The following is a 72,089-nucleotide window of genomic DNA, read 5'->3' as shown; positions in this document are numbered from 1 at the left end:
ATAAATTATTATGTAGAGTAGAACTATCCCCCTTACCTCAAATCTTCAAAAATCTGTAGGCTTCACTCTCCTCTTCTTGCTCCCTAGCTCTTGCTTTCTTCTCTTCTAAGTTCTTCCTCTTATTTCTTCTATTCTTCTCTCTATCTCTCTACTTACTCTCTCTAGCCACATTATATATATTTGTGAAATGTGTGACAATTATGACCCATAAGTGAAAAAGAAGTTATAACTTTTTATGTAGAATAGAATTATCCCCCTTACTTCAAATCTTCAAAAATCTCTAGCTAAGGCTTCACTCTCCTCTTCTAGCTCCCTAGATCTTGCTTTCTTCTCTTCTAAGTTCTTCCTCTTCTTTCTTCTATTCTTCTCTCTATCTATCTACTTTCTCTCTCTAGCCACACTATATTTGTGAAATGTGTAAAAGAATGAGTGTAACCCTAATTTCCACTCATGAGTTATCTATTTATACCACACTAATGGGATAGGATAAATATATTCTTATTGGGCTTAACAATTCTTATCACCTAATTCTAAAAAGTTACTACGATATATACTTAACTCATTAAAATCTTATTATTTTACCATCTCAAAATAATTATCACTAATTACTTCTAACTTAGTAAAAATAACTATTCTCTCCAAAACACTAAAAATAATCTTCCAACTAAAATAACTAACTTACCCTTACTCACCAAATGACCAAAATACCATTAGTCTTAAAAATGAGTAAAATACCCTTCTAGGCTAAAAATTCACTAATCCCAAGTCAAATACACAAGCAAGCAAATAAACACATACAAACACATATAATAAATACATAAAATAAACCTAGCAAAAATAGGTTGTTACAGGGAGGGGGTGTGTTGCAAGTAAAGTTGTCAAATGTGGAATTTGGGATGTGTTTGTATTTGCCCTAAAAGTATTTAGCCAGTCCCGAGCAACTACTAAAAACAAAACAAAAATTAAATCTAGTTCATCCCCCTCTTCATACCATTTAAACTTTCACAAGAGATATTTCTATAATGTTATAGATGAGTTTACTTGAAAGCAAACATCAAAAGTTGAGACATAAAATATTTTGGGGCCAAAACTTGTTAAAAATAATTAAATCGAACTAAAAACAAATTTAAAGATATTTATCTAGAGAAAAACTTATTTAACCCAATATTATTTATGATAAACTTAAAACCGATTTCAATTGAATATAATATAATATGGATAGATATGTAATAACACAAAAATATATATAAATTCCTAGTATACATTTTGTTTAACAAGCCAATATGGAATTATATTAACAACACAAAAAGAAAACTCCTGCAGAAGGCGTGCTAAGCATATGCTTAAAAGTTCAATAGAAAAAATAAGTAAAAGACCAAGACAAAAGGAGATCGGACGCCAACTTGCAAAATCAATAGAAAACCCTACATGTTTTTCCTTTACACACCAGAATGAAGTAAGTTTAACCTTATGTAACATTTTCATTATAGATATTTTTATTTTCATTATAGATATTTTCTTATTATTAATAACTCTAACATTTCTTTCCTACCATATAGTCCAAACACAAGTGAACTAAATTAAGTGCATAAATGAACGTTACTCTTTTGAACCACCTCCCAAGAATGCAAATTGAACTAAATGATTATGAAAATCAAGTGGATCAACGGATGAAAAACCAATCCAAGCACGATCCAAAAGCCAAAGTGAACCGAAAAAATCACATTGAAGGAATAGATGAGATGCTGATTCATAACGGCACCCACTCATACACAATCGATCTTTAATAGTAATAACCTGCTAGTCCACATTCATAACTAGTCATCATACTTTTGATGATGTACCGTCATGTCTTATTAAATAGGTATATAATGAAATGATGTAAGCTTTTATTCCTTTAAAAAAAAATAGATTCCTTCAAAAAAAAATATAGATATACTAGAAAAAAAATATAATATAGATTTTTTGACAAAAATAAAATATAGATATATGTAGTTTTTTTACCTAAAAAAAAGATATATGTAATTTTTTAATTTCATATATTTAAAACTATTTATATCGAAAAAGAAAAAATTGTCAAGTGGCCTAAATATGTCTTCTACTGTAAAGAAACGCCGTGAACCTTCTTACCTTACTGTATTCATGTTTAGGGCTTCTTAATTTAAGAAGAAATGCTTTTGTCGTAATCTGCTTCTCTTCCCTTTTAACCTGATCATTTAGAATTTCATTGGCGACGATCAAAACGTTCCTTCTTAATCACTGGAAACGAAAACAATCGCCATTATGAGGCGGAAATTGACTACCAACACCGGATCCCAAACGTCGTTGTTGCTTCCCACTCTTCCCTTCGATCTAGTACCATAGATTCTTTGTAGGCTTCCAGTAAAGCTCCTTGTTCAACTCCGATGCATCTGCAAGTCATGGAAATCTTTGATCTCTGATCCCAAATTCGCCAAGGAACATCTTCACATGTCAAAGGCTTTCAAACACCACCACCATCTTATTACAGGAACACGGAGCGACGACTCACATACTATACTTCTTTGGGATTCCTCAATTTCCTCTATTTTCAGCACACTGTCAACCTCTAGCGTCTCGCAGACCCAACTCAGGTTACCTTATATGTTGTACCCAAATATTGATGACATGCATGTTTGCTTGTTCTTGTGACAGTCTCCTTTGTTCTTCTTTAATGGTCGCTTCCTTCTTTTATGGAACCCTTTGATTAGACGATAATTGCATTTGTTTCCCCCTATGAAAAAACTAGCACAAACAGACTTCTATAGCTTTGGATATGATGATTTCACTCACACTTATAAGATTGTTTCCGTTTCATTGTTTAAGGACAACACTAATGTAGATCGTGTTTTTACTTTGGGTATCAATTCTTGGAGGAGGATCCAAGCCTCGCCATATTGTAACTACATTCTTAGACCGGGAGTATTTGTGAGTGGTACCATCAATTGGTTGGTACTGGATGCTATGAATATATTTTCATGTGAAATTGTTTCTCTTGATTTCGAGAAAGAGTCGTATCAAAAGCTTTTGATGCCTAATGTGGAGAAGGATTTTCGTCACACCTTAGGGGTATTGAGGGACTGCTTGTGCATATTTTCAACTAGTCATGTGTTAGTTGATGTTTGGATTATGAAGGAATATGGAACTAAAAAACCATGGACTAAATTGTATAGTGTTCCTTACAGCAAAGATTGGGGTATGTATCCCTCTGCCAATTCTTTATATGTTAAGGAGGATGACCAAGTGATAATGTATTTTCAAGATGTGAAAAAATTGAAGGTGGTTGTCTATGATTCCAAAAATAGTACTTTTACTACGCCCAGGTTTCAAAACATTGATGCTTGGATGCACCCAAATGTTTACGTTGAAAGTTTGATATCACCTTGTTCTTCAGGTTAGGATGTAGATCCTATGCTATGTCACTTGGACATGAGAATTTACGACAACATGTAGGTTGATTTCTATTAATGTTATTTATATTATGCATGTTTTTCTTATTGCCAAGTTCAAGGATCATTGATTATTAATGGTCAATGTAATCTACAGGCTGGAAAATTTCTGTTATTTTCACTGTTTGCTAATCAAAGTTATAAGTTTTGTCCATCAAAAGTGTATCAAGCAAATCATATCCACACAAAACAGTTTATTGTACTAATATTTTGCAACGTATATGTTGATGTATCAAAAGTAGCCTTTTTCTTATCTATTTATCTTTAATTTTTTCATTTTCCAATTCTTTATTAATTTAATTTATTTTGTGATTCTGGTTGAAAATTTGTCTTTATTACCTTCTGTGTAATATTCCGCCTGTCAGTATCGGAATATTACCAGTCGATCATGCCAGAGGATTAAAATTTCGGAAAGAAAGTTTGACGGAAATATTTATTATGAGATGTCAGCTTAATACTGATAAAGTATCAGAGTCGTATTAAATACGCCTGAGGCAGGGGCATTACGGTAATTGCACGCCAAAGGATATTTATTTTGATTTGGCCCCAAAATTATTCATTTTCCATTTACTTTCTCTCTCTAGGGTTGAGAGAAAGAGTTTTGCTCTCTCTTCTCTCGAACAATCACCCTCTTTCTCTCCTCACCTCATCAATTCATCAAGTCTTCTTCCTCAAGATCCTTAGGTTGGTGATGAATCATGCACCATGGTTTTCTTCTTCTTCCTCAAGAAACAACAAGAAGCTTTGTTTAATTTCACTACTTCTTCTCTTCACCAATAGAATATTATGAAGCTAGGGTTTGGTTATGGATTATGTGACAAATTAGAAGCAACAAGAGTATGGGTTGAGATTCTTGGTAAACTAGAAGCTTTGGATGCAAGTTGGGGAAAGGAAGAAACTAGGGTTTTGAATGATGGAAAGAGGAAGTGATGCTTGGAAGCTTGAGGATCAAGTTCACATCATGATTAGGTGAGTTCCTTAGATAGTTTTCCACCCTTGTAAGAAAACTATGTGTATTCTAGGGTTTCTAAGTATTAGATTAGCTGCCCTTTTCTTGCCATGCTTGCTATGCTTGTGAATATTTGTCTTGCGACTGTTTTACAGGTTTTATATGACCACTAGAGTCATAATATGCAGAGAGACACTTGGTTTTGAGGCTTTTGGGTCAAAAACACCATTTTTATAAGTGCTGGACTATCATAACTCACCACAGCAAGCAGATTGCTTGCTAAGCGAGTTAGACCACAGAAAGGGGGGGGGGGGGGGGGGGGGGTTGCTTGCCCCCAACTCGCAACTGCGAGCAGCAACTTGCCACAGTGAGTAAGATCACTCGCGAGGCGAGTGGACAGTGCAGCAGTGCAGTGCACTATTTGCTCGTGTCAGGCGTGGTTGGCATGTTCCGGTTTAGTTTTTCTTCGAGTACTCTTTTTATAAAAGTAAACCCCTCAAACCAAGGTTCTATTTGTTAATCTTGAGCAAGGTTTTCTTGAGAAAGAAGCAAGTATTTGACAAGTTAACAAAGCATGGCAAATGAGAGAATAGTACGATAAGAATCGGGTAGCAAGCTAATCATTCAGGAAGGGAATGAAAATATAAGATGTTTTTTTCTGACTTTTTCATCTCTGCCCCGAATTTTCAAATGAAAACTGATATTGATTGGTGCAGAATTGGTCTTAGGTCTAAACACAAAAGTTGTAGATATGGATGTTAGCTTTCTAATGTCGTTGGTTTGACTTCAATAGGATTTATAGAACTTCAGTTATAGTCAAATTACTGCACGTAGGTCATAGTGAATTTTTATGGAATTTCAGCACAACTTTTATATGAACCGTGAATTTTTCTCAAAATTAATATTGGTTTTAATGAAGTCTTTAACGTGAATAACTGAGTATATATTTATCGATTTATGAATGTGCATGTTTGAGAAATGTTTTGGGTGAAATGGAATCGGAGAAAACGGGTTTTTGAGCTAAAATGTCATTTTTAGTGATCATGTGAAATAAGCTATGTTTTGGCGATTGAACATGAGGTGTTTGAGTTTAAGATGATGAGTTATTTTTCTGTTTTGATTCATATTTTTTTGCTGGAACATATTTTACATTGAATTAGGTAATTATGAGACGAACTTAGGATTTTGTCAAGTGAACCTTAGTGGAACATTGAACTAATGCTTGATAGTTTATAAGAGTCCTATATTTATGCTTATGTGATTGATTAAGATTGAATTGTGATGAATCTAACTTGGTTCGACGTGAATATCTTTGATTGATGAATTATTATATGAGTGTATATGTTGATGAATATGTTGTTTCATGATGTTGTTCATAATTGATGAATTGTTATTGTTAATACGATGTTATATGATGTTGTTTATGACTAATGAATTATGATATTATGATGCGAAGTCGTTGTTGTCGTTGTTGTCGTCAATGTCGTTAAAGTTGTAAGTTGTTGTCGATGTCGTTGAAGTTGTTGGTTGCTGTTGTATTGTTGTTGAGTCCATGCATCATATCTAAAGTTGAGGGCTCATGCCCTAGAATGCTTAGTCATTCATATTTAAAGTTGAGGGCTCATGCCTTGGATGCTTAGTCATTCATATTTAAAGTTGAGGGCTTATGCCCTGGAATGTATATCATTCATTTAAAGTTGAGGGCTTGATTCCCTGATTGGTTCCACATGCACAATTAAGTAGTCAAGTTGATGAAGTTGTCGTTGCATTTGTCGTTGATGTTGAGTTGTCGTTGATGTTGGGTTGTCAATGTTGTTGTCATGTTGTCAAGTTGTTATTATATTTAATGAGTTGATAATGAGCAATTATGAGAAACGTTGTATAATTGTTGTTTAACATTGTTATAATTGTTGATATTTATGTTGTTAAATTCTGTTGATGAATTATATGCTTATTATTATTGAATGTGAATCTCACTCCTTCTGTTTGAATGTTGCCTCTATGTGGATAACGTGCAGATAACCAGGATTAGCTGTTGATGTGAGTTGACTTCCTCACGCGTCGTCTTAGGGTTGCTCTGATACATAACGAGATGGGGATCTTGCATTGTTTCCTTTTTGTTACGTGTCTTTATGAATTATTTGATGAACCATTGAAATGGGTTGTTTAATAAGTTGTTTATGTTGAGGCCTTTAGTGCCAAATATTGTTTAAATTTTTAAGAATTTTTCCGCTGCGATATGTTTGGATTTATTGACAGGAATTGTTTTAAATAAAGAGTAGATTTAAACTCTACATATATTGATGATATTTTGTTTTATAGAAATGTGACATCCTGTTCGTGATGAACTCTGATATATGTTATACTATTTATATGTTGGGAAAACGGGGTGTTACAAACCTCATTTGGCTTGCCTTGTTCTTGCCTACCATCTTTTTTCTGCACAAAAACCTGTTTATGCTTTCTGATAGGTTTCTGCTTCTGTATGTTGTCATTTTCTAGTAAAACCACCTCAGGGTAGCATTTCTTACAGTAATCTACATGATGACCTATCATTTTACAATATGAACAGTATGGAGGGATATTTTCATATTCCATATCAACGTAGAAAGCATACCTCTTTCTTTCCACTAGAAGTTTGTATCTTAGGGCTTGTGATAGATCAATATCTACCAAAACCCTAGCATCCTAACCAAAAGTTCTTTCTAAAATAGGCTTCGCAGTATTTGAACCAGTGCATATTGGTGACCCAACTCCACTAGCAATGGAGAAAACAATGTTTTTCCTCCAATATTCTTGAGCTAGTCCATGGATACGGACCCAAACTTGAGCTGATGAGTTTGTTTGTATTTTAGGGTTAAATTCTTTGGTCCAGGGAAATAACTTAAGTAAACCTGGGTTAAGATTCCAGGATGCTATAGATCTTACCCTTCTAACATCTTCTAGGGAAGTAAAAGAAAATTCAAAAAAAACCCTTACCTAGTGTGGTGATTCCCCATCTTGAAAGATCTTTTCAGATTGAAGATAACTTGGCTTTTAAGGCAACAACTGTGAGAGGTGTTGACCCTTTTGGCCAAATCACTCTTCCATGAAGATTGTGTTTGCATGTGTCCATGCCAGCTGAGTATTCATCCTCCGGTATCTGGATTGAGAATTTATCACCTTTGATTACTGCCTGTGGAGGTTGCGACTGTGGTATCTCACAAAGGTTTGAAACAGCTTCTGCAAAAGTTTTTTGTGGTTTTTTTGTTGGATGGTTGATTTGGGTGGGTTATCATTAAAGTCAAGGCATTTCCAAGGTATGTTGAAAGGATTCATGATGAAAAAATGGTAAAAAAAGCTTGGGAAATTAAGGCGGTTTTCGGGTTAGAGCTAGGAGGTTGATGGTGAACAGTGAATGCAAAATACAATCTCCAAATCGCTGGAGTTTCTCACTCTATCTCTAGAATACATTTCTCCAAAAATTCATCTTCAATAAAGAAAGTAAAATGAAAAAGGACCGGATATACTTTTAAGTCAAGACCCTCGCTATAAATGGAACCGTCCCGGGAAACATTGGACGATACAGACTTCTCTCTAACATCAACATAACTGAAGCTTCTTAAAATTTATAAATTATGTATGAAGATCAGTAATAATTTCTAGTAATGATAAATTAAGATATCGTTATTTTGGAGTGGGAAAGAAATAAATATTGGACTTAAGTATTGATTGGATTTGATAATATCAAGATTTAGATGGATCACTTCCTAGAAAGAAAGAAAAAGAAGTTCCATAAGCCAAGTATTTCGTTTTCAAAGTTTATAAGATTTAAGAAATGATTTACGTAAGATATTTGTTTTCCTCGAACAAGTGTTATAAGAAAATAAAATTTAATATATGGATATATTGGTCTTTGATTTTTCTTCAAACCATCACTAACAAAGTATAACTGTGAGTTGTGTAAATAAAAATTGTTAAGTTAATTTAGTAGACTTAAGAGTTGTAGCAGTGATTGGCTTTGCAAAAGAACTTATTTTTGTGTGAAAATATATTATGATCAGTATGATTAAATGTTTACTATTTTTGTCAATTTTAAAGAGAAATTAAAAATTGTGTCTTTGTAACTACTTTTAGTCTAAAACCAATGATTTAGTTAGTAACTAAAAAGAATAGTTATTAGACACTAAAGATACTGATATTTTTAGAATGAGAACTTTAGAATAAAAATTTATACCGGCTAGGTTTCTTTTCTCAAAGTAATGTTTTAGAAAATAATAGTTTCATTATGTGTGTCTTTAGTCTTTTAGAAATAATAATAAATATATGGTTTAAGGACGATCTTAGTTGATTGAACAACGATGAAAAATAATATTCATGACGTTTTTGATAAATTTAGATTGTGCGTTCAAAGTTTTAACGGACTTAACGAAGTTTGAGAAAGGACATACAAAACTTCTAATAGTGTTAACTTTTATCTAAACAAATAAAATAAATAATAATAGTAACAATAAATCATGGCCTTATTCTTGATCTTCAACATCATGGTCTCCTTGGATATAAATTAGTTGAGTTCTATCTTTCTTGCTTTCTCTTGAGTCTGATCATCTCTCTCTGTTATACTCCATTAGTTTTCTTTTCTGTTTTCTTGAGTGTTGGTGTTGTGAACTTTGAGAAAAAGTGAGATTGTGAGAGTCGGAGCGAGAGTTGGGGAAGTGAGTAAGAAGAGAAATAAATACCTTTATTTGGGGGTGCAATTGTTGTGAGGAAAAATTGGCAATATCATCTATGTGAAGGCTATTGGGTTATTGAGGGAGTTTGAGGACTAAAGAAAATTAAAGAGAGAGACATATTCGTTTGGTTGAAAAGCTATTCGAGAGGTAAGGGCACCTATCCACTTTTTAGATATACTAATACATGCTAAATTGATTTTGTATATTTTCTCCTTTTTCATATGTGATTTTGTGTATATTCCAATATGAATGAATGAATACATATGTGTGGTCATTTATGCATGAGAAAAATTGTTCATGGTATAGTTAAGTTGTAACATGTGACTAGACGTCCATATACCTAGTGAAAATTCTTACTTACATGCAATCATAGTTTACGTGACCACCAGAGCGAGGAGTCACGAGGTGCACACCGGAGAGGTGGCACGAGGTGTGCTTTAAAGCCACCTTATCCCTTAGTGGATCGTCGAGTCTGATAGATGAGTAAGATACTCATCTCCTTAGTGGCGCTGCCACGACCCTCTGCGGTGCAGTATTAATTCCAGAACGTATGCTTCGACATATAAGCATTGGATTAGGAGTAGAGTCATAATAAATTTTGTGTTAATCTTATTTTTCTACTTGTTCCCATACAAGGGTTAAAACGCGATCTTTAACCCTTGTATAATGTTTGCTCTGTTCATGTTATCTTTATATTTGTTATTTTCGGAATTGGTGACCCTTTCAGTGGATGTGTGGGCTATACGCCATTAGATTATGTTGATTTCAAAGGAAGCCGAGATACGAGAGCAGAAGATGATGGTTCCACCTCCCCGAATGAGTGGACTATTTCGTCTTAGGGATTCAACCCAGCTGCAGGATAGATCACGTTCACCGACAGACGTATTCGAGACCATACACATAGTCGACAGGGAGAAATCCTTTAGGATGATGTCAGTAGTGGGTCTAGTGCCCAACTTTATGTATTATAGAGTTAAAGATCAACGTAGGAGTTCTTTTAATTTTGAGCAATACTTTTGATAGGAAATTCTCCCTCTGCGTGGGGATGTAATCATATCTTTTAAATTATTGAATTGTCATACAAAGCTCTATATAACTATAGCCTTCATTTTGGAAGGGAACATTTAATATATTTTGTGAATAAAAGTCTGTAACTTGCGTTTAAAAAAGTTTAACAATTTTCTTTCGTTAAAAAAAAACATAGACAATTTTTAGCGTCCCTAAAAACGGGGCGTTACATTGTGGTATCAGAGCTTTGGTTGACTATTCTTAAAGTCTTTGAATCGTTTGTCCTAAGCTGATCAATATTCGAGTTTGGTGGGAGAATTTTGTTTGGAGTCTTGTTGTACCCTGAACTTTTTCCCTTTTGTGAAGCAAGTTTTGCTTCTTTTAAGTCGATCGTTTCTTAACTCCAACAAATATTTATACCACTTATGTGGTAAGGTATCCCTTGGTGTTGGGTCTTGTAGGAACTTAGTGGGCCAGAGAGGTAAAGAATGTTCCAAAGATGGAACAATTGTAAGGCGAAAATTGTTCACACATATCTTTGAACTGCGAAGATCGTCTAAAGATGTCAGTAACCCAACTACTTTATGACTTTTTAGTATCTACACTTGTTAAGGTTCTAAACTCTAAACATGTCATGCTTACCGTGTAGAATAATTGTTTTAGAAAGAGAATTCTCGTCAATATAATTTGTTTACCCCTACAATCTATCGAGATTATTCTCGAAATGGATTCGATGCCATTTCATTAAGTCATCATATTGAATAGAACATGTTTTCTTATATACTGTTATAATGTGTATAGGTGTCAAATACCATGAGTTAAAATGTTATGAGATCATCACTTCATGGGTCCTTAATGGAAAATGTCTTTGTGTTAATTTAAGGACGGAGTTAAAAACTATAGTGTTTGGATCTAGGCGCATAAGAGGCCTAGTAATCGGTGGAAATATTTCCCAAATAAAGTGAATGTTGTTTAGTTAAGCATAAAATTGCTAGATAAGCTCACAAATTGAAATTTTAAATAAGAGCAATGCTATAGACAGCGAACACTATTATCCCGAGCGTGTAGTGAATGAATAGTAAGCGTTGGATCATTTGATTAGTGGAAAAAAAGGTTGGTGGAAGTAAAAAAAAAAAGAAGGTGCGCTACAGTTAAAATAAGGCTGTCGTGAATATTTCGTTGATATTTTTTCGCGAGATGTAGCATTAGTGTTTAAATATTATGTATGTGTCCTTCAAAAAAAATATTATGTATGTGAGTTTTGGAGAAAGATACGTTGAGCGCTAAGCATTTTATTGTTGTTTACAACTAATAGAATATTCACATCTCCAAGTTTCAAGGACAAAACTCTTTTTACGGGGGTAGTATTGTAAGACCCGTAATTTTGAAAATAAATATTAATAATATAATATTATGTTTCCATATCTATTTTAATTGTTGTTCGAGTAAAAATAAATAATACCTTCGACGATGAATTTTTATCGCTACTCGAATATTTTGGGGTTTTTGTCGCGATAGCAACTCATGATAATTTTTTTGGAATATTTCTCGAGAATTTAATTTTCAGTCTCATCAACAAACGGAAATTTGATCTCGCTTAATTTTTAAAACAAACTCCGTTTTGTACGAAATTTTTTGTAAAGACTCATAATATTATTTATGATAGATTAATGTACTAAAAATAATTTTCTCGGATAAAGAGTTATTTTATCATAATTATTTTCCCGGATAATTATGATCAAACTACGTCATATAGAATATTCGGATAAAGAGTTATTTTATCGACAAAAATAATTTCGTATATGTAATATCCCGCCTGTCGGTACCGGTATATTAACCGTTAATCGTGTCAGAGGAAGTAATTTATGGAAAGTGGATTAATAGTAAATATTTTATGACATGTCAGCATAGCACGGGAAAAGTATCGGGGTCGTTTTAAACACGTTTGAAGCAAGGGTATTTTGGTAATTGCACGACTAAGAGATATTTATTTGATTTGGGGCCAAAAATATCTCATTTCTCTCATCACTTCTCTCTCTAGGTTTTTGGTAAAAGATTTTCTCCTCCTTCTCTCTACTCTCCATCGCCCTCTTCCTTCTTCTCTCTACCAATCTCCCAAAACTTCTCTCAATCATAGAATAAGCTTAAGTTTTGGTACTTCCAAGAGTTAGGAACAAGAAGAGGCTTCTATTGAGTTTGTTTTCCAACCATATCATCTCAAGTAAAGAATCAAGAAGCTAGGGTTTTGGTTTGGCAAGAGTTGGAGCTTGAAGCATAAAGTTGTTCTAGCCTTCATGAGTTAGGAATCAAGAAGTTAGGGTCTTGGGTTTGATTAGAAGCTTTGGTGTTAACTTGAAGGCAAGATGAAGAACTAGGGTTTGTTATTGTTTAAGTGGGAGCTAGTGTGTACATAGTTTTGGTTTCATCTTGAACAAATGAGAGTTGTGAAGATTAGAATGGATGGAGCAAAGGAATCAAGTGGGGCAAAAGCTAGGTTTTGGATTTGCATGAGCTTGGGACTTGGTGATGATACAAGAACTTGATTAGGTGAGTTCCTTAGATAGTTTCCCACCCTTTGGGATTATGTGATTCTCATGTAAGAATATTTTGCATTCTAAGGTTTTAATATATAAGATTAGTTGCCCTTTTCTTACCATGCTTGCCATACTTGTGTACACTTGTTCCATGACTGTTTTTACAGGTTTCTAATGATCCTAAGGGTCACATAGCACTTGGAGATGCTTCGTTTGAGGTTTTTAAGTCAAAATTATCAATTTTGAGGTTGCAGGACTGTCACAGCTCGCCACGGCGAGCAAATGGCTCACGAGGCGAGCTAGAGGGACGAACAGGGGGGTTTACTCGCCCCCAACTCGCCACGGCGAGCTGCTGCTCGCCTCCCCAGAAATTCTACTCGCCTAGGTGAGCAACACAGTGGGGAAACCCATTGTTTTGTTCGCCTCAGGTCGTTTCAGCATTTCGCGAGCGGTTTTTCTTGTGCAGACTTTTTAAGAGAAATAAACCCCTCAAACCAAGATCCTATATGCTAAAGTTAAAAAGGAGACTTTCTTATAAAGGAAGCAAGTATTTCGCAAGTATGGAAAAGCATGGTAAGCGAGAGTATGATGTTTGAATCGGGTAGCAAGATAAACTTTAAGGAAAGGGAAGAACTAGAGCCTCGGTATAGTTATCGAGAACTAGAATAGTTAGAAGGAATTAGAATGCTAAGCATTAGTGATGTGCATGATGCGAGGTAATATAGATTATTATCTTCGCATAGAAGTTAAGTGCCATACGAGTATGGCAAGACGTGAATCGATTTCATATCCATTCACAAAGTAAGTTAAGTAAGCATATAGTTACCTCTAGTGGGATCGTTTAGGGATCCGATGTAAAAGAGTTAGAATGATTAGGTATAACCTTCATTCATGCATAAGACTAAGACTATAAGAAAGAAAGAAAGAGTGTCGTGTCTCTTGTTATCCAAATTGGATTCAAGGGGTTCCCCAAGGGGAATGGCTAAGCCGCAAGGGAGCCGCATTTCACTAAGTTAAGTGTCGTGTCTTTTGTATTCCTTCCCAGGATGGGTACAAAAGGTTCTCCAAGGGGAATGGGGTAAGCCGAAAGGGACCCGCACGTTCACTAAGGGAGTCTGGTGCGCTCTTGCTAAGCATTTCACCGGTAGTAAGGGATTATCTTCCGGGGTTACTCCACTCGGGACTAATCCTTAAAATATGAATCAAGATAATTGTTTGTTACACGCTAACATAATCAATGAACCTGACTATGCATATTTATCATACATTTATATGAGTTATGTCATAGAGCCTTGGCATAGACTGTTAAGAACTAGAAAGAATATAGAAGTAGAAAGTCAAGAGCTAGCGAGCTAGAAAGAGCCACTTCGTTGGCAAGATTAAGAAAGTTTTTGGATACATCTTATTCAAGTAAGCAAGTTAAGAGAGTTATACCGTCGATGACCTTAGGTTTCCCCTAATCGTCCGGTTAGAGTTGTGTCATGACTTTAGCAAGTGAAGGCCTTGATGCGTAGATCGTATCTTGGCAATGCGGTTTTAGATCCCCTTAACCGCCATGACACGTATAGAAGAGAAGCCTATAACAAGTTAAGAATACTAAGACGGTCCTAGCAAGCACCGCCGTCTAAGAAAGCAAGTCCCCACACACGTAAAGTCAACCGGCAGGTTGTATTGTAGACACGTGGCGACCGTAGGTTTCCCCCGTGGTTGCCTATACCCTAGGGTTAGGTGGAACTTACTGAGACATTATGTCTCATCCCAATCCTTATTTGTTTCAGATATCACGATGGATTAGCAAGCTAGTAACCGGATGGATGTTTCAGCAAGTGTTTGTTCATACCAGCCGCAGCATGTTCTGGCTAATCAAGGATACCTTTATCATATTTTAGAAAAGTTGAGTTGTAAACTTAATGTACGAACACATTTGTTGTATAAGATATTCATTCGAAAGTTTTATTGTTGTAAATTTTAATGTATCCAGTACTAAAGATAACGCACATGCTAGACTTTCTAGATACGTCTAGTATGGGTGTTACATTTGGTATCAGAGCAGGTCGTTTCAGACCGTGCCTTGGGTTATTAAGTTACGACAAAGGTTGCGGGACCATTGGGTTCCGGGTAAATGTTCTAGTTGTTGTTGTTAGTTGAGCCTGATCAACTCAATTTAGCTTTCGACGATTAGAATGGATGCCTGAGAGCTGAATAGTACCCTGGAGGGACGAAGTATGTGATGAAGATGCACTGAAAAGTGTGAACTCAGAAGTGAGAACTCGGAATGAGTATTAGTAAGAGTTGATCATGCCAAAAGGTGGACGGTGAACTAAGTTAGTAGAAGTATGAATCCTCCGGGAATGCAGGGTAGTGAAGAGAAGGAGCGTTCCGACGGCGTTCGATAAGATGTGAAAGATACTTCGTATACCGTAAGTAAGAGTTTGGAAATGTCTAAGTATGATCTGAAGTTTCAGTAAAGATTTGTTGTTGGAACAGACTTATTTTATAAGAAGTATTTGTATTCCAGAACGTCAGCGCAAGGCTTTAAGATAAGGAGAAGTTGACGTATGTTGACGGAGATAGTAAGCTCTCAAGAAGTGGTTATGTGATAAAATTAAAATTTTGTATGCTCATAGTGGAGAAGGTTCTAGTGTTTGGAAGATTGTGTTAAGCAACACGAAGAGAGGGAAGCTACTTGTAGCGGAAGGAACTAAGGATTTAAGCTAGAGTTTTATGTCATCAGGACTAAGGCATTGATTTCCAACGTGCCGAATATTGTATCGAATTAGGTTGATGCTTGCCATGCATAGATGTTAAAATATTTTATGATGTTAGGAGTGATTAATGTGCATTGGATTACTTGAGAAGTAAGAATTTAAGAATGTTTTTCCGGAAAATTGAGCTGAAGAAACTCACCAATAGCGAGCCTTGGGCGAAAATTTGCTGTTTTCCAAAAAAAAAAAAAAAGAAAAGAAAAACCATCAGTTCACCTCTAGGACTTGCAGTGACTATTGGAGAGTTGTCTTCACAACCTTTTGTGTGACACAAAACTTTTTATAATAACAAGTAACAAATGCATATCACATCCTAAGATTTCCAAAGGAAAAAGGCACGGGTAAGTATTAACGAAATCGATTCAGTCTGAGGTGAATTAGGAAGTTAATGTGACAAGAGATAAGAAGGATCCCAGACCAAGAGTTTCAAGGTTTCAGTATTTAGAATGGACATCACGGATGTGGAGTCATGAAGTAAGAAGTTAAGTGAAGAAGAGTTTAGTAAAATCATAAGGTTCTCGGTTTCGCGCGGAGCTAGAAGTATCTCTCAAACCTATGATTTGCTTAATTAACCTGTTAAGGCTCGTTATGATGATAAATCATAAAGTTTACAAGATATTAGAAAGACATACGCATATGGGTGATTGAAGTTGATATTCTTAGAATTTCAATGGAAGTTTTGTAGGTACCGTTATGTTACGACTCACGTAGAGTGGGCTAAACTCACTAGAACTAAGATTTGATGGCACATATGTGTTATCGACTCGTTCGGTGATTTTAGAGTAACGAATGGGGCTTAGGTTCAATATATTTTTTATATATATATATAGTGGGAAATCATCAACGTCAATGACCCGTGTGCTAATTTATGAAGTTTTCTTTAAAAGAAAATCCAACGAGCAAGCATAGGAATGATTAAGCAAAATATAGTAAGCGAGAATACTAAGGTACAAGGTTAGATGTTGAGGAGTGTATATTCAAGTGCAAGATGAGTCTACTATGGGAATTGAGATCATTCGGAAACAAGTTCAAGTATGATATGTATATGTCATGAGGTGAATCCAACCAATAAGAATGCAAGATTTATCCCCAAGTAAAGTATTATAGGTGTACGATAAGTTCATTGTGAGCTTTAATCTTACAAGCAGTGGTAAGTGTAAAGTTGCGACGTGGTTGCAACATGGGAGGTCTTGAGAATAGTTCAAGTAGATAGTAAACAAGTGGTGAACAGGCATGAAAAGTTACACACACCTTAACGGATTAGAGTATTGGTTTAAGCCAACCGGAGGGAATCAGAGTAGCGTAACATAAGTTAATCGGTTAAGTTGTTGATGATAACTACAGAGTATGAAAATTGGGAGTAAGAATTTTCGTGGAGAATGTTTGAGCTAGTAATACAGTTTTAGTGAGGAGTACTATGAAACGAACGAGGAGTTCTCGATGTGACAAGTAAGTATTGATACTCACACAGTCAGTGTTGATTAAGGTAGAAGTATAAAGGGAGTATCTTTGCTTAAGTAAGATGAGAAAGACTAGAGTTATCACAAAGGAAGTAATCGGATTGCCTATCGGGTGGTGTTAAATGTGTAGATGAGATATTGGTTAGTCTGGAGAGAGCATGTGCTATGATAATGGAATAAGATACATGAGGTTTTCACGATGAAGTACATCCCCTCCTATATCAAACTTGTTAAATGATAACGATACTTGTTAAAATAGTGTCAAGCTATGAGTATAACTTTCTTAAAGTTAAGATTGGTATCAAGGAACTTGGGAGTGAAATTGTTTTAAAAATATGATTCTAAACATTGATGAAACCGATGAGTTGCGCCATAAGTGAGCAAGCTCACTTAAGACGTAAGGACTTCAGGACCAACTTAATATAGACAAGTTTGGGGCGAGTTGTAAAACCTTTTTTTTAATAAAATTTAGAGACTCGTCTTGTGGTTCTGAGGTACCATTACAAAATTGGTTTCAAAATGAGATTTTCTTTATTCAAGTAAATGTTCGTTCCAGGAACCTATGTACCAAATTATAGAAATTTCTTGAAGTAAAGTAATGGATTGGGTATCGTTATTAATTAATAAGAAGCGGTATTCGGAAGTATGCAAGTATTATGAGGATAAAGTTTTAAAGAGGAAATGGCAATGTTCGTGTGATACCAATATCATGCGGGAAGCATGATTTTGTATTCAAGTGTCCAATGCAAGTGCAAAAGGACTTAGTAAAAAGTTTTAAGGGAAAGTGAACCACAATAACTAGTTATTAAGTTGTCAGGTGAACCGACGTAATGGATTTCGCTTCTTCGTGTCAAGTTAGAAAAGTTTTTGAAGAGCTTGAAAGAATTAAGAGATTTGTATAATCATCAAGATAAGTAGCATACGTAAGAGATATAAATCGCAAGATGCGGTAAGAAAGATTATGTATGCATAGTAAGATGTATGCATGATAAGATGTTTCAGATGTAAGAAAGCACTGCAGGGCAAACCTGGATTCCGGTAGGACCCCCAGTATAAAGGCAAATTCTGAGTGTTTTAGTTCGTGAAGGGTAAATTACGTGAATGGTTATGCTAAACAAATGATATATGGAGTAGAAGTAACTAGTCCACATGTAGTAAAAATGTGTTTCAAACACAATGTTCTGAGAGAGTTCTGTGATTTGGAGAGAGATATTAAGATTGAGGAGATCATATTCGTTTATGCGAATAAAGTTAAAGGATGAGTTATTTGTTTCGCACCCTTTGGAGTGAGTATGAACAGATTATGTTTAACTGAGAACTGAAGAAGAAGAGTTTAATCTCAGGGTTTGGTAGATGGTTTCTAAATTTCAAGGACGAAATTTATTTAAGGAGGGTAGAATGTAATATCCCGCCTGTCGGTACCGGTATATTAACCGTTAATCGTGTCAGAGGAAGTAATTTATGGAAAGTGGATTAATAGTAAATATTTTATGACATGTCAGCATAGCACGGGAAAAGTATCGGGGTCATTTTAAACACGTTTGAAGCAAGGGTATTTTGGTAATTGCACGACTAAGAGATATTTATTTGATTTGGGACCAAAAATATCTCATTTCTCTCATCACTTCTCTCTCTAGGTTTTTGGTAAAAGATTTTCTCCTCCTTCTCTCTACTCTCCATCGCCCTCTTCCTTCTTCTCTCTACCAATCTCCCAAAACTTCTCTCAATCATAGAATAAGCTTAAGTTTTGGTACTTCCAAGAGTTAGGAACAAGAAGAGGCTTCTATTGAGTTTGTTTTCCAACCATATCATCTCAAGTAAAGAATCAAGAGGCCAGGGTTTTGGTTTGGCAAGAGTTGGAGCTTGAAGCATAAGCCTTCATGAGTCAGGAATCAAGAAGTTAGGCTCTTGGGTTTGATTAGAAGCTTTGGTGTTAACTTGAAGGCAAGATGAAGAACTAGGGTTTGTTATTGTTTAAGTGGGAGCTAGTGTGTACATAGTTATGGTTTCATCTTGAACAAATGAGAGTTGTGAAGATTAGAATGGATGGAGCAAAGGAATTAAGTGGGGCAAAAGCTAGGTTTTGGATTTGCATGAGCTTGGGACTTGGTGATGATACAAGAACTTGATTAGGTGAGTTCCTTAGATAGTTTCCCACCCTTTGGGATTATGTGATTCTCATGTAAGAATATTTTGCATTCTAAGGTTTTAAAGTATAAGATTAGTTGCCCTTTTCTTACCATGCTTGCCATACTTGTGTACACTTGTTCCATGACTGTTTTTACAGGTTTCTAATGATCCTAAGGGTCACATAGCACTTGGAGATGCTTGGTTTGAGGTTTTTAAGTCAAAACTATCAATTTTGAGGTTGCAGGACTGTCACAGCTCGCCACGGCGAGCAAATGGCTCACGAGGCGAGCTAGAGGGCCGAACAGGGGGGTTTACTCGCCCCCAACTCGCCACGGCGAGCTGCTGCTCGCTTCCCCAGCAATTTTACTCGCCTAGGCGAGCAACACAGTGGGGAAACCCATTGTTTTGTTCGCCTCAGGTCGTTTCGGCGTTTCGCGAGCGGTTTTTCTTGTGCAGACTTTTTAAGAGAAATAAACCCCTCAAACCAAGGTCCTAAATGCTAAAGTTAAAAAGGAGACTTTCTTATAAAGGAAGCAAGTATTTCGCAAGTATGGAAAAGCATGGTAAGCGAGAGTATGATGTTTAAATCGGGTAGCAAGATAAACTTTAAGGAAAGGGAAGAACTAGAGCCTCGGTATAGTTATCGAGAACTAGAATAGTTAGAAGGAATTAGAATGCTAAGCATTAGTGATGTGCTTGATGCGAGGTGATATAGATTATTATCTTCGCATAGAAGTTAAGTGCCATACGAGTATGGCAAGACGTGAATCGATTTCATATCCATTCACAAAGTAAGTTAAGTAAGCATATAGTTACCTCTAGTGGGATCGTTTAGGGATCCGAGGTAAAATAGTTAGAATGATTAGGTATAACCTTCATTCATGCATAAGACTAAGACTATAAGAAAGAAAGAAAGAGTGTCGTGTCTCTTGTTATCCAAATTGGATTCAAGGGGTTCCCTAAGGGGAATGGTTAAGCCGCAAGGGAGCCGCATTTCACTAAGTTAAGTGTCGTGTCTTTTGTATTCCTTCCCAGGATGGGTACAAAAGGTTCTCCAAGGGGAATGGGGTAAGCCGAAAGGGACCCGCACGTTCCCTAAGGGAGTCCGGTGCGCTCTTGCTAAGCATTTCACCGGTAGTAAGGGATTATCTTCCGGGGTTACTCCACTCGGGACTAATCCGTAAAATATGAATCAAGATAATTGTTTGTTACACGCTAACATAATCAATGAAGCTGACTATGCATATTTATCATACATTTATATGAGTTATGTCATAGAGCCTTGGCATAGACTGTCAAGAACTAGAAAGAATATAGAAGTAGAAAGTCAAGAGCTAGCGAGCTAGAAAGAGCCACTTCGGTGGCAAGATTAAGAAAGTTTTTGGATACATCTTATTCAAGTAAGCAAGTTAAGAGAGTTATACCATCGACGACCTTAGGTTTCCCCTAATTGTCCGGTTAGAGTCGTGTCATGACTTTAGCAAGTGAAGGCCTTGATGCGTAGATCGTATCTTGGCAATGCGGTTTTAGATCCCCTTAACCGCCATGACACGTATAGAAGAGAAGCCTATAACAAGTTAAGAATACTAAGACGGTCGCAGCAAGCACCGCCGTCTAAGAAAGCAAGTCCCCACACACATAAAGTCAACCGGCAGGTTGTATTGTAGACACGTGGCGACCGTAGGTTTCCCCCGTGGTTGCCTATAGCCTAGGGTTAGGTGGAACTCACTGAGACATTATGTCTCATCCCAATCCTTATTTGTTTCAGATATCACGATGGATTAGCAAGCTAGTAACCGGATGGATGTTTCAGCAAGTGTTCGTTCGTACCAGCCGCAGCATGTTCTGGCTAATCAAGGATACCTTTATCATATTTTAGAAAAGTTGAGTTGTAAACTTAATGTACGAACGCATTTGTTGTATAAGATATTCATTCGAAAGTTTTATTGTTCTAAATTTTAATGTATCCCGTACTAAAGATAATGCACATGCTAGACTTTCTAGATACGTCTAGTATGGGTGTTACAGTATAGTTTTATATGTATCACATATCACTATAAAATTAATTGACGTGATATAGAAATAAATGTACGAGATTAATCAAAATGAATTGTAGTATCGAGAAGTGATTATTATAATTTATAGATAATTAATATTATTTTGCCAAACTTTATTTCAATTTATCAATGTTAATCTTATCTTTCTTATTATAAAAAATATGTATATACAAAGAAAAAAAAAAGAATGTAGATATTTTTGTCAGACTCCACCTACACCAACTTTTCCCTATATATGGAGAACCTGTCTCATTTCATTTTCCTGCCCCTCTTCTTTCTTTTTCTTTCACGTGCTTCTCTCCTCTCTTATTTCTTCTCTCTTCCTACTTCTCACTCTAGTTCACCTTTTCTTAGTTTTTCCTTTAACTATGAAGAAAATTAAGAGGTGTTGTTTGGGAGCTAGAATCTAGTATGATTTTATGGTGACTAGAAGCCGAAATAAGGTAACAATTTCCTTCCTTTTATTTTACCTCTTCTTTGATCAAACCTTTTTTGTTGTCCATAGAAAAACGTTTTCAAGTTTTATTCTTAAAAACCAATTGATCTAATAATAGTTTATAGTAGTAGTAGGCTCTTAAAGTTAAAACAATTGACAAAAATTTATTCTTTGACTTTATCATGAGTTGGGTTAAAAGTTAAAACATATTACTCCCTCCGTTTCAAAATGAGTGTCGCTTTAGCCAATTGCACACAAATTAAGGAATGGAATAAAGTAGTCAAATGTCACAGCAATTTTACCAAATTACCCTAATCAACTATTGGTTTGTTTTTCATTAAAGAAAAAATAAGACTTTGGAAGTAGTGTAACATGGTATTAATTGAAGGGTACAATTGAAAAGAAAAAGTTATTATTGAATTGAAAACTGAAAGTGACATTCATTTTGAAACAATTTTTTTTGGCTAAAGCGACACTCATTTTAAAATGGAGGGAGTATATTATAAATAGTCTATATATCTATCTATATACTGTTTATTAAAATTGATGCCATATGAATTTCCAATTTTGCCCCTGGGAGGGGCAATTTGGTAATTACATAATTCCTTAACCTTGGAGAATGCCACCTCATCCAAATTATTTTCAATTTATTTTATATTATTTTCTTTTTTATTTTATATTTATTTTATAAGAATAAAAATAATCCTAAATTCAGTTGCTTCTACATCGCCGTTGTGGGAGATTAAGGTATCGTTTGACCCGACTTTTTTTCCAACTTCTCTACATTTTTAAGGAAAAGTTAGGCCAAACACAATATCAATTAAGTAATTACTAAAAAAAAATACTTTTTTTGAATGCCTAAAATTGAATGGAATGAGCGAGCTTTGGCCAAGAGTTGTTAAATGTTACTTTAAAAAACTACTTCTCGATAATTTATTTCACAAGCACCTCTTTTCAACTCACGCCGGGAACTTTTCTTTTATTTTTTAATATTATATTTCAATGTGTTTTTTTCTTCCATTTAACTTTATTTTATTTTATTTTTTTGAACCGTTCCATTTAATTTTTTAAGGAGGTTCCATTTAATTTTACTAGACTCTAACCCGTACGATGTACGGGTTTTGTAGAGTTTCTTATATAAGCATCAAACTGACTATATTATTAATTTTAGAGTTACATTCAAAGTAATAGAAACAATGAAACTAAGTGATGTTTGAGAGTGATCGACATGCAAAATTTCAAAAAAGAAAATTATAACATTAGTTTACATCAACAAAAATGAACATGGAATAAAAGTCATAAATTAAATTATGTGAAATTAATCAAACATGAAAATAAACACAATAAAAATGAGTGTTAGTGGCTTAAAAAAAAGGCCTTTAAGATTACATATCCATTTTAGAAGCAACTATATTTCAATAAAAATGTTAGTGGTCTAGTGGTAAAAGCTCTAAGGCGTTGTTATGGGTAGTTGATTCAACTCCTTGCAAAACAATTTTTAAAAAAATATATATTTAGACCCGCCAAAAAGGGCGGGATTAGGGTTAATTAAGGTTGATTGGAGAATATCTAGCATTTATATATATATATATATATATATATATATATATATTAAGATATTCGTTCCTTTATAAAAATGAAAATGATTCATTAGGATTTTTATAGAATTTTTCAAGCATGTGATAGTTTTTTTTTTTGTTTTTTTTTTAAGGAATGTGATAGTTTTTTGTTTCTTTTGTTTTTAGGGAGGTATGTGATAGTTTTATTTTCACGGGATGTACCACGTAATAAATTGATCTATTTTTAATTTAGAAAAATATTGATTTACATTATGTCAACGTGTGGAAAGACGGGCATTCACATAGCATTCTTTTCGTTTTTTTTATTACGCTAACACATATAGATGATGAATGATATTTTATATAAAAAAGTTTATATAGATTAAAATTATAAGCATAAATATTTATGAATTTCAAATGTAACAAACAAAATTGTTTAAGGTATAGTTTGAATAACAAAAGTCAGCCTAAAATCCTCTATTGTTTATAAATATAGTACAAATATATCATTAATAATGGTCATCTCATAGTGGTTGCCGTGAATTGGTTTTGGAGAGTTGGAATAAAAATGTTCGCGGACATGGTATGCTGCGGTTTCAAGCAAAATTACGGAACCTAAAAAATGCCTTTAAGCTTTGGAATAGAATGGTATTTGGGGATGTTGATAGGCAAGTAAAAGTTGCTATGGATGAAGTCAGCAGAATTCAACAGTTAATGGACTCCGATGGGTTTTCTGATCAGCTATACATGCAAGATCTTGAAGCGCAACTCATGTTAACCAAAGCTTTAAATTCCCAAGAATAATTTTGGAGAGAAAAAGCTCGAGATCAACGCTTTGTCAGTGGGGATCGTAATACAGCTTATTTTCATAGGATTTCTAAAATCCGGGCAGCAACAAAGTCTATCTCTTTTTTACAGGATGGGGATACCGTTATTACAGATCCCACAGAGTTAGAAATGCATATTTTATCATATTTTCAGGCAATTTTTAGCATGGAGAACAACTGTGTACAAAATGCTTTGGTGGATGATATTATTCCTTCTCTAGTGACAGAGGCAGATAATCAAATGTTGTTGCGTTTCCCTTCGAATATTGATATCAAAGATGCAGTGTTCGCCCTCAATGGTGATTCAGCACCGGGTCCGGATGGTTTTGGTGGGCATTTTTATCAATCCTATTGGGATATTATCGGTTCAGATGTGATCAATTCCGTGCAGCAATTCTTTCATGGTGCGGTGCTTCCTAATAATATTAATTCGAACATGATAGTGTTAATACCAAAGGTTCAAAGTGCAAGTTCTATGGGAGACTACCGTCCTATTGCGCTCGCTAATTTTCACTTCAAAATTATTACAAAGATAGTGGCGGATAGGCTTGCTAGTATCACTACCCGTATTATCTCCGTGGAACAAAGGGGCTTTGTTAGAGATCGAAACATATCAGATTGTGTCATTATTGCTTCCGAAGAGATTAACTCTCTTGGTAAAAATCAATATGGTGGGAACATTGCTCTTAAGGTTGATATATCAAAGGCATTTGATACTTTGGATTGGAATTTTTTGATTCAAGTTCTTAGTAATTTCGGATTCTCTCCAATTTTCATCAACTGGATTCTTGCCATACTTAACTCAGCCCGTTTGTCCATTTTGGTTAATGGGAAAGCGGTTGGTTTTTTCTCTTGCACTCGTGGAGTTAGACAGGGAGATCCTCTTTCCCCTTTACTGTTTTGTTTGGCGGAAGAGGTTCTCAGCCGAGCCATATCTGCTTCTGTTGCCATGGGGCGCCTCATTCCCATGTCTTATTGTCGGAGTACTGCTTTTCCAACACATGTATTGTATGCGGATGATATAATGATATTTTGTACAGGTTTGAAGAGCAATATTCGGGAGATTCTTAGTATTTTTAATCAATATTCTGCTGTTTATGGCCAGATTGTAAACAATGCAAAAAGTCGTTTCTTCACAGGTGCTATGTCAGTGTCCCGGATTAATATGATTGCTAATATGTTGGGCTTCAATGTTGGAGCGGTGCCATTCATGTATCTTGGATGTCCTATATTTCAAGGGAAACCAAAAGTAAATCATTTCAGAATGATCACGGACAAGATTCGCAATAAATTAGCAACGTGGAAGGGATCTATTCTTTCAATCATGGGTCGTGTACAGCTGGTGAAATCTATCATTCATGGGATGCTTGTATACTCATTTCATGTTTATTTGTGGCCTCGACGTTTGCTGAAGTTATTGGACTCTTGGCTTAAAAATTTTATTTGGAGCGGTGACGTTCAAACAAGAAAGGTTTGTACGGTCTCTTGGAAAGTAATGTGTCGGCCCTGGTCTGAAGGGGGTCTGGATATTAAGCCAACTCGGTTGATCAACGAAGCTTTAATTCTTAAGTTGGCGTGGGAATTGATGTCTTCTGAGTCGCAGTGGGCTGCTTTGTTCAAGAAGCGATATTTCAAGCATGGGAAACCGAATGCGCGGTTCTTTAAATCTTCGGTATGGTCGAGTATCAAAGGACAGATTGGTACAGTCATGGAGAATTCTTTGTGGATTGTAGGTAATGGTGAGAAAATTAATTTTTGGACGGACAACTGGCTTGGGGAAACTTTGGTGGACCTAATTCAGTTGGAATCTGTTTATCATGCTCATCTTCAAGGTAAGGTGTCTGATGTTATTGTTGATGGGGGCTGGCTGCTGCCCTCGGTATTAAGGAATTTTGGGGACGTTCAAAGTCGCCTAAATTCTTTAATTCTTCCTATAGGACCTCTTCCTGACGTGTTGGTATGGACTCACGCTTCTGATGGTCTTCTGACATCGAAGATTGCATTATCTTTTCTGCGTCCTACGTCAGTCTTGCTTCCATGGGCTGACCGTATTTGGAGCTGGGCTATACCACCTTCTCATTCTTTTATTTTTTGGAGGCTCCATCATGGCAAGATGCCCACGGATGAGAACCTCCGGGCCCGTGGATGCATTGTAGTGTCGATTTGCAGTCTGTGTTCATCTACGGATGAAACGTCGGACCATCTTTTTCTTAGGTGTCCGTTTGCATTGCATTTATGGAATTGGATAAGTGGTAAATTAAATTGTTTTATTGATTGCACATCAGCAGACACCCTTCTATCTTGTACACCGGTCATATGCTCATCACAGGTTTCTGACATTTATTTGGCGGCAATTTTGCATACGCTTCACGCCATTTGGTGGGCTAGAAACTCCTTGCGGTTTACAAATGTCACGCCAACGTTACATTCAGTCAAAACACGTATTCACTCAAATATTGCAATGTCAGGAAATCTTTCGCATGGTAAGTGCTTGCAATCTGATTCTTCTTTTCTTGACTCTTTTGCGGTTTCTCCTAACTGTCGACGTGTCAAAGATATTATTATGGTTACGTGGAAGGCTCCGACGCCTCCGTGGTTAAAGGTTAATACGGATGGTTTGGTAAAAGATGGCTTTGCAGCTTGTGGTGGGCTGTTTCGCGATAACTTCGGTACTTTTCGAGGTGCTTTTTATAGTAATATTTGAATTCAGTCTGTTTTTTATGCGGAAGTCATGGGTATTATTATTGCTATTGAAAATGCCGCCAAATATAGATGGACTCATTTGTGGTTAGAGAGCGACTCTACTAGTTCTCTTCGGATATTTTCCAACTATTCTTTGGTTCCGATGATGTTGCGGAACAGGTGGCATAATGCTCGCAATCTTGGTGTTCAGGTAATTTCTTCACACATCTACAGGGAAGGAAACAGTTGCGCAGACAAATTAGCTGATTTGGGGCATTCCATAGTGGGTGATATGTGGCTTGATACTCTCCCGGATGCGTTAAGCATTGATTTTTTTAGAGACAGGTGTGGGTTGCCTAACTATAGGTTTCCATAACCCCTTGCTGGGCGGTTTCTTTGTTTTTACTGTTTATTTTTCTGTTTCTGGTTTCTGTTTCTCTGGAGGGTTTTGGCCTAGTTCCCCCTTCTCTTGTAATTATTTTTCCCTTTTTTTAATAAAATTTTGTTGAGAGAGGCGGCATAGGATGAAGGTCTCTCGGGGTGCCAACCTAGTTGGGATGTCGACGATGCCTTCTGATGCCTGTCTTATCTCCTTGCTTATCAAAAAAAAAAACAACTTGTCAAAAAAAAAGTCTACAGAAACAATAGATATATACAAATGATGATATGAATAAAAACCTTATCAGCGAGGAGAAATATTAGGGATTGCTGCATTTTAGAAGGAATGTTAGTTTAAATTGGTGCGCTGCATTTTAGATGGAATTTGTTAGGTTAAATTGCTGCTAATCTAATGCAGAATTTTAGAGGGAAATTATTAGGTTAAGTTGCTGCAGACCTAATAAAATTAATAAATAAGGATAAAAAAGGCATGAAATTGGTGCGATGCATTTTTTTAGATGGAATTTGTTATGTTAAATAATTGCAAACCTAAAAGTGTAGAAAATATTTGATTCAAAAAAAAAAGGAAGATAGGAATGAAATTTGTTAGGTTAAAAAATAAGGATTCGGCTGGCCAAAATTATAGCAAACTTGATAAAAAAATTCGGCTGGCATTAAATAATATGATCAATGGCTAAAATTGAATGACGCCTAAATGTGCAAGATCCAATGGCTCAGAAAAGTGGAGGGAAAAATGGGGGAAAAATATTAGGGCAACAATAGCTTGAGGGGTTAAGCTTTAGTAAGTTAGGGTAGAAAACATTTGCTTCATGAAAAAAAAAGGCAAGAGGATAGGAATAAAATTGGTGCGATGCATTTTTTTAGATGGAATTTGTTATGTTAAATAATTGCAAACCTAAAAGTGTAGAAAATATCTTAATTACTAAAGCTTAACCCTTCAAGCTATTGTTGCCCTAATATTTTCCCCCCATTTTTCCCTCCACTTTTCTGAGTCATTGGATCTTGCACATTTAGGCGCCATTCAATTTTAGCCATTGATCATCTTACTTAATGCCAGCCGTATTTTGTTATCAAGTTTGCTATAATTTTGGCCAGCCGAATCCTTATTTTTTAACCTAACAAATTTCATTCATATCCTCCTTTTTTTTAATGAAATATTTTCTACACTTTTAGGTTTGCAATTATTTAACATCTAAAAAATGCATCGCACCAATTTTATTCCTATCCTCTAGCCTTTTTTTTTTTTATGAAGCAAATATTTTCTACCCTAACTTACTAAAGCTTAACTCCTCAAGCTATTGTTGCCCTAATATTTTCCCCCTATTTTTCCCTCCACTTTTCTGAGCCATTGGATCTTGCACATTTAGGCGCCATTCAATTTTAGCCATTGATCATCTTACTTAATGCCAGACGAATTTTTTTATGAAGTTTGCTATAATTTTGGTCAGCCGAATCCTTATTTTTTAACCTAACAAATTTCATTCCTATACTCCTTTTTTTTTTTGAATCAAATATTTTCTACACTTTTAGGTTTGCAATTATTTAACATAACAAATTCCATCTAAAAAAATGCATCGCACCAATTTCATGCCCACCAATTTCATGCCTTTTTTATCCTTATTTATTAATTTTATTAGGTCTGCAGCAACTTAACCTAATAACTTCCCTCTAAAATTCTGCATTAGATTAGCAGCAATTTAACCTAACAAATTCCATCTAAAATGCAGCGCACCAATTTAAACTAACAAATTCCTTCTAAAATGCAGCAATCCCTAATATTTCTCCTCGCTGATAAGCCTTTTATTTCTATCTTGTTGTGTCATCGTTTGTATATATCTATTGGTTCTGTAGACTTTTTTTTTGACAAGTTGTTGTACACTTATTAATGATATATTTTTTTTGTTACAATTATTAATGATATATTTGTATTATATTTATAAACAATAGAGGATTTTAGGCTGACTTTTGTTATTCAAACTATACCTTAAACAATTTTGTTTGTTACATTTGAAATTCAGAAATATTTATGCTTATAATTTTAATCTATATAAACTTTTTTTATATAAAATATCGTTCATAATCTATATGTGTTAGCGTAATAAAAAAACGAAAAGACGGCTATGTGAATGCCCGTCTTTCCACACGTTGACATAATGTAAATCAATATTTTTCTAAATTAAAAATAAATCAAATTATTACGTGGTATATCTTGTGAAAATAAAACTATCACATCCCTCCCTAAAAACAAAAGAAACAAAAAACGATCACATTCCTTAAAAAAAAAAAAAAAAAATTATCACATGCTTGAAAAATTCTATAAAAATCCTAACGAATCTTTTTCATTTTTATAAAGGAACGAATATCTTAATATATATATATATATATATATATATGCTTCATCAAAAAAAAAAAAAATATATATATATATATATATATATATATATATATATATATATATATATATATATATAAATGTTAGATATTCTCCAATCAACCTTAATTAACCCTAATCCCGCCCTTTTTGGCTGGTCTAAATATATTTTTTTTAAAAATTGTTTTGCAAGGAATTGAACCAACAATTGAACCAACTACCCATAACAACACCTTAGAGCTTTTACCACTAGACCACTAACATTTTTATTGAAATATAGTTGCTTCTAAAATGGATATGTAATCTTAAAGGCCTTTTTTTAAGCCACTAACACTCATTTTTATTGTGTTTATTTTCATGTTTGATTAATTTCACATAATTTAATTTATGACTTTTATTCCATGTTCATTTTTGTTGATGCAAACTAATGTTATAATTTTCATTTTTGAGATTTTTCATGTCGATCACTCTCAAACATCACTTAGTTTCATTGTTTTTATTACTTTGAATGTAACTCTAAAATTAATAATATAGCCACTTTGATGTTTATATAAGAAACTCTACAAAACCCGTACATCGTACGGGTTAGAGTCTAGTTTGATTAAAAAAAAGGAGGATAGGAATGAAATTTGTTAGGTTAAAAAAATAAGGATTCGGCCGGCCAAAATTGTAGCAAACTTGATAACAAAATTCGGCTGACATTAAGTAAGATGGTCAATGGCTAAAATTGAATGGCGCCTAAATGTGCAAGATCCAATGGCTCAGAAAAGTGGAGGGAAAAATGTGGGGAAAATATTATGGCAACAATAGCTTGAGGGGTTAAGCTTTAGTAAGTTAGGGTAGAAAATATTTGCTTCATAAAAAAAAAGGCAAGAGGATAGGAATAAAATTGGTGCGATGCATTTTTTTAGATGGAATTTGTTATGTTAAATAATTGCAAACCTAAAAGTGTAGAAAATATTTGATTCAAAAAAAAAAAGGAGGATATGAATGAAATTTGTTAGGTTAAAAAATAAGGATTCGGCTGGCCAAAATTATAGCAAACCTGATAACAAAATTCGGCTGACAATAGCTTAAATGAAGCCTAAATGTGCAAGATCCAATGGCTCAGAAAAGTAAAGGAAAAAATGGGGGGAAAATATTAGGGCAACAATAGCTTGAAGGGTTAAGCTTTAGTAATTAAGATTATCTTTTTTTTTCAAAGGAATTTTATTATCTTTTTATCACTTATATATTTAATTTTGATATCGTTTAATCAGCACAACCTCACAAATATTTTTATTTCACACTGTCATTTAATGATACCAAATATTTTTATTTCCTTTCTTCAACCTCATGAATATATACACACACACATATTAATGTTTAGAGTAATATTTTATGTCCGTCTGTCTGTTTTTTTGTTACGCTAATGCATATAATTTTTTTAACTATTTTCCAATTTTTTTATTTTTAACTTTTTTCCAATTTTTTTATTTTTAACTATTTTCCAATTTATTCTTTCAAATTCAGTTGCTTCTACACTGCCGTTGTGGGAGATTTAGATACTGTTTAACCCCATTTTTTTTCAACTTCTCTATATTTTTAAGGAGAAGTTAGGTCAAATACAATATCAATTAAATAATTCCTAAAAAAGGTACTATTTTTTAATGCATAAAATTGAATGGAATGAGCTTTGGCCAAAAGTTGTTGAATGCTACTTCTTTTTTTGATAAGCAAGGAGATAGGACAGGCATCAGAAGGCATCATCGACATCCCAACTAGGTTGGCACCCCGAGAGACCTTCATCCTATACCGCCTATCTCAACAAAATTTTATTAAAAAAAGGGGAAAAATAATTACAAAAGAAGGGGGGACTAGGCCAAAACCCTCCAGAGAAACAGAAAACAAAAACAGGGAAATAAACAGAAAAACAAAGAAACCGCCCAGCAAGGGTTATGGAAACCTAAGGTTAGGCAGCCCACACCTGTCTCTAAAAAAATCAATACTTAACGCATCCGGAAAAGTATCAAGCCACATATCACCCACTATGGAATGCCCCAAATCAGCTAATTTGTCTGCGCAAGTGTTTCCTTCCCTGTAGATATGTGAAGAAATTACCTGAACACCAAGGTTACGAGCATTATGCCATCTATTTCGCAACAACATTGGCACCAAAGAAGAGTTGGAAAATATCCGAAGAGCACTAGTAGAGTCGCTCTCTAACCACAAATGATTCCAGCTATATTTGGCAGCATTTTCAATAGCAATAATAATACCCATGACTTCCGCATAAAAAACAGACTGAACACCAATATTACTATAAAAAGCACCTCGAAAAGTACCGTAGTTATCACGAAACAGCCCACCGCAAGCTGCAAAACCATCTTTTACCGATCCATCCGTATTAACCTTTATCCACGGAGGCGTCGGAGCCTTCCACGTAACCATAATAATATCTTTGACACGTCGACAGTTAGGAGAAACCGCAAAAGAATCAAGAAAAGAAAAATCAGCTTGCAAGCACTTACCATGCGAAAGATTTCCTGACCTTGCAATATTTGAGTGAATACGAGTTTTGGCTGAATGCAAATTGGGTGTGACATTTGTAAACCGCATGGAATTTCTAGCCCACCAAATGGCATGAAGCGTATGCAAGATTGCCGCCAAATAAATGTCAGAAACCTGTGATGAGCATATGACCGGTGTACAAGAGATAAGAGTGTCTGCTGATGTGCAATCAATAAAACAATTTAACTTAGCACTTATCCAGTTCCATAAATGCAATGCAAACGGACACCGAAGAAAAAGATGATCTGACGTTTCGTCCGTAGATGAGCACAGACTACAAATCGACACTACAATGCATCCACGGGCACGGAGGTTCTCGTCCGTGGGCATCTTACCATGATGAAGCCTCCAAAAAATAAAAGAATGAGAAGGTGGTATAGCACAGCTCCAAATTCGGTCAGCCCATGGAAGCAAGACTGACGTAGGACGCAGAAAAGATAATGCAAGCTTCGATGTCAAAATACCATCAGAGGCGTGAGTCCATACCAACACGTCAGGAAGAGGTCCCATAGGAAGAATTAAAGAGTTTAGGCGACTTTGGACGTCCCCAAAATTCCTTAAAACCGAAGGCAGTAGCCAGCCCCCATCAACAATAACATCAGACACCTTACCTTGAAGATGAGCATGATAAACAGATTCCAACTGAATTAAATCCACCAAGGTTTCCCCAAGCCAGTTGTCCGTCCAAAAATTAATTTTCTCACCATTACCTACAATCCACAAGGAATTCTCCATGACTGTACCAATCTGTCCTTTGATACCCGACCATACCGAAGATTTAAAATAGCTCGCATTCGGTTTCCCATGCTTGAAATATCGCTTCTTGAACAAATCAGCCCACTGCGACTCAGAAGACATTAATTCCCACGCCAACTTAAGAATTAAAGCTTCGTTAATCAACCGAGTTGGCTTAATATCCAGGCCCCCTGCAGACCAAGGCCGACACATTACTTTCCAAGAAACCGTACAAACCTTTCTTGTTTGCACGTCACCGCTCCAAATAAAATTTTTGAGCCAAGAGTCCAATAACTTCAGCAGGCGTCGAGGCCACAAATAAACATGAAATGAGTATACAAGCATCCCATGAATGATAGATTTCACCAGCTGTACACGACCCATTATTGAAAGGATCGATCCCTTCCACGTTGCTAATTTATTGCGAATCTTATCCGTGATCATGCGGAAATGATTAACTTTTGGTTTACCTTGAAATATAGGACATCCAAGATACATGAATGGCACCGCTCCAACATTGAATCCCAACATATTAGCAATCATATTAATCCGGGACACAGACATAGCACCTGTGAAGAAACGACTTTTTGCATTGCTTACAATCTGGCCAGAAACAGCAGAATATTGATTAAAAATACTGAGAATCTCCCGAATATTGCTCTTCAAACCTGTACAAAATATCATTATATCATCCGCATACAATACATGTGTTGGAAGAGCAGCACCCCGACAATAAGACATGGGAATGAGGCGCCCCCTGGCAACAGAAGCAGATATGGCTCGGCTAAGAACCTCTTCAGCCAAACAAAACAATAAAGGGGAAAGAGGATCTCCCTGTCGAACTCCACGAGTGCAAGAGAAGAAACCAACCGCTTTCCCATTAACCAAAATGGACAAACGGGCTGAGTTAAGAATGGCAAGAATCCAGTTGATGAATATTGGAGAGAAACCGAAATTACTAAGAACTTGAATCAAAAAATTCCAATCTAAAGTATCAAATGCCTTTGATATATCAACCTTTAGAGCAATGTTCCCACCATATTGATTTTTACCAAGAGAGTTAATCGCTTCTGAAGCAATAATGACACAATTTGAAATGTTTCGATCTCTAACAAAACCCCTTTGTTCCACGGAGATAATACGAGTAGTGATACTAGCAAGCCTATCCGCCACTATTTTTGTAATAATTTTGAAGTGAAAATTAGCGAGCGCAATAGGACGGTAATCTCCCATAGAACTTGCACTTTGAACCTTCGGTATTAACACTATCATGTTCGAATTAATATTATTAGGAAGCACCGCACCATGAAAAAATTGCTGCACTGAAGTGACCACATCTGACCCGATAATATCCCAATAGGATTGATAAAAATGTCCACCGAAACCATCCGGACCCGGTGCTGAATCACCGTTGAGGGCGAACACTGCATCTTTGATATCAATATTCGAAGGGAAACGCAACAACATTTGATTATCTGCCTCTGTCACTAGAGAAGGAATGATATCATCCACCAAAGCATTTTGAACACAATTGTTCTCCATGCTAAAAATTGCCTGAAAATATGATAAAATATGCATCTCTAACTCCGTGGGATTTGTAATAACGGTATCCCCATCCTGTAAATAAGAAATAGACTTTGTTGCTGCCCGGATTTTAGAAATCCTATGAAAATAAGCTGTATTACGATCCCCACTGACAAAACGTTGATCTCGAGCTTTTTCTCTCCAAAATTCTTCTTGGGAATTTAAAGCTTTGGTTAACATGAGTTGCGCCTCAAGATCTTGCATGTATAGCTGATCCGAAAACCCATGGGAATCAATTAACTGTTGAATTCTGCTGACTTCATCCATAGCAACTTTAACTTGCCTATCCACATCCCCAAATACCGTTCTATTCCAAATCTTAAAGGCATTTTTAAGGTTCCGTAATTTAGCTTGAAACCGAAGCATACCATGCCCGCGAACATTTTTATTCCAACTATCCAAAACCAATTCACGGCAACCACTATGAGATGACCATACCTTATAGAATTTGAAAGGTGTAGCATGCTTCACCGAAGAGAAAACAAGAGAAACCAAGAGTGGATGATGGTCAGATTGATGTCGAACCAAGGCTGAACAAGATGAGTTTCGCCAAAAATTAATCCAATCTTCATTGCAAATAGCTCTATCAAGACGGAGAGCGACATTTTCATTACCAAATCTGCCATTTGTCCACGTGAAAAATGATCCCAAAGTTGGCAAATGATTCAAAATGTTCGCATTAGTCCAATGTAAGAAATCCTCACACGACAAAGATGGAGGAGGACGCCTGCCCCTTTTTTCATGAGCTCCTAAAACAGCATTAAAGTCACCCAAAAAAAGCCACGGCCCTTGAAAACAACCTTGCAGATTAGTAAGATCAGCCCAAAGTTGTCGACGACCAATGTAATAGGTGCTAGCATAAACAGCGGCTATGTAAATAGTGGACTGATAGCAAGAAATTTCCAGAGCTATACATTGTTCAGATACAAAAATTACCGTAGCACTGACATCAGTTCCCCAAAGTGCCCATAAGTTAGGCAACAAAGCACCTCTATTATTAATACAGTACTTAGTAACACCAATTGTCGGCCAATACCAAGTAGGAATATTTACAAAATCAATCTTCGGCTCCGCAATAAAAATAAGTATAGGTTTGTGAGTCAAATAAAAATCTTTCAAAGCAGTTCGAGTCTCAGAGTTACCTATACCTCTGATATTCCAATAAAGAATATTCATTGAGCAGACGAATGCGAGTCACCCCGTGCACGGGATTTTGAGTGCTGCGGTGCTAAAACATGTTGCATCTTAATCTTTTGCTTCTGATTTCTAGTAAGGACAGGCAGAAGACCCGCGGAAGCTTCAGCAGCCGACCTTGCATCATATTCACGGACTCTCTCCCACAATTCCACACCCAGTTGGATATTTTTGCTTGGATGGACCTCTTGTCTCTCCGGAGCCATTGACCTATCATCAATCACATTAGCATCTTGGGTGACCAAATCTGTTTGTAACGGTTGGGACCCAACACCTACATCGACTGTATCATTAATGGACCCATCCGAGCTTGTGACAAATGGATGATCCAAAGTAGGGCTGTCTTGAGGCCGTGACATATTATCCAACACCTCATGCATGTCATCATGCTCAACATTGAATGGCCTTGGAACAATCTCACGAGCACCCTGAGGACTCTCCTCCAGCTCCTGAGGGCTCACATGATTTTGTTCCACGCCATCCTGAAGCGGTTCAGAAACTACTTCAGCCGCTGGGGTCACCAACGACGTCTGAGTTATCTGTTCCACCCCGTTAGGTCGTAAGTCCTCACGCCCAAGAGGGGATGAGTGAGTAGCACGCACATTAGACTCCTCTGGACTCTTCCCCAGCTCCGTCGGAATCATATGATTGTGGTTCTCACTATCCAGAAGCAACTCTGTATCCGCAGTCACCAAGGGGTTCACCAACACCTCCCTCGATTCCTGAGTCAACTTTGCCACTTCTACAGATTGCACGTCAGCGTGCTCATCAGGGGAAACAATCTCAAATACTGGCATATTGTTTGGCAACTCATCTGTAGAAAATTTATCAAACACATTATGCAGTGGAATGCTAAAAGTGTTAGCGCTATTGAATCTATCAATTTGAGAAGTATCCACTGTAGCTGAAACAACCGGCTCCAATTGTGAACTGACAGGCACAGTAGGAGCAGGAGTTGAAGCCGGTGAAGCCAGTGACAATGAGACAAATGACGTAGATGCAGGAGTGGTTGAAACTGGAACCCTCTGAGTGGTAGTAACCGTTGATAAAACTGGAATGGGAGCCCAGCTCACATTCTTGCCAGCAACCGATGATGAAGCACCCACACCTTTGTTATGCCGAGTAGGAGGCTTGGGGACAGCCTCGGCTACTACAATCTGTTTCCCACGATCATTCTTGTCTTTCAATGGCTGCGGACGTATCCATCGACATGTTTCAACACTGTGTCCAATAGAATAACAGTGATGACAAAAAAATGGAAGCCACTCATATTTCACCTCAATCATGAAGGCAAAACCCTCTCTTTCTACAAGAATTTCATCATAGATCCGCTTTGAGAGGTCAATGTCGACAAGAATTCTAGCATAGTGACCAAAAGTACGGTTTCGTGTAGGTCCATCAATATCAATTGGAGTGCCAACTGCACTCGCAATTTCCTTCAGCGTTCTCTCTCTCCAATATTCTTGTGGCAACTCTATTAAACGTATCCAAATTGTTACATGTGTCTGCTTTTGAGTCTGATACTTGAAGTCCTTCGTCCACTGGGAGAACCTTAACAAACCTGGCTTGAGGTTAACCGTACCTAATGCCCAAATCTTCCTATAATCTTCCGCCGATTCAAAAAGAAAATCATAGAACCCCTTACCAAGGGGCACCATCTTCCAACCAGCCGTAGTCTTCCATAATTTATCAATTTTAGAACTGAGGTCACGTGCCGAGTATGGTTTATCACCTTTGTTAAGAGTTAGACGGGCCCTTAACGCATGCTTACAATCTTCTAAGCCCTTACGGTATTCCTCCTGACCGATTTTAATACTCAATGCATCTCCCTTAATGCACGGAGTGGGAAATGGCACCTCATCAGACAAAGATGCACCTGATACAGCCGCAGCAAAAGACTTGGGAGCTGCTACCGTGAGAGCAGGTGCTGCTGACTGCACCAAGGCTGAAGCTGATGGCACAAAGTCCGACACACACGGCCAGAGGCACGTGTATGCCATGAATTATCCGTTGACAATTCAAGAACGATACTAATATTGAAGCACGCGTGTCTCAACCTTTGTAATGCACAAAGGCATTAGCGCGGTTGCGCGACCTCAATTGGAAGAATCAAGTTCTGTAAATTGTTGTGGACAGGACAGGCGTGCAATGCCGCAAACAAATTGGCAGCCGAAATTGAAACCAGCAGAAACAGAATAAAACAACAAGGATCAAGTACAGAATAACCAATCAACAATGTCTCTAGTATGTGTCTCACGTTACCCAACCTTTGCAACACCCGTAGGCATCATCACAGTTGCGCGTTCACAAATTGAAGAAACTGTATGACTGAATTAAATTCTGTACCGTGTCCAGATGCTTATGGCCGGAAGTCTGTTGTCGGAACCCTCTGAATGCTACTTCAAAAAACTACTTCTCGACAATTTATTTCACAAGCTTCTCTCTTCAATTCACGTTGGGAACCTATTCTTTTATTTTTTAATATTATATTTCAATATTTTTTTCTTCCATTTATTTTTTTTAAGGAGGTTCCATTTAATTTTATTACCTTTTTTCAAAGGATTTTTTTTATCTTTTTATCACTTATATATTTAATTTCAATATTGTTCACAACCTCACAAATATTTTTATTCACGCTCTCATTTATTGATCCCAAATATTTATATTTTCTTTCTTCAACCTCGCAAATATATACACACATACACATTAGCGTTTAGAGTAATACTTTATGTGTGTCTGTTTTTTTGTTACGCTAATGCGTATAATTTTTTTTAGCGTTGCATAATGCGTATGATTATTTTTATAAAATTTTGATTTTAATTAAAAGTAAAATTGTAGATGTCTTTTCTTCAAAAAAGGTATAAATGCCTAAAAAAATTATATATATATATATATATATATATATATATATATATATTGCACCTTTATATTGTAACAAACTATGCATATCATTTCATATCAAAAAAAACTAAACATATTTGTTTCCATGACATCAACAATGTAACAAATATAATATCATATAACATAAATTCTTATCTTTTTGAAAGACACCAAAAATATGGTATTCTTATAACGAAATTTGTTATATAGTATAATTGAAATAGAAAAAACCAACTATTTTGATATTATTTATATTATTATTTCAGGCTTCTTAAATTGTTTCTCCTATTCACACACATATTAGTGTTTAGAGTAATACTTTACGTGTGTCTGTTTTTTTGTTACGCTAATGCGTATAATTTTTTTTTGGCATTGCATAATGCGTATGATTATTTTTATAAAATTTTGATTTTAATTAAAAGTAATATTGTAGATGTCTTTTCTTCAAAAAATGTATAGATGCCTAAAAAAATTATATATATATATATGTATATATTGCACCTTTATATTGTAACAAACTATGCATATCTTTTTCTTATTCAAAAAAACTAAACATATATGTTTCCATGACACCAACAATGTAACAAATATAATATCATATAATATAAATTCTTATATTTTTGAAAGACACCAAAAATATTCATTGGTGTTGCTGATTCATCATCACATCGTGTGACACAAATTGAATTAGGAAGATTGGCTTTTCTTTTATGATTCCAAATTGGTGGATATTTCAATACGTGGTATTGCTTTGTTAGCCAAAACCATTGTTGGAGTGTTGGTTTGCGTGCATCATCACCATTGGACTCAATATTTATACTTCAATTATACTATTAAATTGATAATAAATTCAAAGTTGTGTCCTCGTGAGATTAGCTCAAATGATAGAAACAATGCATAAATATATGCCAAGTCCGAGGTTCGAACCCCCGACACCATAAAAAAAAAAATCAAAGTTTGTACAATATTTTGCCAAACAACATTTAACTTAAAAATAGCTTTAAAACTAAAAAAACAAAGAAACCAAATAACTTTAGCTTTTTTCTTAAAGGCCTTTATTTTAACTTTGTTTTGAAGTAACTTTTAGATCGTAAAAACCCTTGGCCAAACGGTATTTAAGTTCAGCTGGAACACTGTTTGATTTTCTTCTTCATAAGATGTCATTTTCTTCCTTTTTCATGGTTCTGAGACCATACATGACTTGAGTTGACTGATTTTTATGGCTTGAGGTGTTGATTTTTCGATACTGTTTTAGTTTTTGCTTCATCATAGGTTGTTTTCTTGCTTTTTTCAAGATTCAGCATTTTAAGGGTTTTATTTTTTGTTTTTTTTTTCAATTGTTAGTGGATTATGTACCAGAAATTGTTATGTTGCATGACTGTAGAAAAATCGTCCTTTGTTATGTGAAGAATAGTAGAGGTCATGATGATTGAATTTTAGCTCATGGTAAGGTTTTGACACAATTGTTATTTTAACTTCTGGTATGTAGTTGAAAAAATTTGATGCATGTGGGTTATTTTAGTTTTTGTGAGTAATCATAAAGCTGTAACAGTTTTCATATTTGGTTTATTCTTTCCTATATCATTGAGCCGTACAAAAGTTGATTGGTGTAAATTTGTTTTGGTCATATCATTGAGGTCCATAAATTTGATGATACAGAAATTTGTGCATTTAAGATCAGGTTGATTTGATGATGCAAAAATTGATCACATAGAAATATGTTAGCTTCTTTCGATATCAGAATAGAGAAAGGGAATAAAACTAAATGATGTATTTTTGTATTTCTATATAGGACTTTCAATGTCAAGGGATTATGACTACATTAAGGATCTCAAAAATGATTTGGACATTTGGAAAATAGGATTTGGAGTGCTGGATTCTTGGATTGTGACTGGTAGTAATGAGAATCAACATATGAAGCTCATTATTTTTGATGCAAAGGTTAGATAAGTTAGTTAAGATTTGTTGTAATTTCCTTTATGATTTATCAATGTTACTTATTAGTGTACATTTTGATTTATTTATATTTTTTGTTTCTTTCTCAGATTAAGGGTGATCGAGTTCATGTAATAACTCGATATAGAGAATTAGAGCATTGGAAGGCTTTGATCGAGGAAAACAAGACTTATACTTTGTATGATTGTCATGTGTTTGATAATGACATTGCATTTAATCCCTTTAAGGTTGTTTTTGGTTCTGGTACAAAGGTGCAGAAGTTTGACAAGTTAACTAACGTTCTTACTCATGTATTTCGCTTTAAGTCTTTTAAGGAAATTCAAGATGCAAAATTCAAAACTGACATTTTATATGGTATAGTTATGTGCTTTAATTTATTTCTGTTTTTTCTCCGATTATAATGTTCTTATAGATGTAATTTTTTTTTAAGAAATCATCGGGCTTCTTCATGAGATTGTCAAGACAACGCCAATTGGGACTGGAAAGAAATAGTGTACGAACATTGTGTTGAAAGATAAAAGGTATTATTTTCTAATTTGTCAGCAGCATCAGATGATAGGATTTTGTATAAGTTTGATAATGACCTGAGAGATTTCTTTCCTTATGCAGTGGAAATATAGTTGATGTAACACTATGGGAAAAATTCTCCGTAGCTTTATCATTTACCCTCTATTTACCTTGAGTTCTTTGCTTCCATTTTGTAGTCAATGGCTAGATTTGAGATCCTGCGCAGGTTCTATCGTGAAAGAGATGGATTTGGCCAACTGCAGCAAGGTTCTTATTTATCTGCAATTTGTTTTGTACCCAGCACTTCCCAAATGAGATATCAAGGACATTTCTAAAAGGAACACGGAAAACAATCAAACTCATCGACAAACAAGCTCAAAAAAGGTATAAGTGTCGCTTGATAACGGCAAAGAGAGCAAGTTACGAAAAATACTTAGGCGACAATGATTCAACTTTTCCCGAGAAAATATGTTAGAGGTAGGTGATAAGCTAATTTTTCATCTAGAGAAGCCACCCAAACAGCAAACCAAATCTGGACCCACGAACAGATCGTGAACCTCCCCAAATCTTGTGACAGATCATACTCGATCCAACACGATTTAGTGGTAACCGAAGCAAACCCAAAATCTAAGAGCTTGAGCAAGCTTTAGGATGAACGACTGCCATTGTAGGAGGATGCAGCGCTGTTATGTGACCCTGGATGGGGTCTGACGGTGGCGCAACTATGAACAGCGAACGCATCACCACAATCAACAGTTACATCGCGACGACAACATTTGGATTTTAAAGGAGAAGGAAGGATTGAATGGCTGATGAACGAAGGTTTTTCTAGAGAACAGAGAGCGTTCTCAAGTTAATATGGAGGAGCAGCTTTTTCAAAAATAATTTGAATTAACTTCTCTAATGAGTTTTATTCATTTCTTGTCTCTTTACATTTTTTTTCTCTTTTAGTTTTACTCATTTTCAATTATTAGTTATTGAGAAAAACTCAGAGCACATTTATTATAATTTTCTTAACTCACTGCTCTACCTTTCTTTCCCTTAATCACGTTCAGACCAGCCGTTTCTTTCCCTTTTGAGCTTAAGTTTTCTCTTTAAATTAAATTTATTCTTATTTATTTGTTACATGTGTTATTTGTATTTAAAATAAAATTTAAATTAAAAATTAAGGGTATTTTTGGAAAGAAAAGTACAACCCTAGAGTGTGCTGAAAGGGATAGTTTTCTTTTGTGGTCAAATTTTAGGTTAAAGGTTTTTTTGTGGTTAATTGATGACATATCAAATGAGAGGACTTATTAATGTGAGTGATGAGAGGATTAATTGATGACCTTTGGGTCAAATTTTAGGTTAAAGGTTTTTTTATGGTGATCCAACGTCACCACAAAATACCTACGCTTTATTTTTCTTGCTCCGTTAGTGGTAAGTTTAATTTAATGCAAATAACCATAAAATCACAAAAACATTTTTCATAATAAACCTTGATTCAAAAATCAAGTGGTCCTCTTTTATTATTTTTTTCTTAATTAATCATTAATCAACTTAAGTCTACTTTGAGTCTCTTTTTTCTGTTAATATAAAAAATACAAACCAAATTCCATTTTGCCATATGGCTTTTCATTTTAAAATCTTTTTTTTCAAAACAAATAAAAAAAAAACACAACAAATCAAACGTCAATTTCTACCCGAACTACGAGGTTTTGATCCCTCATGGGTACGTAGGCAAATGACACTCGTCCTTCCAAATCATAAAAAATGTAAATAAAATTAGTCTTCTTTTCCTTTTATCACTTTAATTCTTTTTTCAAAAGCAAGCAAGTTTATAGCACGAAAATTAAATGAAATCAAGAGGTTCCCGTAAAATACTACGGACATAAAGGGTGCTAATACCTTCCCTTTATATAACTAACCCCCGAACCCTAAATCTTCTTAAAATATGGGGTAGTTTGAACTTTTTTCCCCTTTTCTTCAAAAATTAAATGTTCAGTAGGGAAAGCAAAACTGAGTCAAACGCTAATCAAATAGCCTTGATCTCCAAAAAATGATGCGACATAAATGGCGACTTCACTGGGGACCCCCCTAAGAGGGTTAAGCCTAACTTGGCTTTATTTAATTCTTTGTGCTATAACTTGCTTAAAAATACAATCAAAAAATAAAAGATGGAAATACGTGTATATATGTTCTCTCTTCTTCTTTTTTCTTTCTTTTAACGTGAGTGGTGAGATAAGTTCTACACCCGGACTTGAGAGAAATTTAAGATAGGACGGTGGTATAATCATAGTCCCAAGCTAAGAGTACTCTTCGGTTTTGGCACATGTGATACGACCTCACTCAACGGAGGGATCTTGGAAGTATATTTTGTCAACGTGAGTACTCATGTTTGGCATGTTATTTTCAAGTGACCATCGAAGTTGAGAACCTTTAGTTACCCTTAACCCATCTTGGCCTTTTTGGACGTAGTGCAGTGGCTAATCAAGAGTACTCTTGAATTGGTTCATACGCGATACTACACCCAAACAAGACTTTTCGACGGATATTAATTAGAATGGGAGTACTCCCGTCACCCGATAAATATTCGAAAGTGGTTGAAAACTTTGGGAACTTGGTAGAACCATTGTTACAATTGCATTTTGAAATCATATTTTTCCATTCATCAAAAATTGAAGGACTTATATATGCTTCGTTGTAAACATTGTAGATATGAAGTACCTTAGGCAGTATAGTTTCAGGAAACCGGATCTCTTGAATTTAAGGAAGCTAGGAAGGAAGGAGATTTGTTCGGACCACTTCTACAAGCACTATGGAAATCTGCTGGGTGTCGTTAGGACAAATGTTGATGAAGGGCTTCTCCACACCTTTGTCCAATTCTATGACCTGGACTACCATTGTTTTACTTTTCCTTTTCCAGATTACCAGCTCCTTCCCACCTTAGAGGAGTACTTTTATTGGATCGATTTACCAGTGCTTGACAAAATACCTTTCGGTGGCCTCGAGAAAACTCCCAAATACTCAACCATTGCTGCAGTCCTCCAATTTTAAACAGCTGAAGTAAAATCATATCTCATCACTAAGGGGAAACTTTTAGGCTTCTCTACCGATTTCCTCTACGAAAAAGCCACCCTTCTTGAAGAAATGAGGTCTGCCGATGCCTTTGACTATATCCTTGCCTTGCTCATATATGACCTCGTACTTTTCCCAACCTCGACAACTTTGTTGATATCAATGCCATTTCTATCAAATAACCTTGTCCCTACCTTATTAGCTAATACCTATCTCTCCATCCATGAACGTACCTTAGCTGGCCGTGAAAATTTTCTTTGCTGTGCACAATTGCTATATTGGTGGATCACCTCTCACTTACCCAGAACTCCTCGCTTTACCACCAATCCAGAAAACCTTCTTTGGTCAAAAAGACTCATGTCCCTTGCTCCAGCCGAGGTAGTGTGGTACGATCGGGCTTACGACAAAGGAACTATCATTGACAGTTGTGGAAAATTCGCTAACGTACCTCTCCTTGGTATACGTGGAGGATTTAGCTACAACCCAATGCTCGCCAAACGCCAGTTCGAGTACCCCATGGAAGGGAAGCCTCTCAACGTTTATCTAGAAAAGGTGTATTACTTTAACCAAAATGACAATATGGGCATGAGAGATCAGGTTGTGCGAGCTTGGCACGCTATTCGTAGAAAAGATAAAGGCCAGTTGGGAAAGAAAACGGGTGCAGTCCATGAATCCTACACACAATGGGTTATTGATAGAGCTATCCAAATTGGGAAGCCTTACAAGCTACCAAGGTTTTTATCCGCAATCACTCCAACACCACCTCTACCCATGACCTTTGACACTTAGAAGGAGTATCAGAAGCACATAGCTGAGTTAACCAGCAAAAGTTCCATGTGGGAAGGAAAGTACAAAGTAAAGAATCGGGAATTTGATATTGTGATGAGCTTACTAGAACAGAAGGATTGGGATCTCCTCAAGAAAGACGAGGAAATTGCTAAACTGAACACCATCATTTGAGAGAAAGATGCCGCACTTGATCGGATTTCCGGGAATAAGAAGAGGCGCATGGATTTCTTCGCTAGCCCACACCTAGATTTTGAGGAGTAGTCTACTTCAGGAGCTCAAGAGTGTTCCAGTTGTTTTATATTTTATGTTATTTTCTAGCTTTCTGTTTATGTACTTTGGAGTCTATCCCTTGGGCTCAGTTTCTTAGAAAGGGAATTATCTTCTAGTACTTTAAATTATTCAATAAAATTTCCAATTATAATGTTTACAAAATTGCTTTTATAAGTCCTTCGGTAAAAAAAAATGTCTATTTTTGCATAAACATCATGTATCATTTTTGCATTTCATAGTCTCAATTCAAAGTCTCACAAATTTTTCTTTTCCATAAAAGGTCAACCCATTTCAAAAGTGGTCCGACTGTCCTCGTCCAAAGCCAACTCACACCTACAACACTCGTGCAAACAAATAGAGAGAACATATCAGTTTGAACAAAGAAATCCACGAGCATTCATGAAAAGGTAACAACACTCCAGGCCGAGTTAGAGAGACTGACTACCCAGGTGGCTTCACTGGCAGTTTCGCAAAATCAGCCACAGTTCCAACAAGGGCCCGAACGCCAACATCAACAGCAGCCTCGACAACAAGCTCCAAGGATGCAGTTTGACCCAATCCCAATGACATATAAGGAGCTGCTTCCCATCTTGCTCCAGGAGAACCATGTCCAGACCAGAGCACCTCCTCGGGTGCCTAACAATTTGCCGGTTTGGTATCAACCAGTCCTCTCTTGAGCCTTCCATCAAGGGGCACCCGACCATGACATCGAGCACTGAAGTCCAGAAACTGATTAAAGTCAATGTGTTGCTTTTCGAAGATTGAATTCGGACGTGCATTACCATTGAGACACATGGAGTGGATAGCCACAATTAAGTTGCTTTTGATGTTGCTTCTACTACTTATCAGTTCAAATAATGTGTTGGTTTCTTGTTTGCTGCTTTTCAAAAATAATCCTTTCGTCCCGCCCGAGACGAAAGTGAACTTGTGTAAGGCTTTTTGCTTCATGTATTTTCCATCAATAATTAAAAGGTCGTTTTGATCCCGACTTTGTTTTTATTTTCTGCTTTTTCTAAAAAAATTGTAATACAAAAAACCAAAAAAAAATCAACTAGAAAAATGGTAATACATAAAAACCAAAAAAAAAAAAAATCAATCATCCTCACATATCTCCATAATCATAATTTATACTTACTTGTCAAAATCAATAATTAAATCATGCATTAATAAACCCGTTGAACACATTAATCATGTACTCTCTTCCAACTTTGAGTTCCTTGTATTCGAAGCTGAAGAAGAGGAGAATGAAGAGGCTCCCAATGAGATCTCTCGCATACTGGGGCATCTTAGCTGTCAAAGCTGCCAACAAAATATCAAGAAAATTGTCCAAAAGATGGCAATCACTTACAAAGACCGGCATGAGATATTACCATTGCCTCACATGGGCATCCTGCTTCAGTACACGTTTCAACAGAGGCAACCCCCCTCCATCCCACAGTTTACAACATGAAGGTCGTGCTTCCCGTGGAGGTCGATGTCCCGTCAATCTGAGTTTCTGCCAAAGTCTGAACTTGAATAACTTAAAATGCTTGACGACCTTGTACAACTATATCAAAAGAGGTTTGAAACAAGCTTCCAACAAGAAGGTTCGTCCCCGTGAAATTCAAGAAAGAGACTTTGTGCCCAAAATGGTACTATCTCTCCAACCAGACTCCAGGGGCAAGTGGACGCCTAACTATGAAGGCTCGTGTGCAATGAGTTTTACAACTATGGATGGTGACAAACTCACACGTCCTATGAATGCCAGTGCAGTCAAGAAATACTCTGTAAAAAATAAAAGCTCGATAAGTCGCGAACCTGAAAAGGCGGCTTAGGCAAAAATGAGCGTCTCAGTGGACTGAAAACCCGAAAGGGCGGTCCAGGAAAAAGTTAGAGCCATGAACAAAAATGATTATCCTGATAGATCGAAAACCCGAAAGGGCGATCTATGCAAAGGTTAAGGATTAAAAGACAAGGTAACTGTATTCGGTCAGACACAATCCACTTGAGGCATCTTGACTGTCAAAAGACCTCCGGTTCGAAGCATCTGCAAATCTAAGAATCGAAACAGGGGTAATTCAAAGTCGGTAGGGAGAATAGCAGGTATATGTGTTCAATGTACCTCCCCGTTATATTTACCATTTTCCAAAAATTTTCAAAGATTCGTGGAGCCATGCCATTGGCAGGTCACTACTCAATTCATCAAATTTGAGTCTGTGCCCATTTATTTGGAACTCTCATTCATTCTATTTGCAAAATTTCTTCTATTTTTGATGGCAATACTTAAAGCAAAAAATTTCAAAATACAAAACTTCTTTTTTACATATTTTGAAAACTGCGAACAACAAACACACTCTCTTTGAACTCGTCAGTAGGTGAAGCGTACATCAGCATCCACCTCGAGAACGGTTACATTCCGAAAGAGAAACATGACTAAGCAGTATGGAAAGGACCCATGATGATTTTATAATATTGTACAAAGGAAAAATGAACGGTTATATGATTTTTTAATATTTTTATGAATTTTCCATTTTGTCCCTAGGAGGGGCATTTAGGTAATTTCTTAAATGATAGATTTGGTTTGTTGCCACCTCACCTTCTTTATGCCATATTTCTCATTTTTCCCCTCACCAATTTTTTTAATTATTTTCTAATTTTTAATAACTTTTAACTATTTTCCAATTTTTATGTTTTTAACTATTTTTCAATTTTTTCTCCCAAATTAAGTTGCTTCTACATTTCCGTTGTGGGAGATTAAGGTATAGTTTGACCCGGCTTTTTTCCAATTTCTCTACATTTTTAAGGAGAAGTTAGGTCAAACACAATATCAATTATTTTAATTTCAATATTGTTTAATCATCACAACCTCACGAATATTTTTATTCACGCTGTCATTTAATGATACCAAATATTTTTATTTCCTTTCTTCAACCTCGTGAATATATATACACACACACATTAATTAACGTTTATAGTAATATTTTATGTCTGTCTGTCTGTTTTTTTGTTACGCTGATGCATATAATTTTTTTAGTGTTGCTTAGTTGAGTTCTACCTCACCGATTTTTTTTAACTATATATTTTCCAATTTTTTTTATTTTTAACTATTTTCCAATTTTTTCTCCCAAATTCAGTTGATTCTACACTGCCGTTGTGGAAGATTAAGATACCGTTTGACCCAGGTTTTTGTTTCAACTTCTCTACATTTTTAAAGAGAAGTTAGGTCAAATACAATATCAATTAAGTACTTACTAAAAAAGGTACTTTTTTTTAATGCATAAAATTGAATGGAATGAGCTCTGGCCAAAAGTTGTTGAACGCTACTTAGAAAAACTACTTCTCGACAATTTATTTCACAAGCATTTCTCTTCAATTCATGTTCTTACTAATGAATTTCGCTTTAAGTCATTTAAGGAAATTCAAGATGGAAAAATTAAAACTGACGTTTTATATGGTATAGTTATGTGCTTTAATTTATTTCAGTGTTTCTCCGATTATAATATTCTTATAGATGTAATTTTTTTTTTTAAGAAATAATTGGGCTTCTTCATGAGATTGTCAAGGCAACGCCAATTGAGACTGGAAAGAAACCGTGTACGAACATTGTGTTGAAAGATAAAATGTATTATTTTCTAATTTGTCAGCATCAGATGATAGGAATTTGTATAAGTTTGATAATGACCTGAAAGATGTCTTTCCTTATGCAGTGGGAATATAGTTGATTTAACATTATGGCAAAAATACTATGTAGCTTTATCATTTACCATCTATTTACATTGAATTCTTTGCTTCCATTTTCTAGTCAATGGCAACCCAAATAGATGTAACAATTGGTCAGGTTTGAGGCTTCTCATCAACCTACATCAACCGGTTGTTGAGAAGTTTAAGACTTAGTAAGTTTGCATTATGATTTCACAATACAGCGTTAGAGAAACTTAATATTTCACAATCTGATTTGATTGTTTATTTACCATGTTTCTTGAATTGTTGTCGTGACCTTAACACTTCTCAAGGTCAGAGTCAAAGCTTCCGTCAGAACTTAAGTCATAGTTTGGCTTCTTCTCAACGTACTTCTTACAACAATTTTTCCAATCTGTCTCAAGTTAGGCCAATTGCTGAATTTATAAACTTAGTCAAGGTCTGCTTTTTTTTTTTACGCACAAACATGCTTTGAGTTTTTTTACGCACAAATTAAAAATTCATATTGCATTATTCTTTATTTCATGTGCATAATTTGTATTAGGATGCATTCTGCATCGCTATTTGGAAAAATAACTAAATTCAGTCCTAACCAGTTTGGATGGTATTATGAGAGTTGCACCAAATGTTCGAAGACATATATGTCAAATGGTGCTAGCTATAGATGCACATGCGGGAGTGATGCTTAATTTCCATTTGTTTCAACAATGTTAATTGGTCAATGGGGTACATATAATGCACATGCATGCATTTATCTAGACTTTATAGGAAGATAATAGGAAGATAAATTAGAAGTCTTGGTACATTTTCTTTAGCTTAAAATTAGTTATGCTACCTTCATTTTGTAAATTATATGTAACTATATTCGCATACATCTTATCCATGTTAATATGCATTAGACTAATATTGCAGGTATTTCCCTGTTTAGCATTTCCCAAACAAGGTGTCAAGAACAATTCTGAAAGGAAAGCGCAAAACAATCACTCTCATTGATGACCAGACACAGAGAAAGTATAAGTGTCGCCTCTATGCAAATAGAATCCAGATAAAAGAATTAGAGAGAAACTCAATGAAGTCCAATATTTTTTTTAGGCCTAAATTGTAACAAAAATAAGTTTAAACAAATTTTTAATTCTTTAATAAATTTATTTCTATACCCTTTACCCTTTTTAATTCTTTTATCAATCATCACAATCTCACAAATATTAATCTCTATTCAAGACTTGGTAAAGCTTTCATAAATATTTTGATAAAGATTTATAATATTTGTGCAGTATTCATTAATTTGCTCATTTTCCTTTGAAACAATTTTTTTTACGAAATATATGTTATTAAACCCGTGCTTCGTTTGTAACTAGTTTATCTAAATGATCAATAGTTTTCTTTCATTTGGTTTAGTTGTATGATGGCCGAACCATTTGAAATTGTTAAAAAGAATATGATTAATTTTTAAGGCTTAATTATTCCATGAATATCATAGATTGGGTATAGGTAATGATTTTTTTTTTTTTTGGCAAGGAGTAGTGCAAAGTGCACTACCCAAATTCATTCAAACTAGATTTTTGACCTGTGCGACGCACGGGTCTTCTCGACTATAATAGAGACCAATAAATCATCTTTAACCCTTAAGATCATGGGTCGACCAATAAACGCAAATTAGATTATTACAGATATAATATTATAATCAAATGATAATAAAAATAATTATAAAGAAAAAAGATAAAAAAAATACAAAATTATATTGTTTTTTATTTATTACTTTTATAGTTAAACATAAAAAATTAATGCAGTTCATGGTTCCTAACAAATTATTTAGGGTAGCCGAACTTGCATGGAAATTAGGGTATTCTGTTTGTAAACGTATTAAATAAGTGTACAACAATTTGTCAAAAACAAATATAAATAATCTTAATTACTAAAGCTTAACCCTTCAAGCTATTGTTGCCCAAATATTTTCCCCCCATTTTTCCCTCCACTTTTCTGAGCCATTGGATCTTGCACATTTAGGCGCCATTCAATTTTAGCCATTGATCATCTTACTTAATGTCAGCCGAATTTTGTTATCAAGTTTGCTATAATTTTGGCCAGTCGAATCCTTATTTTTTAACCTAACAAATTTCATTCATATCCTCCTTTTTTTTTGAATCAAATATTTTCTACACTTTTAGGCTTGCAATTATTTAACATAACAAATTCCATCTAAAAAAATGCATCGCACCAATTTTATTCCTATCCTCTTGCCTTTTTTTTTTATGAAGCAAATATTTTCTACCCTAACTTACTAAAGCTTAACCCCTCAAGCTATTGTTGCCCTAATATTTTCCCCACATTTTTCCCTCCACTTTTCTGAGCCATTGGATCTAGCACATTTAGGCGCCATTCAATTTTGGCCATTGATCATCTTACTTAATGCCAGCCGAATTTTGTTATCAAGTTTGCTATAATTTTGGCCAGCCGAATCCTTATTTTTTAACCTAACAAATTTCATTCCTATCCTCTTTTTTTTTAATCAAATATTTTCTACACTTTTAGGTTTGCAATTATTTAACATAACAAATTCCATCTAAAAAAATGCATCACACCAATTTCATGCCCACCAATTTCATGCCATTTTTATCCTCATTTATCCTTATTTATTAATTTTATTAGGTCTGCAGCAACTTAACCTAATAATTTCCCTCTAAAATTCTGCATTAGATTAGCAGCAATTTAACCTAACAAATTCCATCTAAAATGCAGCGCACCAATTTAAACTAACAAATTTCTTCTAAAATGCAGCAACCCCTAATATTTCTCCTCGCTGATAAGCTTTTTATTCATATCATGTTGTGTCATCGTTTGTATATATCTATTGTTTCTATGGACTTTTTTTTTTGACAAGTTGTTGTACACTTATTAATGATATTTTTTTTGTTACAATTATTAATGATATATTTGTACTATATTTATAAACAATAGAGGATTTTAGGCTGACTTTTGTTATTCAAACTATACCTTAAACAATTTTGTTTGTTACATTTGAAATTCATACATATTTATGCTTATAATTTTAATCTATATAAACTTTTTTATATAAAATATCGTTCATAATCTATATGTGTTAGCGTAATAAAAAAACGAAAAGACGGCTATGTGAATGCCCGTCTTTCCACACGTTGACATAATGTAAATCAATATTTTTCTAAATTAAAAATAAATCAAATTATCACGTGGTATATCCCGTGAAAATAAAACTATCACATACCTCCGTAAAAACAAAAGAAACAAAAAACTATCACATTCCTTAAAAAAACAAAAAAAAAACTATCACATGCTTGAAAAATTCTATAAAAATCCTAACGAATCTTTTTCATTTTTATAAAGGAACGAATATCTTAATATATATATATATATATATATATATATAAATTTATTATATATATATATATATATATATAAATTTATAAAGGAACGAATATCTTAATATATATATATATATATATATATAAATGTTAGATATTCTCCAATCAACCCTAATTAACCCTAATCCCGCCCTTTTTGGCGGGTCTAAATATATTTTTTAAAAATTGTTTTGCAAGGAATTGAACCAACTACCCATAACAACTTCTTAGAGCTTTTACCACTAGACCATTAACATTTTTATTGAAATATAGTTGTTTCTAAAATGGATATATAATCTTAAAGGCCTTTTTTTTTAAGCCACTAACACTCATTTTTATTGTGTTTATTTTCATGTTTGATTAATTTCACATAATTTAATTTATGGCTTTTATTCCATGTTCATTTTTATTGATGCAAACTAATGTTATAATTTTATTTTTTGAGATTTTGCATGTCGATCACTCTCAAACGTCACTTAATTTCATTGTTTCTATTACTTTGAATGTAACACTAAAATTAATAATATAGTCACTTTGATGCTTATATAAGAAACTCTACAAAACCCGTACATCGTACGGGTTAGAGTCTAGTCTACATAAACAATAGGTTAAGTTGCTGCAGACCTAATAAAATTAATAAATAATAAGGATAATGATTAAGATATCTATTAAATTTTTGCTTTGAAAAATATTCACGGTTATTAGAGAGAGAAATGAAAATTATATATGATGCAAATTTAGAGACAAAATTTTAGGATAGAGTTGTTGCAAACCTAATAAGGGATTAATGGAGGAAATTTTTTTGGTTAAGTTGCAGCAGACTTAACAAAATTAATAAATAAGGATTTAGCTCATCATCAAGCTTCGCAAAAAACTCACGTACCTGTGAATAGTAAAAAGGATATTTCACACATATATTGATGTAAGTCCAAAAATGTAAATACTGTGTACAACAACTTATCAAAAAAAATATATAAATAATCTACAGAAACAATATGTTAAGTTGCTGCAGACCTAATAAAATTAATAAATAATAAGGATAATGATTAAGATATCTATTAAATTTTTGCTCTGAAAAATATTCACGGTTATTAGAGAGAGAAATGAAAAGCATATATGATGCAAATTTAGAGCCAAAATTTTAGGATAGAGTTGTTGCAAACCAAATAAGGGATTAATGGAGGGAAAAAATTAGGTTAAGTTGTTGCAGACTTAACAAAATTAATAAATAAGGATTTAGCTCATCATCAAGCTTCGCAAAAAACACACGTACCTGTGAATGGTAAAAAGGATATTTCACACATATATTGATGTAAGTCCAAAAATGTAAATACAGTGCACAACAACTTATAAAAAAAAAATATAAATAATCTACAGAAACAATAGGTTAAGTTGCTGCAGATCTAATAAAATTAATAAATAATAAGGATAATGATTAAGATATCTATTAAATTTTTGCTTTGAAAAATATTCACGGTTATTAGGGAGAGAAATGAAAAGCATATATGATGCAAATTTAGAGCCAAAATTTTAGGATAGAGTTGTTGCAAACCTAATAAGGGATTAATGGAGGGAAAAATTAGGTTAAGTTGCTGCAGACTTAACAAAATTAATAAATAAAGATAAAGAGAAAGGCATACAAAAATAAAAGTGGGATATACCCCAAACCTTTTTGATCGTAACTGATCAGAAGGTGACTGCCGGTGCTTTGAATGCGGTGGTTATGACGGTGGTGAAATGCGTCAGAATGCTTCTTAGAGAGGATGGGGGGTGTGTACCTGCAGGCACTCCGACACTCAAGTCCGTAAAGATCAAACAGTGAGGGTTTAGAAGGAAGAGAGATTCTACCTTGGGGACTGCATTGATTCCCCTATTTATAGAGGTGGAGGGCTGCAGAGCCGTTGTATTGGCACACCTGACTCTGGCGGTTATGAAATCGTGGAAAGTGGAACCGCCAGAGAGTTTATTGCAGGAACGTGCAGAGAGACGTTGTGGCTCGTTTGAACCGGTCACGCTCGCTCCGTGCATCCCCTCGCGGAGAGGGGGTGTGTCGCAAGTAACGTTGCCAAACGTGGAGTTTGGGCTTTGGTTTGTATTGGGCCTAAGTAATGGGCTAAAGATCCTTTTGGACGGTCCAGAACAGTATCCCCCCAAGTCGTTACTCTTGCTGAAGAGTGATGACTTAAGTGTGGGCGTTTTGATCATTTGTGGCTGACCGTAGGAGGAGGTTTGTTTTTGCGCTCCCTCTCGTTCGAGGGTGGGATGAGTCTTGCTCGCCAGACTTGAATGTATCTTTAACTTATGGGGCTGCTTGCGAGGACGGTCGAGAGTGTTGAGAGGATTGAGCGAGCGGGGTCGTTGTCCTCAGAACTCCATTCGTCCTCTAATTGAGTAAGTTCGCCTGAGAGATGAGTCATGTTCGGTATTTGTGTTTTCGGCGACGCAAGATCAGACAGCAAGATTCCCTCGCCAGGAAGTTTGGTTGAATGTCATTCCACAATTAATGCCCACGTCTCGAGGGAAAAACTGAAGGGACATGTCTGTGTGACACGTGTAAAGGCTATTGTAGTACTTGAGTACCTATAGTCTGTAGAGTGTTATCGGTTTGTATTTCCGAGGTGCCATCATCACTGTTGATTTAATCCTGATGTTCAGGGAACCGCTACAAATGATCACGACCTTTAGATGAATGGTTCGATCGAATCTGGGCCGTCGAATTGCTACTTGAAGGCCGAGTTGTATGTGAAGGGCTGTATTGGATAGAACATCGCGACTTTTGAGTGGTTTATGAGACGAGTATAAATAGTTCAAACGTTGTTTGGAACATCACTGCGTTTCATTTTCTCAGAGACTTAGACATTTTTCCCCAGAGTTCTTTCAAAGGCGAAGTCTTTTCGAACCTTCAACTTTTCACTTCCAAGCCCAATCCATTCATCGTAACAGGTAATGTTCTGATGACTTCATCTCTTTCGTTTTTGTGCTTCTGATTTCCTTAGTTTTTGTTTTTTTATAAACCGTAGGGATGCATGCTTTTAAGGTAGAAGTGACTCTGACTCGATGGTTTCCGCCGTTGGCTATGGCGGTTTCCACCGTGCATCAAAAGTTTTTAAGATATGTTGTCTGTTTTCTGTATGTATTTAGAAGAACATTGGCGACAGGCTTTAGCTTCATTCATAAGCTTTGGGTCAGTTCGCCGGGAGTTGGTTTCCTCGCTGTGTGAATCAGATCAGTTGTTTTCTTTTACCTTTTACCTTTTAGCGATGGCGCTCGACCCCTTCCTCGCCGTGGCCGACCTGATGGGTGAAGGAAGGGTGGATCTGAATGTTGTATTCACTTTTTCCCTTGCTTTTTTAGGTCTTTCATGGTGAACGACGAAGTTGTTGCGCCTACTGCTTCTTGGCTGGGAGAAGAGCCTTTGGAAACGGAATCCGTTTTTGCTGCCAATGGCGTGGGTGAGGTTCCTTTTGGGACCATCGGCGAAGTGGAAGAGTGGGAGTTGATTCTTTCGAGCACGTCTGACCGGGTGTGTCCGGAGTATGTAAACTATGTCTTTCCCATGTATGAAGTGGTTTTCAAAGACATGGGTTTCCGGCTACCTTTCTCTGACTTCCAGCGAGAGATGCTTCATTGGACTAAACTGTCCCCCACTCATATTCATCCCAATTCTTACGCCTTCATGAGGGCCTTCGAGTTGTTGTGCGATTATCTCCGCATTCTGCTTCCAAAAATGTCTTTTTCTCTTTCTTCACCGTGCAACGGGGCGCGGATTGGGTTTCTTTCGCCAAACCCAAAAGATATTTGAGATATTTGTTGGGAAAGTTCGGTGTTTGAAAGAGCGCTTCTTTTTGGTTCGGCCGAAGAGTGTGGCCGCTTTAGATAACCTTTTGGAGTTACGAAGGATGGTGTTCAGGAGCGCCGTCCTTTCTTCCATTTATGTTGGTCTCAGGACCACTTTGCCTATGAGCTGGGGGACTTTGATCAAACCGTTGCCAATCTTACCGACGAGGAAAAAGGCCTGCGTCAACAACTTTTTGCATTTTTTTAGTCTCTTCCACGGAGGGTTAAGACTGACAAACGGGGAAACCCATTGATGAGTGCGGACGGGATCCCAGTAACAGAGCCCCGCCTCATCAATACCTATGAGTTGTTGACTTCTGAGGACTTTGAAGATTGCCTTGTTAGTTTATATTTTCTTTTCATCTTTCATATGCTTGCCCATTTGCTTTATTCTTGTTTTGTTTCCCCTATCTGACGAAATTTCCTTTTCTATGTTTTGCAGGAAAAATGAAAGATTTGGGGGCTCTCGTGAATGCGGCGTGTAAGAAGATTTCTGCCATGAAGCGACGTAAGAACGTCCAGTCACTAAAGCACCTTATAGCTGGTTCTGGTCCCTGCTCAACCTCTAGCCCTATGGTGGACTTGGAAGATGAGGACCCCTCTGAAGAGTTGGTACAGGAGTCTGCGAAGAGGCAGAAGGTGGGAGCGCCCTCCGAGGAATCGATCACGCCGATCAAGGCAGTTCCCGTCCATTCTGAGAAAGGAGACTTCCTCCAGCTTCCGAAAGTATGGTTCGAGCCAGAGTTGTGCGGTCCCCAGTCGACCCTTTTCTTGGATGACCCCGAGCTGAAGATTATCCAGGACCTGGGACCAGCTGGCTGGAGTAAGGTGATAACCGATGGGGTTATTGCTACTATGAAGACCACTTCGAATTCCCTTTTTATGACCTTCTTGCTGTGGCAAGCGGCTATTTTTTATTTTAGCACTGCTTCTCGCAAGGTAGCGTCAGTTCTGACTTCGTCGACAAATTCGAGTTCTTCATGTAGATTTGCCGTGTTGGCCGAGAAGTCGGTGTTGGCATCAGTTCGCCATGTGATTTATGTTAACTCAATGGGTATGACTGCTTCCGTCACGTACATGAGCCAAAAAGGCGACTCGCCAGTGGTGGAGTTGGGAGTAGTTCTATAGGCCTAGTGGACAGTGTGCAACTCTTCAGCCCACTGGGTTTTGGCCGCGTCTAGCCTTCTTCGTACCCCTCGCAGAATGACCCTGTTTGCTGCTTCGGCGAGGCCGTTGGCTTGGGAGTGTTCGACGGAGGTGAATCTTTGTTTGATGCCAATATTCCTTAGGTAGTCTTGGAATCTTTGATCCATGAACTGCGTACCATTGTCGGATATTACTAAGGCCGGTACTCCGAATCTTGCTAGAATGTTTCTTTTGAAGAAACTGAGTACGTTTTTTGCTGTAATTTTTGCTAATGGTTCAGCCTCAATCCACTTTGTTGAGTAGTCAATGGCGACTACCAGATATTTGAGTTGTCTGGCGGCTTTAGGGAATGGTCCCAGAAGGTCGATCCCCCACCATGTGAAGGGCCACGGGAAAATCAGCGAGGTCAGCTCAGCGGGGGGTGCTAGGTGCATATCCCCTTGTCGCTGGCATTTGTCACAAAGATTCACGTAATCTTGGGTGTCTTTTAACATGGTATGACAATAGTATCCAGCTCGTAGGACCTTTTTGTGAGAGCTTTAGCGCCAAGGTGCTGTCCGTAGATGCCGTCATGGACGTCGGCGAGAACTTCTTGGGTCTCGTTAGGTCCCAAACATTTGATAAGTGGTGTGATGAAGCCTCTTTTGTACATGGTTCCTCCCACTAAAGTGAATGATCAGGCCCTTCGTTTCAGCCTTGTTTTTTCTTGCGGATCGGAAGGGAGTTCCCCATTTTCTATGTCTCGGGAAATAGGTCCCCTCCATTCTTCCATCCCGATGATCGAGTTGATTTCTTGAGGTTGATCTCCTTTTTTTTGGATGCTTGGTTCGTTGAGAACCTCCTGTATTATGGTTTTGTTCCCGTTTCCAATCCGTGTACTTGGGAGTTTTGAAAGAATGTCTGCTAGGGTATTTTGTTCGCAGGGAACGTGAGTTACTTCGACAGTTTCGAATTCTTTCATCTTCTCTAGTACTAACTGGACGCACTGTTGGAGGTGTTCTTCTTTGACCTGGAACTCTCCCGTGACTTGGGAAGGTAAGGGGGAAGATTTGCTTAGCTTTTGAGGATACAAGGTAAGGGGGATAGGGTTGTTCTACTAAATAAGCTATAATCTTCTTTTTCACTTATGGGTCATAATTGTTTTGAATAAATTATGATTTTTATGATTTTAAATGTTAATTTTCGTACTCGTAATTGAATTATGATTTTGGGTATGTGAAATTTGTTGTAGACTTGTTGGTGCTTAATTTTCATTGTTAATGTATGTTGAAATGATTATTGTAACACATTAAACCCTTAAAGCAATAAATTATGCAAATAATACAAATCATCCAAGGATTTAGATGCTACTTATTCTATAAGTTCAACGTGCATAAATAATTTTCTCAAACATCGCAGTGGAATAATAATATCATCACATCAACAGCTAAATAAACCATCTCCAAAATAGTCATGTCACATAATCAAAACGACCACTGGGTTTTGTTAGTAATTCATAATCAAAACATAATCAAATGAAAGTAAATAACATTATTTAATTTCGTAACCAATTCAACATCATCATAAACCATTAATGACATAAGCACAATCAAGCAAGGTATACAATTCACCTTTTTCGAGTATTCAAAACAATCACCAAAAGTTCACCAATGCACGTATACACCGATTCACATATCCAAGTATGACTCGACTCACCAATTATTAAATGCATGCAATGTTCTAGACTCATCTAGATGCATGTGGTACCATAGGATTCTGGAGATAATTTTACCGTTAATGAATCTACCAACATAATAAACATCACCAATTATGTTTTGCAGAAGCTATGTAATAGACATCACCAATTACATTCTTCAATTCACCTTAAAATGACTATGAATGCATGGACTTCAAGTAAGGACCCGACAATTCATAACTCACCAACATATATACATTAACATAATAATCATCATCAATTATGTCTTTCACCAACATTTACATTATCAAATACTTACATCCAAACAATCAACAAGTCATCCATTTATAATCACCAAAAGAATCACCATCCTAATCATCAACATTTAATACCTCAAAGAAACGATAAAGTTTCAAATTCACATTTCACATAAAAGACGGACATATATCCACATTATGATATTCATCATATTAAACACCAAATCATCACCTATTCATTCACATTCTATCATACTAACATGAATTCAAAGCCTCCTACAAGTATTCGACCATAAAGTGTTAATTTGACAAAGTTCGTCTATATTTATAAAACTAGCATTTTTTTATTATATTCCACCAAAATCAAAGTAACCAAAATCAAATGTCTCAACCAAGTACATACACAATTCACATATGATTGCAGTAGCATATACATATACGTATCATAGGCCAATTCCGATTAAATCCGAAATTTCACAAAGTTCGTATCGTTTTGTGATTTTTCCAAAGAATTCTAATTTTCAAAGTAAAACCAAGTTAAAGGTCATGATTACCATCCAAAACATTTTTTTATAAATCATGGTTACAGTAAACAACCCTAACCTTACCCTTTTCCTTTGAGAAAAATGAGTTTCGGAAAATTATGCATTCTTGAGCATTTTTTCAAAAGTTTGATTCAATTCATAAAAACCAAGTTCAATCTAATTCATTTGATGTTTTCAAAGGTTAAAAAGAATAACAACAGTTATATGCATCAAAAGAATCAGTTTTGACAGTCCGGATCGGCCCCTAAGCACGAACAAACAAAAAACAGACAAACAAAAGAGATTCCATCATCTTTTATAACAATCCACATTTTTCACTCAAACACCTAATTATTAATGCAACACATCTCAATATAAAAAATTGATTAATTAAATCACATTCTTGACTAAGATACATTACTTCTTTATAAGACAATTAAAGTAAAGATATATCATCCATCAAATTGAGCATGAACTCACTATCAATAGGAACAATAATAATCTTTAAAATGTCGAAACTCATAATCACTAATGCACCACATCTCAAAAAAATCAACTAATTATCATACTAAACCATATCCCTTCTAATTGTATAACTTATCCCGTCCCACTAAACCAAATCACTAATATTGACTCATTTCGTTTACATGATGAACTCACTAAAAATCGAAAAAAGCTCTTTAAAATAAGCACCTAATTATTTTTTTCCAAATTGAAAATATGTCATTTCATTTACACACACGGTCTTCCCTCAAAAAAATTGACACACACGGTCTAAATTTAAAGCGCAACCAATATATTCAAAAACAAATGTTTAAAGCACATTTTTTTCAAAAAAAAAAAATGTTTAAAGTAGGTAAATCATTAAGAATAATTCTACAAATATTGTTTGTACATTGCACGGGTAGAGGTCCAGTAGTATAGATAATATCGTATAATTATAGTTGGTCTGCCAGATCTGACGATATGGACAAAAAGCCTAGGATAAGAGCATCCACAATGGAGACACCAATTTTTGGGTTCTTAAATGGGTCCCACGTGTACACATTCACGTGTACACATCACTTATTTATAATTTTTTAAGGGAAATGTTAACTTGTACCCAAAGGGCACGAGATAAGAAAACCAAAATTAGCAATAAAATCTTGGAAATTGTGTATTTTTAATTTTGAAAACTTTAAATTTAATTTTTTTATCTTGTGCATTTATTGATTAATTCCTTTTTTAACTTCTTAATTTGTGTCCTTAGGGCACAAGTTAACATGACCTATTTTTTAATAGTAGTACCTAAAAGACCCCGGGTCTTATAAGACCCTGAAAAAGATTCTCCCCATTGAGGGTATCTAATATGTATCGGGTCTTAAATAGTTAAGACCCTCCCAATGAAGATGGTTTAAGGACACCGCCCTAATCCACAATGGACGCCCTTATCCCCAACATTTGCCAAAACAACTAAAGATAAGTCATGCGCGCCCATTACTATAGGAATTAATTGGATATACTCAAAAAGTGGCTGTCAGGTTGTTACGATTAAAGGGAGAGAGAAACACTACAAATAGAACGCCTGTGATCAGCCCGAAACCAAAACTTCAGCCCGAAACCAAAACACTACAAATTGATATATTTCATTATAATATTTGTCGTTGGCATTTCTTACTAAATACATAGCTAAGTCTATTGTCAATTTCTTACTTTTTTTTTTATCAATGTCAAATTCTTATTTGTTTATACTGATGAATTAGTCATTGTGTTTCAATCGAATTAAGATAGCTTTCCATTAATAAATTGATTGCAACGCTAAACGAATCCTTTATTATAAAAGCTAGACTTGCTTGACTATCATGTTTGCCCTAATCCTCCTTACTTTGCCCTAATTTCCTAGCTTTTTTTCCCTCCTAAACATGTACTAATTGCTCGAGTAATCTCATCCGTTCAAGCACTTGATCACATCCGTTTATTCAAACTTGAAAAAAGTTCTCTCACTTCGTTAATGCAATTGAATACATATTAAAGCCTAATCAAGTCGGTCAACATTCCCCTACACTAATTGCTAATCAGAAATAACTAATTCCCCTACACTAATTGCTAATCAGAAATAACATAAACATCCCTTAGAAAGTGGCAATTGAAAATGTTTCACGCATACACTAATTCCTATCAAATTATTCTACTGACATTTCAATGTTTCACGCATGCATTTTTTACACTATAATGTGCTATCCGATATAGAGTGATAGGAAGATATGCGTTTCAAGGTGAAATTTCCCTCGAATTTTACCACTAAAGTGTGCACTAATCTCTCTACCAATTACTATCTATTAAAAGCAAGTATGACCTACTTATTTCAAATATTAACACGTATCAAGGTTGATTCGATTTTGAATATTAATTATTACGTACTGTTAATGGCAATTAAGAACGTAGTTAATGGCTTGAAAACGTCGTTAATGGCAATTAAAAACTTTTAAGTCGCATATTTTTGTATAGGAATTACTTTTAATTGCTTTTATGCATTATGCACCAATCACTCTACCGATTACTACCTATTAAAAGCAATTAACTACGTACTTATTTCAAAAATTAACACGTATCAAGGTTGATTCGATTTTGAATAGTAATTATTACGTACTGTTAAAGACAATTAAGAACGTAGTTAATAGCTTGAAAACGTCGTTAATGACAATTAAAAATTTGAAAGTCGCATATTTTCGTATATGAATTACTTTTAATTGCTTTTATGCATTATGCACTAACAACTCTACCAATTACTACCTATTAAAAGCAATTATGACGTACTTATTTCAAAAAATAACACATATCAAGGTTGATTCGATTTTGAATAGTAATTATGACGTAGTGTTAATGGCAATTAAAAACTTTTGAATAGTAATTATTACCAATAGAAGACTATGATTAATCACATTTGAAACTAACGAAGAGAATTGTCAATTACCTATTTAAATACCGCTTAGTTGTGCTAATACAACCATTCTCGACTTTAAGCAAATATAACTCTTTCTTGCACTTGCTAATATGGCAAACATTTTCACCCCATTTCAGCTGTGACAGGTGGAAAGAAGGATTTGAAGTTGATTGTCCGTGTGACCCATATATAGTTGATCCGTGATAAGGAAAATCCAGACGATATCATCTTCATGAACAAAATATTGGTTGATGAGAAGGTATATTATATAAATCGATTGTATAAATAAATGATCTTTTTTTCAAGTTGCCATTACGATAACATATACTATGGTTTATGTTAATGATATGTTATTTTTTGTTTAGCGAGGATGGATCCATGCCACTGTTCATAAGTTCCTGGTGCCAACGATTCAAGGAATGATTGAAGAAGGAGGAACATATAAGCTAGATAATGTCATGGTAGGATTTAATGAGGGGAATTACAAACTCTTGCCATACAAGCACAAACTTAATATGGAATTGGTGTAAGGCTTGAATCAAGTTTCAAAGGAGTCAATTTTTGTTTGTTTTATTTGTAATGACTATTAACAAGAGGTACTTTAAGAGATGAGTTGAATGTAAAAAAAAAAAAAAAAAAGGGTTGATGATAACCAATGATGAATATGAAAATACTAATGTCACTTCAAATGTCGTTTTTATTGTATTTCGTAATGTATGATAAATAATGTAAAATGTACGGTTTTCAAACTATATTAATGTCAAGATGATATGATTAATGTAATACATCCCTCAAAAAAAATGATTAATGTAATACATTTTTATCATGTGAATATTTCATATTTTTTTTATTATTATGATATAACTTATTCGTACATATTTTAGTCGGTAGGACCCGTGCGGAGCACGGGTCAATGGTCTAGTTAAGATAACTTTATTGTTGTGGTATTTGTTGATTAATAAGTGTTGGATTAATTATTTAATTAATCAATTATGGATTGACAATAATCAATTATTATAATTCGGTGTCATAATATAAATTATGGTCTATTGTGTTAAGCACTAATTATATGATGAATTTGAGTGATTGGGCTTTTGTAACTAAATGGACCGTGATGGGTTGGACCATTTAGATAAGCCCAATGAGAGGTCCCTGCCCTCAGCCGTTTAGCTATTTAAACGTCATCCCATTAGACGGTTAATTATTCTGAATATTGGTGAAAACCTAGAGCTAGACGGAATGAGGGTAGTTACCCCTCTCATCGTTGTCGGCGTTGTCTACGGTTATCCTTCATCAACCTAATTCAAAGGTACACAGTCTCTTGTTCCTTTTTTTGTTATTGATGATATACTATAATTTGTATCTAGTGATCTATGGCTAAAAATCTAAAACTTTCATCAATTGGTATCAGAGCCAAATAGATACATTTTATGGCTATTGCTTTGATTTAATATTAAGTTATTAAGTGGTATCATTCTCTCATCGAACATAATTTTGGTGGAATCGTATGAACCTGATCTTTTGTATCTGATTTGTGGTTCACTATAATCATTCTTTGATGGCTATTATATGGATTCTTGTTTTGTTTAGTTCAATTATATAAACACCGATTCAATTGTTTAGAGTAAATCTCATAAATAGTATTTTATATCATCTAATTGAATCGGTTAATCATCCATACAATTGTTCAGATTCATCCTTTTAATCCTATTGAATCCATAGTGCTTGTTTTAGATCACATCTAAAACCGATTTTGTTTCCTTTTGCCGTTTTGTGTGATTATCGGTTTTCTGTCACAAATCTTGGTGTACTATTGTTGGTTTTGCAAGTTGCTGTGTATTTTTTGAACCCTTAATATATGGCTTTAATTCTCAAATCTGAATGCCATAATTAATTGTTTTAAGGGTTTTATGAATAGCATGTTGTTGTAAGCAACTGTATTTTCGTGTTCCAAATTTTCTATCGGTTCGACGATCAAACCTTTGGAATCCCAATCATAAGTTGCCGGTTTCATGAGAAATCTAACTTTTATGTTTTTCGATTTTACAATACTGAGAGGTGCTAACCCTTAAAATTCCATATTTCATTTTATTTTTACCAAATAAATAATATTTATTATTCTAAAATTTTGGTAAAACTTTTTTGGAATTTTTTGACTTATGTACATATTTGTCATGATTTTATGAGGGGATAAATTGCTTTTTAAATTATCATATTCTCTCACTTTGCGCGAAGATGCTTTACTCTTTTACGACACTTTGAGACAATTCTCATTCTCTTAATTAATGTGTCAGTGAGGAATTTTTTCATCCCCAATTAACTAGTAAATATTATATTATTTTAGGATAAAAATATAATTTTCTCTTGTACCTAAAATATTTGGAAGATTTGATTTATTTTACACCCTTAAAATTTGGGATTGAAATTACTTATGAAATTCCTAAATATTTGATGTAAATTGATATGAGAATCATATACACTTTTAAATCGTATATTCTCTATATTTGAGCCTAAAATATACTATGTGAAAATATTTTTTTTTATAGTAATAACACTTTCAATATATTCTTTTAAAGTGTTATGATTGTGAAAATTCTTAGACTCAATTTTGTATATTCTTGCATCAAATATTCTATATTAATATATATTTTGAGATTTATTGATACCCTCTAAAGTATTTGTCCTGACAAGAATAACTTGACTATTATACTATATATATTCTTGATTTCTTGATTTGTGGGTTTCAAAATTTTGTCAAATCTTAAAAAGATCATATATCAGTTAAATTGAGAATAATTAATTTCAAATCATATATTCTCAATTTTGAGCCTAAACTGTTTTGAAAATTCCTTTTTTATTCCTATATTAGTAACACTATCTATTTGATCAATTAAATTGTTACTATGAAAGGCTCAATTTTACTAATTCTAATGCCAAATATAGTTGATTTAAATTTTGTGATTTTAAATATTCTTGGCATTTTAAATATTCTAATATAAGATATTCTTTAATTCATATTGTCTTAGCATAAAGATCCAAAATTTACTATTTGATCATTCTTTTGACGACATGTTTAAACTAAGACACTTGTCTTTGATTATTTGTCACAAATTGTTTTAAAGGGTCTTCATAATATTTTGTTTTCAAAATGAGTATAGTGAGTTGTATATATATGTCATTTATATTAATTGAATCTAAAATTGGCATATTTCTCTTTAATATACATTATGCTTTCTACTATACTCTCTAATCTAGACCCGTAATTTATTACTCTAAATTTTGTGATAAATACTATTAGTGTGTCTTGTCGCAATTAAATATTTGGATCACAATTATGTTAAACTATGTATTTTTTGTATATAGTAAATAATGCATTATTGCATTTTTTATGCTAAAATTATAATGATGAATTAAAATTTGTAAGCCTCTTTGTTGTTTATCTGTTAACTATTATCAAAACAACTTATTAAGAATGGAGGCAATTTTTGAAATATGTATCATCCTTACATCTGAATTCTTATATAAATCATATTGATTTATAATTAGAGTCTCACATATGCTTATTTATAATTGCTTATTCTCTATTGATGAATATTTTTGAGATGACTATATTATAAGATATTCTCGTTAAGTCATCAAAATTCAGTGGCTCTAAGTATAAGGATGAATGTCACACTCTGCGAGGTAAGTTGTTATTTAATTATTTTATCCTCTTGTGACTTATTGCTTATTATTGCACATATGAAGAAATTTAGTTCTTCTTCTCTTTTGTTGTGCAATTATGATATCTTATATAAAAGTGAAATCCTTTTTCGGAATATTCTAAACAGAACTCTGTTGTTATATACTATCTTCTTACTATAATGCTCCATTTTGTATTTGTGTTTTTTCTAATTTATAGCGGGAGTATTAAAAAAAAAAATTTATTCTAAGAGTTCTTTTCTGGATAAATTAGAAAACTATTTGACACACTTCTATTCCAAATAACAACTTTTGTTATTATACTACTTCATATAAAAGAAATTCTAAAGTCATATTTATGATGTGCTAATTTAAAATATTGTTAAGCACATTTTTCTATCATTTGAATATGACCGAAGTTGAGTAAATTTAAGTATAATTGTTTATGCATGATATTATTGTATCATATTCTCTTAAGCATAAATATTATTTATTTGTATAATTGTAATCTCACCTATCGTGGGTACAATTATGCAAATTTTGTTAAATAGATTAGCATTATATTGGTAACAGTCATACCCTATCGGTGTGTTGTTGTTAATATAATTGTTATTATTCAATGTACCTAAAATGTTTATACTTATGTCAATTATAATTAGAATACTCTATCAATGTTTAAATTTTGTAAGACATAAGAATGGTACATTGTGATGATATAGTTCTTACTTATTATCGTTAAGATCCTTGAATGAGATTAATATAAGTAAGTTACTTTGTTAAAAGACATGTAGAAAATTGTATAATTTTTGCAATCCAATATTATTACATTTTGAATTAAATTTCTACCTAAATGTGTTTTATATATATATATATATATATATATATATATATATATATATATATAAATATATCGGATTGCTACTATCCCTTTGTTATGTGAGTGACGGACATACCCTATCGGTGTGACGTTACTTAACATATCATTTTGTGATAGAGAAATAGTTGAATATTTTATTTAAAATATCTTTCAAAACTTTTTAATTCAACTATCATTGTCTATTCTCTATCAAGTGGGAGAATCATTGCTATGTATTGTGTAACGTGATGGACATACCCTATCGGCATGACATTACTTAACATAATCATCCTTTTGTGGGTAAGATAGTTTAACTATCATTCTCCATCAAGTGGAGAAAATATCATTCTTCAACAAGTGAGAAAAATTCTACATGTCAATTAATTATATCTCACAAACAAATATATTTATTTGTTTTCATATTTTTAGATATGAAATTTTTGTAGAGACTTATATTGAGGATATTAGTTATGCTATTGCTATTCTTTAATACTTATGGAAGCTTATGACTATTTTCTCTTATATCCTCAATAATAATAAAATATAAGTCTTGTGTATTTCCGCTGCTTGTAACCTAATTGTTTCTCAAATTTGTGTAAGTATAATTGTAGCATTTGAGTTTTGAGTGAGTTATTAAAATTGTGAACAGAGTCTTATATCCTATTTTTAAAGACTCATCTCACTCATATGATGATAAATTTTTTATATAATCATCATACTCTGTCATATAACGGTTACTATGTTTATAAAATTCTGTGGAATTTTAATTGTGAAAAGGAGATCTTGTGTTATGAAATTCTTAAATGAAAATTTACGTTCTCCTAAATTCTAAATGCAGAATATGTGGTTAACTACGAAACCCAATTCTTGATAATATCTGCCATTGATAAAATATGTATTTATGGGGGTTTCATATTATTCTTGAGTTACCACTTGTGTTAATAATTCTGCTATGCTCATGTGCAAAATATGTGGTTGAGTTCATGAAACTCTATTGGCTAAAATTATATAACCACTTATGTTGATAATCTTGCACTAGTAATTGAGTATCCCACTGTTGAATATTACATTATTATAATATTTTGTATCAGTGATCACTAATGAGAATCCCACTTACTCTTGATTATATATATGTGGGATCAGTGGGAGTGTGTACACAATATTATATATTATGAGCTCAAATGAGAAATCTCACTCTTGTTTATATATATATGTGAGATCAAGAGAAATGTGTACACAATATTATTGTCGTTATCGCCATATAGTCTTGTGCACACTATAAAATATGGCATAGCTTAAGAGACTTTAAACTTTAGTCTCATTCTATTATATTGAGATATATGTTAAAATTCTATCGATCTCAATGAGCATCATAATTGGATGCTTAAGTCAATTTTGTTGGAATATGCACGATAACTTCTTGGCATGCAAATATATATTGTGCTTCTGTTTTACCAACATTCCACATTTTATGAGGTCATAAATAGTAAGTACAATGTATAATATCAATACTCCTATCGAGTATGATATTGTGTTATTGTGGTACTTATAATTTGAGATAATCATACATGTTCTTTTGTTATTGACATTCTAGTGGCCACATTAATCCACATTTTTTTCTTTAAACTAAGTGTCTATGTTAATCCAATTTGGGGATTATTGAATTTCCTATTTTGCTTTTATGGATTTTCATAGTCACGTTTTTTTTATAAAACTTGGATTAATTGAATGTCGTAGAACATTTATTGATTTTGACTATATGTAATTACACTCTATTAATAGGCTATCCCTATAAGTAATTACTTTTTGTGTACCTATGTGGATATATGACTTCTGTAATATTGAAAACTCATTGGCAGAACCACTAACCACAGACTTATATATATGAGTATTGTAACTCATAATGATTTGATTAAGTCTATGTTATTTTGGGTTAGTGGGAGTTTGTTACAGCATTTTTTTTAAAATGCTTGGGCTATTCTTTAGTGACATATTCTTTTTTAATTCAAACGTGTCACTATAGATTCATCATTTGTTAGAAAAGTGAGTCTTTGATCTGTATGATTTGTTTTCCCTATCGGATTCAATTTCTGCAGCATTAAAGCTTACCTCTCTTTTGAATGATTAGTGCTTTGACCATACATGTAATTTTAAAAGCTTACCTCTCTTTTGAATGATTAGTGCTTTGACCATACATGTAATTTTAAATTTTAAATTCTTTATGACAAGTGAATTTTTTATTCTTTCAGTAATTGAGTATTGTCATCCAAGTGGGAGATTGTTGGATTAATTATTTAATTAATCAATTATGGATTGACAATAATCAATTATTATAATTCGGTGTCATAATATAAATTATGGTCTATTGTGTTAAGCACTAATTATATGATGAATTTGAGTGATTGGGCTTTTGTAACTAAATGGACCGTGATGGGTTGGACCATTTAGATAAGCCCAATGAGAGGTCCCTGCCCTCAGCCGTTTAGCTATTTAAACGTCATCCCATTAGACGGTTAATTATTCTGAATATTGGTGAAAACCTAGAGCTAGACGGAATGAGGGTAGTTACCCCTCTCATCGTTGTCGGCGTTGTCTACGGTTATCCTTCATCAACCTAATTCAAAGGTACACAGTCTCTTGTTCCTTTTTTTGTTATTGATGATATACTATAATTTGTATCTAGTGATCTATGGCTAAAAATCTAAAACTTTCATCAATAAGTTGATTGCAACGGTAATTGATGAGAGAAAGAATGCTATGCACCATATTGATTATTAATAGAGTGCTTTAGTATGTTCATAAATTAAATCTCAAATCTCTGTGTTCACTTTGTTAATGTTTGTTTGGTCTTGTAAGTATTTGGATCATAATTTTGATTCTCTAACTAACAAAGAAACTCCTAAATAATTTGCAGGGCCTCAAGATTCAACCAAAGAACTCAATAAATGGAGAGGAATGTGATGCTGTTTCTTTGGATGCCGTCAGGGTAGAACGGTTTTACTTCACATATACTTCTAATTTTTCTATACTATGACGTGCTTTGTTTCAGTTTCGACGACATATAACTTATCAAATAAGTCTAACCAATTTCAAATTATTAGCCAAACTATTTATTATATATCATCACCAGTTTTGAACAGGGTCGGTCTAAGGGGGTGGCCACTGAAACTATTTATTATATATCATCATAATTTACGCTTCCAAATTTTCCAGGTCTCATCTAAGGCCTCCAACTCTTTTTTTGCTTTAAATATGTTGGAGCGTTATATTATAATATTATTATTATTGGTATTAATGATTTACTGCATGTTCGTGGTATATTACTTATTAATCAAAAATATTTGTGGCCTATTTACTTGGAAGCATACGGTTGGTCAATCTAATTATTATGTTTACAGTTTTTGCTCGAGAGAATAACTTGCAACACGATATAAATATGAAAGAGGGATACATAGGTTGCTAAGGTATAACTTCTTTAATTTTTCTCTTTTCGTATTTAGTCACTAATAAGAAATAATAAGCACCAACTTCCTTTGGGCATCCAAATATTGTTCCTGAAACTTTGTTAGTTAACATGCAGTATTTGCTAGCAAGAAGTGTATCCCAAGGAGTACTAGACGTGAGAACTACCTCATCGAATAATCTACATGTGGTGGCAAACTCTTAAGCTCCGCATTTACACGCCTCAGTCAATAATCAATAAGTTTTCTTTCTTCTATAATCATATTTATTGTAGGAGTATTAACTTAAGCATTGACCAAATCAAATAATAATGGTTGTAATAATATCAGTAAATGGAAATCATATCCCATAGTAAATAGCTAATTAGTATAGTTGACTGTTCCATGATTTTAGCAAAATTCATCATTGATTATATGTATATATGGCCACACAAATGTAAACTATTTCTATATTGACTTGAATATAACAGTAACGTATTTGTCTTATATGGTATCAAGTGAGCCTTTTGCCTAACAGCAACAATTTCCTTCTCGATCCAAAATGGTCACTACCCCATCTTCAACCTCCACCCTCTCACAATCTGTTTCTAGCACCACAAAAGATCTCGTGGAACTCAAAACCAACACCCAACTTCCTATCAAATTGAACTCAACAAACTATCCTGCATGGCACCGCCAAATTCATTCCCTCCTTGTAGCTCGCAATCTTGATGGCTACATCACTGGTGAAACTCCCTGTCCTTCTCCAAAAATAAAAAATACCAATGATGGTAGTGAGACCGACAATCCTGAATTTGATTTTTGGATTCGTCAAGACAAATATCTTTACATCGCTTTACTTGGTTCTTGCGATGAAGAAGCTCGTGCTGTAATGTCTGCCTCACCAACAGCACGCGACGCGTGGCTAATTTTGGAGCGTGTATTTGCCACCCGTTCTCGTTCACGCGTTATGTCACTAAAAGAACGCTTGAACTCAATTAGAAAAGGATCCACTACTGTTGCTGCGTACATGCAGACTATTCGCTCCATCTCAGACGAATTGTCTTTGATTGGCCATCCTGTTGACGACATTGATCTTGTCATCCATGCTCTAAATGGTTTGGATCCATCATTTAGGGAATTTACTGCATCAATTCGGACTCGTGACAATCCAATTTCGTATGATGCACTATATGTCAAACTTATTGATTATGAAATGTATCTGAAGAGGGATGAACTCATGAACCCTCACACTCCTGTCACAGCTAACTATGCTAACCGTGGTCGTTCCAATTACCACAACAGAGGTCGCAATCAGCCTCATCATGCTCCTTCAAATCAGCATGGTCGCCGCTCAAATGTCACATGTCAGCTTTGCTCCAAAAAGGGGCATAGTGCTCAAACTTGCCGCAAATTTACAAACAACAAAAGACAGCCATCTCAACCAGCGGCGTATGCAGCCCAAGCTACAATCCCTCCTCCGGAATGGCTCTTCGACTCTGGTGCCTCGGATCACATTACCAATGATTTACAGAATCTCTCATTACATAGTGACTACAATGGTAATGATCATCTTCATGTTGCTAACGGTATGTCTCTTCCTATTACACATGTTGGTTCTACTACCCTTAATTCATCTAAACCTAACCGTAACCTTGTCCTTAATAATGTTTTGTATGCTCCTGGTGTTAGCCAAAATCTTGTATCAGTGTCTCAATTATGCAACACTAATAATGTCTCTATTGAATTTTTCCCCTCTTTCTTTAAGGTAAAGGATTTGACCACGGGGGCGTGTCTTCTTTAAGGTCCGAATG

At 34.9% G+C, this 72,089-nt stretch overlaps 3 protein-coding genes and 1 long non-coding RNA gene across 4 annotated transcripts; 2 read left to right on the top strand and 2 right to left on the bottom strand.

The window, feature by feature from the left end:
- Positions 1 to 31,126: 31,126 nt before the first annotated feature.
- LOC146915197 (uncharacterized) lies at positions 31,127 to 35,671 on the bottom strand. Its single transcript, XM_085716316.1, has 3 exons — positions 33,101 to 35,671; positions 32,328 to 32,878; positions 31,127 to 31,961 (listed from the first exon to the last, which is right to left on the bottom strand). The coding sequence occupies exons 1-3, from the start codon at positions 35,399 to 35,401 to the stop codon at positions 31,292 to 31,294; spliced, it is 3,522 nt and encodes a 1,173-aa protein (XP_085572442.1). The 5' UTR covers positions 35,402 to 35,671; the 3' UTR covers positions 31,127 to 31,291.
- On the bottom strand, positions 35,471 to 37,419 carry LOC146915196 (uncharacterized). The gene is made up of 2 exons (XM_085721273.1): positions 35,605 to 37,419; positions 35,471 to 35,491 (listed from the first exon to the last, which is right to left on the bottom strand). Exons 1-2 carry the CDS (start codon positions 37,417 to 37,419, stop codon positions 35,471 to 35,473), a joined length of 1,836 nt encoding a protein of 611 aa, XP_085577399.1.
- A 2,219-nt stretch (positions 37,420 to 39,638) lies between these two features.
- On the top strand, positions 39,639 to 40,492 carry LOC146915195 (uncharacterized). The gene is made up of 3 exons (XR_015013319.1): positions 39,639 to 39,745; positions 40,092 to 40,240; positions 40,351 to 40,492. It is a non-coding gene; the product is annotated as an uncharacterized LOC146915195 (long non-coding RNA).
- A 3,399-nt stretch (positions 40,493 to 43,891) lies between these two features.
- On the top strand, positions 43,892 to 44,608 carry LOC146915194 (uncharacterized). The gene has a single exon (XM_085721272.1). The coding sequence runs from the start codon at positions 43,892 to 43,894 to the stop codon at positions 44,606 to 44,608; it is 717 nt and encodes a 238-aa protein (XP_085577398.1).
- Positions 44,609 to 72,089: the final 27,481 nt, after the last annotated feature.

Source organism: Medicago sativa, chromosome 6, assembly GCF_051527215.1.
Source record: "Medicago sativa cultivar Bolivia chromosome 6, Bolivia_mono, whole genome shotgun sequence".
Taxonomy (NCBI): domain Eukaryota; kingdom Viridiplantae; phylum Streptophyta; class Magnoliopsida; order Fabales; family Fabaceae; genus Medicago; species Medicago sativa.
Note: the sequence above shows the minus strand (reverse complement) of the source record. Positions and strands in the feature narration are given on the sequence as shown.

Coding starts and splice junctions, on each gene's coding strand:
- LOC146915196 (XM_085721273.1), bottom strand. CDS start 37,419: ATGGCATACACGTGCCTCTGGCCGTGTGTGTCGGACTTTGTGCCATCA. Junction 35,492..35,604: donor TGGCTCCGGAGAGACAAGAG/GTCCATCCAAGC, acceptor TGTCCTTACTAG/AAATCAGAAGCAAAAGATTA.
- LOC146915194 (XM_085721272.1), top strand. CDS start 43,892: ATGAGGTCTGCCGATGCCTTTGACTATATCCTTGCCTTGCTCATATAT.
- LOC146915197 (XM_085716316.1), bottom strand. CDS start 35,401: ATGAATATTCTTTATTGGAATATCAGAGGTATAGGTAACTCTGAGACT. Junction 32,879..33,100: donor TATTTCAAGGTAAACCAAAA/GTTAATCATTTC, acceptor CAAACAAGAAAG/GTTTGTACGGTTTCTTGGAA. Junction 31,962..32,327: donor TTATCTTTTCTGCGTCCTAC/GTCAGTCTTGCT, acceptor TTGGTGGGCTAG/AAATTCCATGCGGTTTACAA.